The 61,960-nt window shown below is 40.0% G+C and overlaps 1 long non-coding RNA gene across 2 annotated transcripts; it reads right to left on the bottom strand.

Annotated features, from left to right (window-relative positions):
* Positions 1 to 6,899: 6,899 nt before the first annotated feature.
* Positions 6,900 to 31,174, bottom strand: LOC124870497. Of its 2 annotated transcripts, XR_007038789.1 has the most exons (7): positions 31,020 to 31,174; positions 30,465 to 30,666; positions 25,316 to 25,459; positions 20,556 to 20,690; positions 11,679 to 11,957; positions 11,379 to 11,594; positions 6,900 to 7,330 (listed from the first exon to the last, which is right to left on the bottom strand). It is a non-coding gene; the product is annotated as an uncharacterized LOC124870497 (long non-coding RNA). The 2 variants fall into 2 exon arrangements; XR_007038790.1 differs by lacking the exon at positions 20,556 to 20,690.
* Between the last annotated feature and the right edge of the window lie 30,786 nt (positions 31,175 to 61,960).

Genomic DNA, 61,960 nt, shown 5'->3' with positions numbered 1-61,960 from the left:
CCTCCTTAGGCGCCAGACGGTTTGCCAGAATCACTTCGGCCAACCGGTAGTCCTTCTCCGTGGCCTCACCGAACTTCTCCCAGGTCCGGGTTTTTGCCTCAGCCACAGCCCAGGCCTTGGCACGCTTGGCCTCACGGTACCGGTCAGCCGCCTCAGGAGTCCCACAAGCCAGCCACAGCCGACAGGACTCCTTCTTCAGCTTGACAGCGTCTCTTAGTGCCGGTGTCCAGCACTGAGTTCAGGGACTGCCGCCGCGATAGGCACCGCAGACCGCAGGCACCTCCTTCTGGATCCTCCAACTTTACAAAACAAAACACCTAGTACAAATTATTGTTTTACCTAACCAGAAAAGTTCCAGTTTCATTGTTTACCTTAGATGCATGTTTAGTTTTATGCTGCAACATGTTGCTGGTAACATGCCTGTAGATAGAAAGACTTCTTTGTATTCTCAAAAATGCTTTGACTAGCAAAGATAAAAACTCACAGAGTAAAGTAACTCTAAATTACAATTATACCATCTTTACACTAAATGAAGATCTCATCATTACACCCACTGCTACCTAATAACAAAAACAACAGACTTTTCAGAAAATGCTTCTAGCTGGGACTTATACACCTTCTGGCCATCTCTGTGTGTTTTCTGAAAGTCAAGCCAATACTGTTAGGAGTCACCAAGCAAGGTAGTGATAGTCTTGTGATGGTCATCTTATGTAAGTGTTGGCTGTGGAGGTGATGTAGCAATGACAGAAGGTCTGTATGACCAGCTAGGCAGTGGATTTAAGGACCACCACGCTGGGATGCTTCACATACCAATAACATACATTCAACAGGCCGCAGTGTAGTACGCCAAGATGGAAATGACCACTGGACTTCAACCAAGGTTAGTAGTTCCTTCAGAACGTGTGTGGAATATCTCCTGATTTATTGGTGATTTTTAAACAGCCAAATGAAGCTCAGAGAACAACATGTCTTTGGGGCTTTGTGATAAAACCGTTTTGTGAAACAGGCTGAAGGGAAACACACATTAATGGTGTGAGGAGCGCATCACATTATTATATTCTGTCAAACAACCCACTCTGGCAGCATATGTTTAGTGGCCAGAGCTCCAAGGGGTGGTGCCAAGCGATCCTTTTCAAACCTTTTCTATTCAGAAGCGTGTCTGATTCTAACAAAGCTAACTTCATCAGAATCAGAATAGTATATCCTTTATTATCACAAGTACAACAAAATTGAGGAAAAGCTATCTGGTCTGTGCTTAGAGCAATATATAATTTATGTAAAAGAGAAAAATACGAGTTGTTAAAAATGACACTTATAATGTGCATTAATTGACATTAGTGATCCTAATAATGTTCCTTTCATGCTTTGTTTCTCCTGAAAACTGATTTCATTAAAAGCAATAGTACAAATAATGTAAACCTAAACACCTTTAATGTGTGATAAAGTAAACAAATACAAAGGTTAAAAGAAAAGGAAATCATTTGTCAGTTATTTTACAATAAATGCTCAGAAAAGTATGGAAAAATTTGTTGGTACCTCTAAGGAGACTATCCTTGCATTAGTCATGTTAGTATTGCAGGTTATTTCAAGTGTTCCATCAGCCATTTGGCCTATTTAAAGCAGACAAACATGCTGATGGGAAGTTTAATATTTTTGTGTGCATCACACTAAAAAATGACAAGAGACTGCAAAGGCAAGAGCTGTCAAAGGGGCTCAGGAAGAAGATTACAGATATTCAGAAAAAGGCTACAAGAGGATATCCATGGAGATTCACATTCCACTGATCACAGCTGCCAATTTTATTAAGAAGAATAACTTCATGGGGACTTTAGTGGACCTCCCAGGATATGAAACCACGAGAAAAACATACATCAATTTAATCAGACAGATGGAGCAGAAGGTAAAAAAAGAACCAAATAAACAATTCAAAACCACTCAAGCTGTACTCCAAAACTGTGTGATAGTACCATCGGTTAGATATTTGAACTCCAATGGGTTCACTGGAAGAAGACTTGTGTGATGTCCATATCTGATGGAAAAAACATTATTGCCAGACTGCAATTTGTCAAAATATATGTGGAAAAGCCTCTCTGTTGGTGAATACCATTTGGACTTTTAGTCAGTCACATCTGTGCTCGGTATAAAGAAGGAACAATGAAGCCTTCAAAGAAAAGAACACCATACAGTGAAACATACTATAGAGGACTCGCGTCATCCTTCAACAGGATAAAGACCCAAAGCATGCAACTAAAAGAACTTAAGAATGACTGAGTAAAAAAACAGGCAATTCTTAAATTGCCCTCCATGAGCACAGATTTAATCCTATGGATCATTTTCAGAAAGATCTGAATACTGAAGAGTGGAGATGCTACCCTTAAGATAGCTTCAGAAGTTGTTTCAGAAAGAGTGGGACAAATTAACTGCTAACAAACACTGAAGTTTCATTGTAATGCACAGAGATTACTTGTTAGCAGTCATGGCTCCAAAAGAGGCTGCCTCAACTTATTTAATTAAGGGAATCGTATTTTATGTCTATTCCATTTCTATGTGTTTAATTACATGAAATGTTCCACTCAATAACATGAAAAAAACAACTTATGTCAAACATGGAATAAACTATAAGAAGTTTTATTTTTGAGGGTTTCCTACAAATTTGTCTTTGTTGATTTATTTAAATTTTGAAAAACTGACAGTGTCAAGAAAATCATACCAGGTGGCACATAGGCCTCAAGTTATGGGATTTACTACCACCACTGCCATTACTCTCCAACTATGATGTATCCAATAATGTCATGGTAAAAGTGTACCAAGATAGAGGTTTGGTGGATGATCAAAACAAACTGGATGATCAAAACAAATTAGAATCTACTACACTCTCCTGTACCGACTATGATGGCGAGCCCAGTATTAACCGACTATGCCCCTAAAGATTGCCCTTAGGCCTAAATCACCACATGTACATTTATTTGTTGTCTTTTAATATTTACTGTATCTTTTAACCATTTAACATTTAATTTACCATCTAAATATAAAAAAATCTGCTAAAGGCTGATTTATATTATTTTGAAAATGTATCAAATGTAATATTTACCCTATTAGAAATTCAAAAAATAAAAAGTTAAAAGTGGCAGGAACCATACATACATACCAGTGGCGGATGCTGGTCTTTCAAGGAGGGGAAACTCAATTTCAAGATCGCTAATTCACTGATTCGCTCATTTCGCTGTCAATCAAAAAGGGATTCAGCCTCAGACAGATCATCCAATCATCATGCAGAAGCTGAGCATCCGGGCCAACCGAGGCCAGCCCACTGCCCCATAGACTCCCAGAGACGCTGAGCGTCCGATGGGTGGGACAAAGCCCAGCATTTATCCAATGACTCATCTCGTTTCGCTGCAGCCGAGGCTGCCCCATAGACCCCCAGAGACACTGGGCGTCCGATAGGCGGGACAAAGCCCAGCATTTTTGCTTTGCTATTGAACTCACTGTTTAAGCACTGTGAAGCTGTGGGAATGAGGGAGAGGAAAGCCACATCGTTACCACTGATAAGAAGCTGATTCTGAACAAAAGTTGAGCGCGTTGTAGCGCATATTTAGTCAATGACGTACACACAACAGTATATACAGGGGTTGGACAATGAAACTGAAACACCTGGTTTTAGACCACAATAATTTGTTAGTATGGTGTAGGGCCTCCTTTTGCGGCCAATACAACGTCAATTCGTCTTGGGAATAACATATACAAGTCCTGCACAGTGGTCAGAGGTATTTTAAGCCATTCTTCTTGCAGGATAGTGCCCAGGTCACTACGTGAAACTGGTGGAGGAAAACGTTTCCTGACTCGCTCCTCCAAAACACCCCAAAGTGGCTCAATAATATTTAGATCTGGTGACTGTGCAGGCCATGGGAGATGTTCAACTTCACTTTCATGTTCATCAAACCAATCTTTCACCAGTCTTGCTGTGTGTATTGGTGCATTGTCATTCTGATACACGGCACCACCTTCAGGATACAATGTTTGAACCATTGGATGCACATGGTCCTCAAGAATGGTTCGGTAGTCCTTGGCAGTGACGCGACCATCTAGCACAAGTATTGGGCCAAGGGAATGCCATGATATGGCAGTCCAAACCATCACTGATCCACCCCCATGCTTCACTCTGGGCATGCAACAGTCTGGGTGGCATGCTTCTTTGGGGCTTCTCCACACCGTAACTCTCCCGGATGTGGGGAAAACAGCAAAGGTGGACTCATCAGAGAACAATACATGTTTCACATTGTCCACAGCCCAAGATTTGCGCTCCTTGCACCATTGAAACCGATGTTTGGCATTGGTATGAGTGACCAAAGGTTTGGCTATAGCAGCCCGGCCGTGTATATTGACCCTGTGGAGATCCCAACGGACAGTTCTGGTGGAAACAGGAGAGTTGAGGTGCACATTTAATTCTGCCATGATTTGGGCAGCCGTGGTTGTATGTTTTTTGGATACAATCCGGTTAGCACCCGAACATCCCTTTCAGACAGCTTCCTCTTGCGTCCACAGTTAATCCTGTTGGATGTGGTTCGTCTTTCTTGGTGGTATGCTGACATTACCCTGGATATCGTGGCTCTTGATACATCACAAAGACTTGCTGTCTTGGTCACAGATGCGCCAGCAAGACGTGCACCAACAATTTGTCCTCTTTTGAACTCTGGTATGTCACCCATAATGTTGTGTGCATTTCAATATTTTGAGCAAAACTCTGCTCTTAACCTGCTAATTGAACCTTCACACTCTGCTCTTACTGGTGCAATGTGCAATCAATGAAGACTGGCTACCAGGCTGGTCCAATTTAACCATGAAACCTCCCACACTAAAATGACAGGTGTTTCAGTTTCATTGTCCAACCCCTGTAGTTGATCACTTATTTTTTGACATTTTAGGGGAAGCTGAGCTTCGCTTGCAACCTTAGAGCAATCGCCACTGATACATACATACCTTGTTTTGCTCTTTATAGAGCAAAAAAACTCAAACTGCTCATTACTTAAAAATTTGTATAGTTCTGATCAGTGTTGATTCACTGCAGGCTATGTGGCCATTGCTTATGACACCAAACATTAAATTTCTCAACCACCATAAACAGATGAGCACACTTAGTTTTTTTTTTAAGTCTCAGCAGAGTTTTCTTGGCTGTGGTTCTGTCCGAGCTACCGCACCCTGTTGGCGGTCAGACGCCTCGGAGCTCCTCCGGTTCTTGTTCCCCATGAAGCGATCACACACTTTATCTAAAGATTCTTAAAGGAACGACTCTCAACCAGTTACTAACTTTTACCTCTTTTAATCTAAATTAAGGCAGAGGAATGATTACAGGCATCAGCACTGAGGCTCCCGTCTCGGACAGTCGCCATCAGTTAGAGGATGACAAAGAGCCTCGATAGAAGGTCACATATAGTTTTTATATCTGGCACTCCAATGCAATGGATGTGCTCTCCCTCAGTGATTATCAGTAGACTATGTGTCACCATTATAGTGTCTATCTGTTAGATTGTGTAGAAGCGGGTGTCCATACTTAATCTAAGTGTGCACTGGCTTTCTAATCAAACCAGTTATACCGACTGCACCACTATCAAACCCAGTGCCCCAGCCTCAGGTCATTTATGACAATCCTTGGGCCATTTATCCTTGCACTGTATGTCTATGAGCATTCTTATCCTATTCTAACAAAAGGGAAAAATGAGAACTTATACTTTATATTACTAAAGTATAAAATGGGAAAACTAACTATGAACATAATAATAAAGGTTATTCCTAACAGTTCTCTCACCTTTTTACCTCTGGATCAGCACATCATGTTTTCTGTTAGTCCGCTAATCATTAAAAGTCTTTTTTAGATATCACTGTTATGGACTACCTCATTAATCTTTGTCAACCGAACACATTTTCAGGCCAAATAAAGAAAAGCAATTTGCCGGACTGACTGAGACGGGTAGAGTTAAAAAGCACTCAGAACTAAGAAGTGCCTCTTGGGTGGTTATTGTAAGAAATGTGCTTTTCATGCTAGATAATGAAAAGAAAACATGTTTTTGTGACTTATTTTTCAACATAAGGAAGCCAAAGTAGCAAAAGTTAGTTTTATGCTTTATAAATGTTCTTTTCATTTAGGATTTTATTTCTTCATTTAAATGCTCCATCGTCTTGTTTTAGCATTTATTTGTTGCATAACTGAGGAAGTTCTGTAGACATGGTGTTTTTACCCTGGAAAAAATTTATGGTAAAATCTGCTTTATATAGTGGAAGTGTGACTAAGAGCTCATACAACATATTGTATGCAAAAGAATATGGCTAGCTAGATAGTTAGTCATTACCGTTTTATTCTAATTAGTGCTTTTCAAAGTTCCCCAGTACATTTTTGCCTCATTAGTCAGTCTTAATCTACTCCTTATCACTATTGAGCCATCTAATAGGAAAACGGAAGCTGTCTATGGAAGTCAGAAGAAAAGTTTCAAAAGTGACAGGCATACACCGGTATTCAGCTATTATTATTATTTTCATTACCAGTGAGGTGTGTCAAAATTAAGTCACAGGAGGTCAGAAGCTATTTGATTTAAAAGTTTCAATGGCATGTCAAGACAAGTCTGCGGTTCATTCAGGTTGCAAGAGGTTGAGACACAGAGTGAGACTTTTAGAAGATAATAGGAAGATAAAGTTGATATGCAGCTCAGGTTTTATTTTATAAACCATCTATAAAATAATTTTATAAAATGCAATGGTAGATTTAGACAAAAAAAAGAGATTTTTGTTTCAACCAGCTTTTGTTATGTTGCTTTTGTTTGACACCCTCGTAAAGACAACAATTACAAACACCAAATATACTTTTGAACAGTTTATAGATACAAATGAATTGATGAATGGTTCTTTGGGGTTCAAAGGAGAAATCCAGGATGGCATTGAGGAGGAGAGGTAAGTTATTATTATAAAAAGTGGAATATGGTTAATATATGATGGAAATGATGGGTGAGATGGTTAGCTTACTGATGGAGAGATGGTGGAATTCCAAGGGAGGAAAGTTAGTACAGAGGTTGAGATTGCCAGGTGGTGGTGAGTGGTGCTTGTAATGATTTCCTTGTTGCTCATGAGAGGCAGTGCATCATCAGGGGGTGGACAGGCAGGTGAGTGGATGGTTGTGGAAGGGTCCTGACACAATGAACCAGGGAAGCAGCCAGAGGAGCATCCAGAGAAGTGGTGAGGAGATTTACAGAGGGAGTTTTAAGGTAAGTTGTTCGATGAACTGAGCGCGTTGAGGCAGAACACTGGAATCCAATAACAGAGTGTGAACTGGGAAACTGGTTTCCTGGAGAGGACACAAAAAGAGATAACCATGGAACATCAAAGTATGCAGGAACTATAGGGTCGTCGGCCTGATTACCACCCATGGAGCAAAACAATCTGGCATCTGCCTCAGGAAATGTGCTCCTCTTTAAGCTCCTCCTTATTGGGCTTGACAAGCCCCAGCTGTGAGAACACACTTGATAGTACAGCCCCGCAATCAGAGGAGGTAGAGACAAATCCCCACACACATCAACCTGCACACAGCCCTACGGTTATGCCAGCCTCACTGTAAACTGCTTTTTAGGATTTGCTTGTTCTGCGTATGAATTAAAGAGGGTAGTATGTTTCGTGTTTCCCAACAGAAAATGATTTTGGAATAATAGCTTATTGCATCCATTGTTGATCTGCTCGAACCCTAATGCCATTTACAACAGCTTCTAGCTGACTTCCTGAAGGAGAAGAACTAAAGCACTGAATTGCTGCTTGAAACCAGGCCAGAAAAGTTATACACCCACCTGACTCAGGTCCAACTGTTCCCCTCACAGCTAACTCCATTATGCACTGGATCGGATACTGTAATTACTGCAGTACAGTCAGATGATCTTCCATTTCACCCACTCTGTCTCAGTGACTGAAGTTAGCTAAGTATTTTATTTCATATTAAATGGTGATCATTAGATTTGTTCAAGTCTCTGGGAATAAAAATGGAAACCAAAACAAGCATTGTAATGATAGTATCCAAGCTAAAATGTTAGGTTCTGGATTCAAATTAATACCAGTTGAACTTTATTTACCTGCTGACAAACAGACCAACACCAACTGCTGCAACATACACACACACATACACACACTGTATACACAGTAATGTATAATAATGCGCTTAGGGATAAAAACGCATTACATTTGAAGGAGCCCTATTGCAACCAATTGCAGCTAAAAGAACGCTACTGTGAAAAGAAAACCAAAAGAGGTGGATTTAGCCATTTTTCACAATCCATGTAGGGGACATGGCACATGTGAAGGGCATGTAAAAATATCGGCCACACTTTTCAGATTTGCATTTAAAAAATAAATAAATAAAAAAAATAACTTGAGATTATATTGTCATGAGTTATTTTGGTGAAACAGGACCCTGGAGCGGCCAGGAGAACACAAGCATTATGTTGATGGTGAGGCATGAGAGAGGGAGCACCTGGCATGCAGCAACAAACAGGCTAAGCAATGGTGAAAAGGCAAGGCAACAGGAGGACAGGTAAAGCAAGGATCTGACAGTGAATAAAGGAAACTAACCAGCTTATAACTGCTGGGGAGTTGATGAGTGATGCGTGAACCAGGTGAGTTTAATCAAATGAATTCACTGCTGACAAACAAGAGGAACAATGAAAACCAGAGAGCTTAAATACTGAGGGAATTGGAATGTGAACCAATGAACTGAGAGAGGAGCTAATCAGGAGAATGTGAGACAGCTGGACACCAGGGAACCTAAACAATACAGAAGGAAAATGACAAATTAACACAATGAACAGGGAGTACACGGAGGTAACCAAAACACATCTAAATGAGCAGAAGCAAGTAAACAATGAGACGGAACTAAAGGACATTAACATGGGGGAAACAAGATCTGTAAGGAATATTAACTTAACACATCTAACACACAAAGTAACAAAAACTAAACAGAAGGAATCTAATAAACATGAATGAACAGAAAAGCACCTGGCTGAGCAGAAACTAAACAAACACAAAAAGCTAACAGACAGATCCTGTCAGATCTACTACATCAAAAGCTAAGCAATAAGACAAAAAAAAAGAATATAAAACCAATACATGAAGAACAGAATACAAGTAAAAACCAAGAGTCTCAAAACTGAAGAGTTAACCTTGTACTGAACACTGTGACAAAACCAAAAATATAATCACAAACCAAAGTGAATATAGAAACACAAAGACCCACCAATCTTAACATACAGTATATCTCCTTTCAATTGCACCTCAAAATTATGCTAAACTATCATTGGGTTATCACATAAAATCAAAGGTTGTGAATGTAATGTGACAAGATGTGAAAACATTCAAGACATGAGTCTTCCTAAAGAAATAAAAACCTTAGAGAAAATAAGCCAAATGAGGTACCATATGCAGGTAGAGACCTACCGCCACTGTACATCATCTGCAGACTAAATAGATAAAAAGTTGCGTAAGTATAATGCAGTCAGGACAAGAAAATAAATACATTTCAAATTTTTCCATTTAAGCTGAGTAAGCTCACTAATTACAACAGAAATCTCAAGGACCTAAGAAATTGAAGTGATTTATTGTACAGTATGGCAGGTGAGTTTTCTGTCCAGCAATAAACAGCAGAAAATGTTTAAAGGAAACAGGTGGGCAGCAGTGTGGGGTATTTAGTAATAAAAAATGGTCAGTTTACAGTCAAATTTAAAATTAGCAGGTCGCTGACATATCAAATTGACTCCAAAGTAATATGATCACACAATAGGCTTTTATTCTTTCCATCTAAAATATTAGCTGGGGGCTTGATGTCTCTGCTGTGTCAGCTATGTTTAAATTATAGCCACAAAATACAATCAGACTTTCCATTTAAGGTAAATGTTGCTTTTGCAAACACAGGAAATCAATGAAAAGCCTACACGGCTCCCTGTTTCCCCCTCAGTGACTAAAAAAATAAAAGTCCCGCAGTTGGTGTCTGCAAAAGTCGCAGATCAACATCACTGATTTTCTGAGCTACAAGCTGAGGAGGCAGAAAATATGATGCATCAGGGTGGTAAAGTTGTTTATTGTTTTAACTGGGGGAGCCATATTTTCAACTCAAAGTGATTTGTCAGTGGAGATCTAAATTAAAATGAGTTCTAAAATTAATTGTATAATAAGCTAAAACATAAACAAAATCTGTGAAAAGGGGCTTTTTTAATAAATTGGAGATCAGTGAGAAGGGTTGGTGTAGAAATTAAATTTGCTCACCCTTCAGAGAAAAAACGTTTTAAAAGATAAGCATTGATTTAGACAAATCAAGTCACAACCAAAACCCATTTTAAACAAAATGCAACATCTGTACTTTCCGGACTTTGATTTGTAAGAGGCATTTAGATTTTTTTCAAGAGTTAGCTTTTTGGGTTGGCATTGCCTGTCTAAAACTGACATTGACTGACTGAAAAATATGACCTGCAATTGAATCCCAGGGATATGCAACATTTCATAGTTCTGACTGGCCCAGCTTGCAGTTTTGACACTTCACTTAACATGAATGAGAGAAAAAGATTATATTATATCCAAAAAGAGTCACTTTCATGTCATTCAGGGTTTTTTGCTTTCGAGTATAACATTTGACTTACTTCATACCAGCAGAATGTAAAAACCAGAAGTAACAATATTTTGTAGTTGGGGCCTCATGTACCACGGGTGTATATGTACAAACACGTAAACTTCACATATATGATAATGAACTAAATGTGGAAAAGTGCGCAACCCCAATTAAACTTCATGACTACCATCCCCCTTATTGGCTTGTTGGGATGTGCATGCAATTAAATGAGTGGATAATAAAACATGCATAGTTCTGGTGCAGAAAGTCACCTTAATGATGATATTAAAAGCAATACAGTGTTAAGAGAGTACATTTACTGATTAGAGGATTTTCTGTCTTTTCATGATGACTGACTCATCAGTGACTTTAGGTTTTTAAGGGCATCCTGGCTGTAACTGTCCTCAGAGTTACGATCATTCTTAAAGCATGACAGTACAATGAGATGCGCAATGCCTGTTCCCATACAGCTGCTGACCTCACTGGGTATTGTAGCAATAAAGCCATTTCAGATGAAGCTGGCAGATCGATTGGGACTGAGCCAGTTGACCCTATGTTTAGCCATGCCAGCTAAAGGTATTAGCATGTTAGCTAGGTACAACAAATTCCCATTTAATGCAGAGAAACAAATATTAAAGCACATTTAGCAGTGACAGCTAATTTTCCTTGTAAATGGAACTGTCAATTTTATCTGATGTGGGGGCCTGGTTCAATGAATGATTTATACTAATGAACAGCATGATTTGAAACTCACCATAAGCTGACAAAGGGCAGGGGTGGCTTCTTGGTCAATACATTTCTCAATTCCATCCATCCATCCATCCATTTTCTATACCCACTTCTTCCAGACAGGGTCACAGGGGAATTGGTGCTAATCAATGATCTACAGGCGATAGGCAGGGTACACCCTGGACAGGTCACCAGTCCATCAGCGAGAGGCAGGGTACAACCTGCACACACCCATTCATACCTAAGGGCAATTGAGAGAGACCAATTAACCTAACAGTAATGTTCCTGGAGGGAGCCTTAGTACCTGGATAATACTCACGCATACATGGGGAGAACATGCAAACTCCATACAGAAAGATCCCCAGCCAGGAGTCGAACCCAGGACCTTCTTGCCCAAGGCAACAGTTCTGCCAATTGCCCCACCGTTCCTCATTTCCAAGCTTTGGAGGGCGGACAGGTATGCTGGAGGTTATGAGCAAAGAGAAGCCTTGAGGTTGCCAGCCATTGTGATTTGAATCCACAAGGCTATGGCGCGAGTAGGTTTGAGTCGTGTATCACAGAAGCATCTCAGAGAGAAGATCCAGGGAAGAACTTGGGAGGTACGCTTGGAGGTAGACAGAGAGATTAGAATTAGCATAAAATAGGAAATTCAATGATGTTGTTTATAGCAATACATGAAGGCCTAGAGGTACCATATGGGTTGACACTCCCATGTGGTACAGAGTGGATCTGAGTTCACAGTAGATATGTAAATAAAGACATAGGTAACTTTTAAAATGCCTTCTGCATACATTTACAGTAGTAGTTGGTGGATTCCATGTCCTGTAACCAGGGACGTGCACAGATAGACGCTAGGTGGTGCTAGAGCACCTGCCCTTTTATCCTTTGGAGAAAAAAAGTGACCTCCTGAAATCTTTTTTTTTTTTTTTAAGTGTGTAGTGTGGGGCCCAAGGTAAAATTTCTGAATTTAAAGGCCTATAATTCCAGTGCCCCACGTTTTATTCTTTATTCTTTTAGATTTTATCATTCATCGCTTCTCTGCTCCTCTGTTTTAATCATTCTCCGTTTCCCTCAGCTCCCTGCCGTAATTTCTCAGCTGTTTCTCATTTTCAACTGATTGCTCACTCTCTGGTTTTCATCTCTGACAGCTGGATTCTTCCTTTACATTGCCTGAAACTCTGCCCATTCTCCTTGTTCTGTTTCTCCTGTGTTCCACTGTAATTTTGCTGCTTCATTTATCATTTAACCTTTCTACTCACCACGCGGCTTGACTTCCTTTGTATGTGCTTTGGTCTTACAAACAACCTACACATCTTGACAAAATGACAACCTTCACACAAAAGAATCTGCACAAGGCTGGAATGAGTTTCATACAACATCAGCTAGAAGCTTGGTGGGAAGGTGGCTGCTAATGAAAAGGCTATTGGGAAATGGAGGAAATATAAACTGACATCAGTTTATATTTCCTCAGTCTGGAGACCTGCGCAAAGCCTTGCCTCATGGGGTAAACATTTTCTTCAGTTGATAGGTCAGCCCACAGTTACATGGAAGCAAGCTAGTTAATGATCTGAAGGCAGTTAGATCACAGCATCAAGAACATTTGGTAACACAAGAACAATTGGCAAGGCAACACTCTGTGATAGATTGATATCTGATAGCCCTCTGCTATAGAAGGCCTAGTTTCCCTGGTGAACATCTAAATGATTCCAAGAAGGCTTGGAAGAAAGTGCTGCTGTCAGACAAAACCTAACATCAGCTCACCCCACAATTACTGTAGCAAGAGAAAATCTGAGTATCTTCAACAAAAAGAACAGAAGTGAAAAATAATGTTTTAGGGCTGTTTATCTGCTATGGATACAGTTCAACCCTACTGCATAGAGGGGCCAATGAACAAATTATTTACTGCTAAATAAGATGCAAACAAAAAAGATAGATGAGAAAGAAATGAAAAAGAAAGGATGAGTTTTCAAGCATCAAAATATTAGATAAACTGCTGAGACAACTGTGGACTGGCCAAAGAAAATGCATGATAAAGTCTTGCAGTGTTGTGAAGTGGCTTAGTCAGTCTCAGACCTCAGTCTTACAGAAAACCTGAGGAGGAAGCTAAAGCTTTGAGTTGCCAAGATTCTGTAAAGCGAAGGGGGTCAAAATCCTTCCTGTAATGTAAGAAAACCTGCTGATCAGTAACAGAAAATAAACTATTGCTGTGCTCGCCAATAAAAGGTTTTTCCACCAAGTTTTAGGACAAGAGTGTCCGACTCCCTTCCCCAAGAGCCAGTGTCCTGCATGTGTTAGCTTGGTTTCTGCTAGCAACACGGCTGCAATAATAGCTGAATTATCTCCTCAGTATTTCATCAAGTTCTGCAGATGCCTCATAATGGAGACTTCAGGCGGATCAAACAAGTATCTCAGTCAATGACAGGCAAAACAATAACTTCTGTAATGTCTATTTTTCTTTTTTTTGTTCTCGTTTTAAAAGCCCCTATAAGACTTGTATGTGCTTTACATCCATGCTGACTGGGATGTACAAAGGAATTGTGGTTGGTTTATACATATACACCGTCTCACACATCTGTTAGTGTTAGTGTAAACAATTAGTGTATGCCATTTTGTCAATCTGAGCAGATGTCATGTATCAGTAGGAAATCCACATAATATAATACATTTTTAAAAGGCCCCTGAAGGAAAATCACTTGACATGAGGCTCTAACACATAAAAAAGAAACCCAAAACCTTTACATGCAGGGAGGAGTGGCATTGCTTTTATGTGTTGGGGTAGCAGCTTATCTACACCTTAGTGAAAGCAGTTAGATAAGTTAGATAAGGAAGGTTAGCTCTGTCCTAGGATGCCCTCTGGACACAGTGCAGATGATGTAAGACAGAAGCACTCTAGCAAAAATTAGATCAGTGTTGGACAGTGTCTTTCACCCCATCAATGAAGCTGTTGCAGAACTGGAGAACTCCTCCAGTGACAGACTGCTGCATCCTAGGTGCAAAAAGGAGCATTATTGCAGATCCTTCCTCCAAGAAGCTGTTAGACTTTATAACTATCACTGCTCCCAACATGCTTAACAAGTGTTTATAACCCTGCTGTTATTTGCACAGTTTTCCACCTTTTATTAAAAAAGTGAGCTGTTTTTTTTTAAATGCACTTTTTGTACTTTTTTTCAAATTTTCAAATTACCCTGCTCAGTTGCGCATTTTATGTTTTTTTATAAAATTTATAAAAATGTATTTAATTTTATTTTAATTAGTTTGCCATTTTTAATAATTGTACAGTAATTATTCATTATTCTTATGTGGTATTTTTTTCCTTTACTGTTCAATCTACTCTTACTTTTTGATTTCTTTTTTTTTTTAATGTTTGTGAGCACCTGTTTGTTTCAATTTGCCTTTTACGGTGCTGTTGATGCACCTGAATTCCCCCACTGTGGGGCAATAAAGGATATGTCTATTCGATTCTATTATTTTCTATTCTATTCTAATATAGAACGGATGTATTGGGGGACTTGGGACGCTAGAGACAAAAATGGATCATGGAAAAAAAGCAACACAGAACTCTGAATTACACAGTGATATGAGATTGAATCAAAAACCTAAACCCAAAACTTGACTAACTATGACGCAATGAACCACCAGCAAAAAGGAGCAAAATTTCTCCAATTCCACAAAAAATTATAAAAACAAAAAACAAAATGAGCCTATTATGGAAGTGAAGGTATTTGGAGTCAGAAGGGCTTTGAGAACAGAACAGATGGCTTTAAGTTACAGAGCATGTGGATCAGCACCAGTTTAATGAAGTTAGAATTCCTATGTATACCAACTTTTTAATCCCTTGCTATTAGTTTTTTAGCTAGGCTTGATTTAATCTGTTGGCAAAAAGTTGGCATTTCAAAACCACATTTCCCAGACAATTAGAGTTCAGAAACAGGGTATTATTCTGTTGATTACATCATTTCCTGCATCACCTTTCCAACAATAATAATGCAATAAGTAAATAACACATTTATTAAGTGGTTTTACTTATTATACAGTATGGATAGTCATACATAATAGCACAGAAAAAGACGAAATCATCTCCAGAAACTTGCAATTTTTTTAGTGATACAGTCACTACAGTGACTTGCAACAGTATTGAGCTTTTTCACATTTTTACATCAATACATTTTATAGACCAACACAATGCAGAGCATTACTGCAAAGTGTAATGAAATGGATGTGGTGTGTATTTGTATTAACCCCTATTTACTTTGATGCCCCAAAAACAATTTAGTGCAACAAACTGCCTTCAGAAATCATCTTATCACTAAGGAGTGTCCACCTGTGTGTAATTTAATCTCAGTATCAATACAGCTGTTCTATGAAGGCCTCAGAGGTTTGTTAAAGAGCATAAATGAATAAACAGTATCACGAAGAGCAAGGAACACAGCATACAGATCAGAGATTAAGTTCAGGAGTAATTTAAAGTAGGCTTAGGTTATAAACATCTCACAAAGCGCTGTTTAATCTAGCATCTAAAAATGGAAAGAGTATGGCAGAACAGCAACCCCACCAGGACATGGCCTCTTACCTAAACCAAATAAATATTAATAGGAGAAGCATCCAAGAGGTCCATGGTAACTCTGGAGGAAATGCAACTCAGGTGGGAGAATCTTTGTTAGTTGCACATACTATAAAAATGGCCTTTATTGAAAAGGAAAATCTTTTTTGTAAAGAAATCTATTTCTGAAATAAAGCACTAAGTCCTGTTTGCAGTTTACCATAAGCCACATAAGAAACACAGCAAACATAAAGGAGGGTGCTCTGATCAGATGAGACCATATCAACTTTTTGATCTACAGTACAATTTGTGGCAAAAAACTAGCACTACACGCATGCAGCTGTGGCACAGGGGTTAAAACGCAACCCATGTACAGATGCCTTAGTCCTCGATGTGGCTGTCATGGGTTTAAGTCCTGGCCTGTAGACAGCCACTAGTGCTTAAAAGAAAAAACAGAAAAAATAACACTACACATCACCCTGAACACACAGTCCCTACAATGAAACCAGGTAGTGGCAGCACTGTAGACTGTAGATTGCTTCCTTTCTGAAGGGACAGGGAAAGAGGGCATATTAGATGGTCAGATAGATGGTAACACAGGGCAATCCTGGATAAAAACCTGTTAGAGGCCACAAAAGACTTCCAACTTCCAACAGAGCAATGACCAAATGTTAAGTCAAGTCAAGTCAAGTTTATTTATATAGCTCTTTTCAGCAACAAGGCACTCAAGGCGCTGTACATACGAAAAAACATTGCAATGATACAGAAAATCAAACAACAGAGGTAATTAAAAATAAATAAATAAAAATAAAATAAAATAAAGAGAATAGAATGATGGATAAGAAAATGAAAGGAAAATTGGACTGAAAACGTAACTAGTAGTGTTTAGATGGCACAGTCAAAGGCCACCCTAAACAAATAAGTTTTTGATCTAGATTTAAAGCAACTTAGGGTTCCGACTAATGTTAGTCCCTCTTGTCTTTTGTAACCCTTTGCCTCACCTGCCATCTCTACCGACTTTTACATTTCCACATTCCTGAAGTACTCTTGACACTATACCTCTTTTTCACACAGCTCTTGCTTCTCATCTTCCCTTTTTCCTTCTCCTTGCTGCTCCTGACTTTCCTCCTGCTGCAAGGAGTAATTTAGCAGCCAGTGAGTCCTGGGCCTAATCTGTCACTACAGACATCCCAGCAGCAACACGAGTGATTTCCCACCGAGACCACAGACACATCTAATCACATCCTCAGGGACACAAGAAGACTGAGGGCTTCGGCAAAGAATTACAGGTGAGGAGAAAGAGGAAGCAGAAGACTATTAGCTAAATAGATAGGAATACATTTAACTGTAGTTTGGAGGAATTATTTTGGTGCCGCAGTTCTCAAGGAGGGAAGTGCTGCCTCTTCCAAGGAGCTCATGTTTAATTGATATAGGTCATTAATAGCTTTATAAGAGCCGCACATTAAGTGGAAGCATATGTGGTCATATTTCACAAATGTGTGGGGGTCTCAGACACTATGTTTAAAAGTCCAAATCTGATTTTTATGTAAGGTTAAATGTCCGGAACGACTTGTGATGAGCAAATTCATGCCCACAACAGTTTGCTTGTGACCCTAAGCTGTTGTAATTTAATGAAAACTTTAATTTAATAAAGAATTTTTATTTATGTAGGAATTTCCACTTTTTTACTTCCCATGCCTCAACATACAAAGGGTGTTTCTTTACGCACAAGCTTTTAGGGGAAATGCTTTAGGTTATGTAGAAGAACAAATCGTTGATATACAGACATACAGAGATATAATGTTACCAGGAAACAGATATGATACGAAAGCAGTCTGGTGCCTAAACCTAGGGCTTAAATGTCTGGATTTTCAACAGGTTAATTCAAAAAGAACCCAGATTTACTTGAACAATTTTTTGTAAAGCATTTGTAAAGCAAAATAATTTTTGCAATTACTACAAAATATTTTTGTAATAAAAAAAAGAGCACCACATTTCATATAAAATTAAAGAAACATGAATTAACGTTAAAGAAACTAAATCAAGGTGTTAATTTAGTTTGGATAGGAACTAAATTTACACACAATTTCATTAATATGTCATGGTCTCCAATATTATTGTAAATCACTCACCGAAGGCTTTTTGCTTTATCATTTATTTCTATAAGACTTGCTGATTTGGCTTCAATTTCATCTCTTCAACAAAGGTACGTCTCGTTCTGCTGAGGATCTTCGCAAACAGAGATGTTTGCTGAGGTGCTAGCTCGTTTCCTCTATGCCTTCATATTGTTGATTATTCAGGACTTTTTCACTTTGCGGTTCTAACTTATCATGTGTACAAAAACTCACAGAAAGAGTTGTTCTCCTTCTCCAAGAACTTAACAATTTGCTTTGAGTATTGTAATTATAAATGATCAGCTGTGTGCTATGCAGTGCTCAGTTCAGCCTCAGCTGTGCATGCCCATTCAATAACCGACCCCAGCCAGGGGTCAAGTAAATTTGTTGGGCTTGTTCTTGGCACTCAGACTGGTACTGAGTGCTACTCTGTGGAAAGGACATAGGGGAAAAAAATTAAAGGATGTGGTGTGGCCAACTTAGCAACTTTGTAGACTATTATAGCAACTGTTTGTCAAGAGTGACTAGAGACAAATCCAGTGACTTTTTGTGGTTTCCTGGAGACTTTAACCTGAAAGCACATAATCTTCTTCCCTGTCTCAATCACTCACAGTCCAGTTATCTTACAGATGTCCTGTCTACATGCTGTCAGATCAGGCAATGTTTACCTCTCTGTGGACAGAGTGCAAATAATTTGCTCATGCACAAAGCTCCCTTTGAGGCCTCATTTTCTCACATCGTCATTGACAATTTTCTCTGTTCTCTTTTTTTTGTCCAGTTAGATTGGTAATAAACAGTTGTAAAAACAAAGAACATCCTACAACAGTCACACTTTTGGATATTTAATCTCAATTTCATAAATACTGAAAAATTCATCTATATTAACAACAATTTAAAGCTGAAGAAAATAGCTTTTCATTTTCATTGTAAATAAAATTAAGAAAGGAAGTAGATTGAAGTAGATTGCCACTTTAAACCCCTGATATTTAGTTTGTTGTGGTTCTAAGAGTGTTCCTGAGGCCTTCAGAAAGAAGACTATAGCAGTGTATGAGTCTGTTAAACGATTAATGGGAACAGTTTATATCAGCCATTCCACTGTAAAACAAAATAGTCTGCAAGTGGAGGACATTCAAAACAACTGCCAACATGGTCATGTCTGGTTATCCAAGCAAATTCACCCTGAAAGCAGACTACAACATTCTCAAACAAGTACAAATACATACAACAAGTCTCCAAATACCTAAACATTTCATCACAGGACCATTTGTAGGCTCTTGCTACTGTTGCTAAGAAAGTGCATTCCTCTAGGAACTCCAGTTTAACTTCCACTGCAAGGAGGAAAGTTTTGCTGTTTAAGACAAATATGAAGGTCAGACCAAAGTTTGTCAGAAAGAACATAGACAAAGACCAAGGCTTCTGGAGCAATGCTTTTTGGACAGATTAGTCTAAAATTTTATTTTTTGAACACCAGACTAGAGGTAATGTGTGGCATCAACTAAATACAGCATTCTAGGAAAGGCACATATCAACTGTGGAGCAGTTAAAGGGAACATAATTGTCACGGTTCTGTCACGGTTAACTTGATATTGGACCTCAGAATGCAGACGAGCAGGCAGCGTGATGGTAAGTGAAAAAGATTTAATAACGAAAACTCACTCACTACAGGAGGCAGGAACAAAACAAACGGGCAGGCAAGACAGGCATGGCATGATCAAAAAATAAGACTTGAGCATGAGAGCTAGACATGAGCATGAGAGTGAAAGATGTTTCCGCAAAGACTAACAGAACAGGTGTGAATATATGGCGTGAAAACCAGGTGGAGTAAGGAGACAGATTAACTTGAAGCAGGTGAACTGAATAAACTTAATTAACAGAACAAAACGTGACTGGAGCAAAACAGAGACTCTTGAACAAAACTCGAAAAACATGAAGCAAAAGCATAACCAGATCCGAAAACTAAACTTGACAAAACATGAACAAGACGACAAAACAAAAGCATGACCAGGAAAATAAACAGAAACATGATTCAAAACTTGAACAGTGAAAAACATAAGGAAAAAAACCCAAAACCAAAAACCAAACAACCCTACATCATGTCAATAATATGCTTTAAAATCCTTCCATTTCACACTTCAATCATTCAGTTGTGGTCCATATTTTTAATATCTCCTTCGTTCTGAATAAATTGAAAATCAGAAGCCATCAGGACCCAGACATTTCCAGGGCTATCTAAAGTCATTTTTTACTGATTTCAGTGTGAGAAATTTTCCTTTCAATTTCAGGTTTGACATGAACTTTGCGTACATTTTTAATATTTCTACCAAAGCACCTGGAACATGAGTGCAAGATAAATAGGATCACTTAGGAAATGTTCTCGCTTGGCAGAGCCCGTTTTCTATTTAATGGATAGTTAGGCATAAAACTACAAGTCCTCAGTGAACTTTCTCCTTTATGTAGGTAATTACTACTGCAAGGTTAATTCACTTGTGCAGTCAGCTGTGCTATAATGGATGGTTACATTTGTCTTCTGATATGTACTAATATTTACCTTACATATGTATTTACTGTTCCATGGGAGGCTGGTGATGGTGAGCACAACTGTTTCCATGCCCACATGTGAGAATGTCCTGTTAGTATGTCCAGTTGCTTTGATGGAAAGAACAGGCAACCTCCCTCTGTCAGCCTGAGCACATAATGTAGAAAAAAAAAAAAACTCATTTCCACATTACCCCCACATGGGTTCCTCCCTGATTAAGATATGGTGGATGGAAAGGGTGACAGAGAGGTGACAGGATAGACCTTCTGTTCATTATGTGCCTGGATGTGGTGTTGTTAGCTCTCATGACTGATAGGAGGAGACAGCTGAAGGGCAAGGTGCTGGGTACGCTTTGAGTGTGTGGACCTTTTGTTAAATTGATTGTGTACTAGTCTCTTTTGACGATGTATTTAGTTGTGAGACGTGAAACTCTTTTACCCTGAAATTCACCTAAATCCCATTCTCCTGCTTGCAAAAGGGAAAAGTAATAATTAAAGTGTACTGTTTACATACACTGATGATGAGCATGAATGTAACAATAACTTTAGTCTTTTAATGATGTATTTGAACTTTTTTTTATTTTGGTAGAATGATTTCACAACATAGAACTTGAATAATGTCTTAACCAAAAATCAGGTGCAATCTTGTAGTCATGAGAAAAATATAATTTGGTCAGATTTAAGAATTTTTTTTTTTTCACTTGCCTTTCAGGGCTTCTGTACTATGGAAAAACAGAGGCTAAAATTGACATTTAGAGGCCAAAATTAATATTATATTCATACCCAAGATGAATGTATGCAAACGTTCGACCAGAACTGCAAATCCCACAGGACATCCCACAGCATATCCCAAGTCTTTGACAGCAGGGAGAGTGGCTTGCTGTGCTTGCTGTCAGTATTTTCTCTTTTCAGGAGGTTGTTAAGTTTAAGTTGGCAGAAACCTTTGAGAAGTAACTTAGTATTTACTGTAGACTAGGTAGCTGGACGTGCTAGGTTGCAGACTGATTATATCTCTAACAATACCAGATATTTTTGTTCTGTGTCAACATTGAGAACACAGCTGTCAATTACTCATCAGCTTGTGGTCCACTTAGTCAGATCAAGGTGTTTACAAGCAATTTTGATCAGGTTATCATTGGCATGCAATTTCCAGCAAAGCTTTTCTGACAGTCAGATCAAGGTGGGAGAGACTGAACTTCATTATCTGTGTTCCACTGCCCTGTTTTAGCTGCATGGAGATGCATCCACAAATCCTGTGGGTACATGTAATATTTACAACCTTTTTAAATCAGAGGTTTGAACTCCCACAGAAAAAAAATACTTGTAAAACATTCATCTTAAAATGCAAATTAAAATTGCTTAATTTGCTAAGTTCGATCTTGTCTGGACACAGCACTGATTGATCAGTTGAGTTTGCAATCCTTTTATGCTTGAAATAATTAAATGGCTTATTAAATAAAAGACATTCTGGATAAGGGTTGTCTTACCTAAATTTAAATGATTACAAAAAGTTAGCATCAGTCAGTCATTTTCCACTGCTTCTTCCATAGTGGGTCGCAGGGAAGCTGGTGCCTATCTCCAGCATTCTAAGGGCCTGAAAGTGGGGTAAACCCTGGACAAGTCGTCAGTCCATCGCAGGGCAACACAGACACAGAACCATGCACACACTCATTCACACAGCTAAGGCCCATTTACCTAACAGTCATGTTTTTGGACTGTGGGAGGAAGCCGGAGTACCCGGAGAGAACCCACGCATGCACGGGGAGAACAGATGCAGAAAGACCCCCAGCTGGGAGTCGAACCCAGGACCTTCTTGCTGCAAGGCAATAGTGCTACTAACTACACCACCATGCGGCCCTTAGGTTTGTATCATTGAAAGTACAATAGAAAGAGATGAGGGATAATGAAGTATTTTCAAAGCATTGTGTACTAATCATTGATTACAAACAGGGTCTAAAGCTGCTTTCACACTGTTTATGATCCTGCTATGTTGAGGATCAGGAGCGGAATTAGGGATCACATGGTGAAGGAAGACAGAAAACCCACAATCAACCTGGTGACGAATCTTAATCAGTGCTGACAGTGCTTTGTATCTCTGGATTAAGTAATGTTATTATTGGCTTGTTGCTGCTATATGGCAATATGTGGCACACAAAACTGATGAGTTGGAGCTGTGCCGCTCATGCTGCATACATTTTCAATACATCTAAAAAAATCTATGACAACCTTGACTTAGTTGGAAGTCAAATTAAGTACTCTACAATATTAAACGTGTAGGAATCTGATGCTGGAGCGTTATTTACCTAAAGCGACATAGCCTTCTATGTCAATAAAACACCAGGAAGCTTTGCAATAGTGTGACAGGATATTACACCAATAACTGAAAAAGTGAAGTGTCATGGTCCTTGGGTGTTTTGGTTTTTGTTTCATTTGTGTTAGATTTCTGATAATTTATTTGTTGTTCATGTTGATTTATATTTGAAATGTCTCATGACATATTCAGTTTACTCTGTGTTTCGTTATTTTCATTAAAGTCTTTCCGTATTTTTTAATTCCTTTGTGCTTGGTTTCTTAATTATATCTTGTTTTCTGTTATCTGTATAATTTATAATTTAGTCCCCTAGATCAGTTCCCCCCTTGGTTTGTAGTTTCCTTTGTGTCTTGTTCAGTTCCTTCTTTGTCAATTATTCACCTTCCCTCAGTCTCTATTTGCTCTCTACCTCAGCTGTTCCACATTCCTCTGATTAAGTTCACCTGAATCGTATGTCATTCTCCACGCTTCCCACATTATGAAAGCTTCCTGGTTTTAGCTCGCTGGTTCGAGCTCTTGTATGCTGTTTGGTCAAACTTCCACCTCATGAAACATGAAAATTGTTTGTTACACATGATGGTGAAGTCTCAATTAAATTTTATTTTGTCTGCAGAGCATTTAGGATTAGGGATTGGCAAATATTAAGTGCCATTCTGATTTCTCTACATTTCATCATTATTACACGGTCCAATTTAGCTCAGTAATTAATGATGCTGAGAATATTGGAATTGCATAAACACTGCATTATAATAGGTTATTAAATATAATGTCCTTTCAACACAATACCTACATTTTCCATAGTAGCACTGCAGAACATCAGAAAAGGTTTATTGCAGTACTGTTGAATAAAATTGTGATATGGGTAATGATTACGATTAACACAAATTTAAGAACACGTGTTTTTCTTCTTTTACCATTATAGAATGTTCCGACTACTTTCCGTGAGATTTAGCATCTCTGCAATTAAGGAAATACAGCTAATGAGGAAAGTTTTCTCTTATGCTGATAGTTTTATTGTGCAGACCATTTGCTGGTGGACTTTTCTTTTTGTCAAGTGCGACAAACATCTTTGTGAAGGATGAAAAGCACTTTGAGCTCAAGGGAAACCCAAGATTGCTTAGTTCAACAAAATATTACATGGCATATGATCTAAAATACAGTTTTGCAAGCTGTGGACAGGAACCAGGCTGTAAATGTTAAATATTGGCTCTGCAAAACGCTGTCACATGGCTCACTGTGCATGTAGCTTACATGATCATAGGCAGTAGACCAACAAACAGAATCAGGAGTTAAATTTAGATGTGAACTCCATCTAAAAATACCAAAAAACACAACAATAAAAAAAAAACATACTTTTTTTTTATATCAGTAAAACACGTATGAGGAGATATAATCATTGTTAACAACTACGGTAGGTGCTTTAAAAAATTCAGTATTTCTCTTGTTTGTCAATTTACTTTTACAAAGTCAAGATTATAAATTCTATTAACCACAATCATTTAAATCCAATGAGTGGTTTTCTAATTGCAAGCTTTACGTTGTGTTTTACTGAACTGCAACGGTCCTTTGTAATGTAAAATTTGCTAAGGAACAAATTTTATATGAGCTGAATTTTAGGTTTATATGTGAATATGCTTAAAAGCTGCTGTATGTTTTTGAAAATACTTGTCATACAAAAAAAAAAAAACTGGCTTGTACCTTTTTAAATTTGTTAAACTTAACATAGTAAAACAAAGCGATAATCCTCATGATAGGTGTTACTTAAAGGGTTAATCATCTTTAAGAATGTTGGTATTCCTTTGTAGTTATATGTTTTTTTCCATCCCTATTTGTTTGTTGCAGCTTTTGTTGTGAAGAACTTTTTGCCCTGTCCTGACATTTTGCCATGGTATTGACCCTATCTAAAGTTCCAAGCCACGTCTGGATTTTTGAAATTTACTTTCTGCATTTTTTTGCACAACTGACTGTTATCCTGTGACCTTTGTCCATGGCTTCAACCTTGGAAGTAAAGTTTTGGATTTTCAAACTTTATTTCCTGTTTGGCTCCTGCCTTTCGGTCGGATTTCTTCATTTGTGACTGCTACTATGAGCACATCTGGCACTTCTTGCTGGTTGCTATGGTGACTGTGTTCCAAACATGTTGCTGATATGTGATTAGTGCACATAGAATTTTAGCCAACCAGGAAGAAAAAGTGGTTTTCATTTGCAGATACCTTTAGACAACAATGCCTATTCCTTTCGCCATATATTCCTAAAAATACTAGTCTGTGAAAATATGCAAATAACTCAGTTTACAATATTATCCCTGCAGCTAAATAATGCATTACAGCTTGAAGTGAGGTTAAAGTAGCAACTAGCTGATTCTGTCAGTATTTTTCAGTGGTATAGGGTCACTTTTAATGTTTGTGCAGCCGTGTGAGTTAAGCCATGTTCTGCATGAATAGTTAGTTGGAAGCTCGTACTGTGAGGTCAAGGAAAATTGTTGAGAATCTTCTGGAAGCCAGAGGCCAAAAGGTACAAGGCAGTTCTCATTAAAGCATTGTGGTGTTCTGTGTTTGCAGCAGCCAGTGGGACAGAGGAAACAGCACAATAACTTTACAACTGGCCTGAAAGAAAGAAAGAAAGAAAGAAAGAAAGAAAGAAAGAAAGAAAGAAAGAAAGAAAGAAAGAAAGAAAGAAAGAAAGAAAGAAAGAAAGAAAGTAAGCACATTTTTTTCTCAATAAATAAACAGCAGGACATCACGGTTTGGCTAAAAACAAAATCACAGAAACAAAGGGTTGAAATATAACTGACAAGACAACACACCACATTATTAAAACACCACTGAGAAAAATAATCTGTCAAGTTGTTCATTAACAACACAAAGTCAAACATTTTTCAATCAACAAACTCTTCTCCATGCTAAAACAATCCCACTAAACTACCAAGCAGAATTAAAGAATAAGGAAGACTCATGGGCTATATACAATATAAAGAAGTTTTTCAAAGATGGTTGAAAACTCTGACCGGAAGAGTGATGCAACTTTACCATCCATTGTTTATGTTTGAGAACCAAGGATTATCTTGAAGAATCTGGAAATGAAGTTAAGTTAGTCTTGGAACTAACCTAGGCAATAATTGGCATACCTTTAAACAACCATTCACAATGCAAGATCAGATAAAATATTATTTTAATAAAATAATATTTAAAGAATGATTTGCTGAATAAAACCAACCTTCTGGATGACAAATTCTCAATGGTGTTTAATTAGCTGCCTTTATTTATTAATATAATATTTAAAGAAATATAATTAAGGAAATAATAAAACAATACTTAAGGAAATATTATTTTGAAATAGAACCAAATCTTTGTGGAGAAATTGGCTTGATTGTGTTACCTAGTTATCATGTTTAGTAAAATAATATTTAGGGAAATATTATTTTACTGGATTGAAAACTAACAACCTTTTTGGGATGATCTTAGCAGCCGAGCACGTGTTCTTAGCTGTTAGCAGTTAAAGCTAACAAAAGAAGCTTATAGCTTATCAGAATCAGAATTACACATATACCTTTAAAATACCACTAAAAAAGGGGTTAAAATGCATAGGCATAGACGGCACGTTATGGCCGATCTTCTGTGTTTAAAATCACCCTTTAAATAAAGTTTTCTTAACTTTGAAAACAAACACAAAGACAGAACTACGGTGGCCCTGAATGCAAACTGCATCAACAAGTTACTATACACAACTACAAATTATAAAACACAAATACCTTTTAAAAAATGCAACAACATTTCAAAAAACACAACGACATTAACTAAGCAAAACAACAAATTAAAAAACACAACTACAAATCAAAAAACACAACAACATTTCAAAAAACACAACATTAACCTACCGGAAAAGGTAGTTACCAGTGGAAGACATGAGGTATCACTGATTGGTCGACCGCACTGTTGGACGGACCACAGTTCTTGTTTCGCCCATATCAAGTATGCATTGATGCATCCTTTTGCGGACTTGGGTAAGCTAGGTTTCCCATAATGCACTCACCAGCAGCGGTCAATGGAGAAAGTGAGTGCAGACATTTATTGTTTTTATACCACTATTATTTTCTGACAAAAAGTGGTTTTAAGGCGAGAAAGTTGACCTCAAAACTTCATCCATGCAGTCAGTTTACCAAGAGTGAGCCTAGTTTGAAATGTGCTCCGGTATTTCTGAGCAGCAGAGCGCCGCAGACAGGCCGCAGTGGCTGCAGGCTCAGCGGGCGGCTGGAGGGGGTTTTCACCACTAACCACAGATTGACCTCAGCCAGTCACTCTGTGATTTTCTGCTACCTGTTATTTGTTTTCAGCTGCTGAAAGTTGATATAAAGCATTTTATAATATGTGATGGATAATTGCAAGTACCAGAATGTCAAATATAATATTTGCTCTTTTGAAAATGTTAACATTTGTCCGAGCTACCGCACCCTACTGGGTTAGGGTTAGACGCCTCAGAGTCCCTCCGGTCCTTGCTCCCCAGAAGCGATCACACTCTAAATAACACTTGCTCCTAAAGGAACGACTCTGAAACTGTTTCTAACTTTTAGCTGTGTAATCTAAATAAGGCAGAGGAATGTTTACAGAGATCAACGCTGAGACTCTTGTCTCGGACCGTCGCCGTCTGTACATGAGGGCCATAGCTAGTGATCAAACAGAGCTCTTTCACTTTTGTCTTGGAAGTGGTGGCCTAGTGGTTAGAGTAGTGAATTTGCGTTATAGGCCACAAGTACCCGGGTTCGAAATACAGCCTGCCACTCTGGGTCCCTGAGCAAAACCCTTAGCATGCTCCCTGGGCTGCTTCCCACTGCTCCCTAAGGGATGGTTTAAATGCAGAGGAGAATTTCTTCATTGTGAGATCAATAAAGTCTATATATTATTATTACTTTCCTTGTACATAAAACACGCATTTTCCCAAGATTGTCTTTTCATGTAAACCTACAGTGCCTTGCAAAAGTACTCGGCCCCCTTGAACTTTTCAACCTTTTGCCACATTTCAGGCTTCAAACATGAAGATATAAAATTCAAATTTTTTGTGAAGAATCAACAAAAAGTGGGACACGATCGTGACGTGGAGTGAAATTTATTGGATGTGTCAAACTTTTTTAACAAATAAAAAACTGAAAAGTGGGGCGTGCAATATTATGCGGCCCCTTTACTTTCAGTGCAGCAAACTCACTCCAGAAGTTCAGTGAGGATCTCTGAATGATCCAATGTTGTCCCAAATGACTGATGATGATAAATAGAATCCACCTGTGTGTAATCAAGTCTCCGTATAAATGCACCTGCTCTATGATAGTCTCAGGGTTCTGTTCAAAGCGCAGAGAACATCATGAAGACCAAGGAACACACCAGGCAGGTCTCAGATACTGTTGTGGAGAAGTTTAAAGTCGGATTTGGATACAAAAAGATTTCCCAAGCTTTAAACATCCCAAGGAGCACTGTGCAAGCAATCATATTGAAATGGAAGGAGTATCAGACCACTGCAAATCTACCAAGACCCGGCCGTCCCTCTAAACTTTCATCTCGAACAAGGAGAAGACTGATCAGAGATGCAGCCAAGAGGCCCATGATCACTCTGGATGAACTGCAGAGATCTACAGCTGAGGTGGGAGAGTCTGTCCATAGGACAACAATCAGTCGTACACTGCACAAATCTGGCCTTTATGGAAGAGTGGCAAGAAGAAAGCCATTTCTCAAAGATATCCATAAAAAGTCTCGTTTAAAGTTTGCCACAAGCCACCTTGGAGACACACCAAGTATGTGGAAGAAGGTGCTCTGGTCAGATGAAACCAAAATTGAACTGTTTGGCCACAATGCAAAACAATATGTTTGGCGTAAAAGCAACACAGCTCATCATCCTGAACACACCATCCCCACTGTCAAACATGGTGGTGGCAGCATCATGGTTTGGGCCTGCTTTTTGTCAGCAGGAACAGGGAAGATGGTCAAAATTGATGGGAAGATGGATGGGGCCAAATACAGGACCATTCTGGAAGAAAACCTGTTGGAGTCTGCAAGAGACCTGAGACTGGGACGGAGATTTATCTTCCAACAAGACAATGATCCAAAACATAAAGCCAAATCTACAATGGAATGGTTCACAAATAAACATATCCAGGTGTTGGAATGGCCAAGTCAAAGTCCAGACCTGAATCCAATCGAGAATCTGTGGAAAGAGCTGAAGACTGCTGTTCACGAACGCTCTCCATCCAACCTCACTGAGCTCGAGCTGTTTTGCAAGGAAGAATGGGCAAGAATTTCAGTCTCTCGATGTGCAAAACCGATGGAGACATACCCCAAGCGACTTGCAGCTGTAATTGCAGCAAAGGGTGGCGCTACAAAGTATTTATGCAAGGGTGCCGAATAATATTGCGCGCCCCACTTTTCAGTTTTTTATTTGTTAAACAAGTTTGACACATCCAATAAATTTCATTCCACTTCATGATTGTGTCCCACTTGTTGTTGATTCTTAACAAAAAATTTTAATTTTATATCTTAATGTTTGAAGCCTGAAATGTGGCAAAAGGTTGAAAAGTTCAAGGGGCCGAATACTTTCGCAAGACACTGTAATTTTTCTTGATTTTATGCACACAGCTCTGCAGGAGGAGAGAGAGCACACTTCCAGGTTTAGATGCATTTTCCCACAAGCTTACAGGAATCTTCACCATCATGTCCTGCCATGGTCTGCTCCACTGTCTCCTAATCTTATTTTAAATTTTTTAAACTATATTAAATAGCTTATGATTAGACAGTCAAGGTATCAACTTCCTGTACTTGCAGGACCAGAAATCTGGAGTAATGGTCGGAAATGTGATGTGGAGGGTTCCCTGTAGCCCAGTGTGTGGGAAAACCATGAAAGAGACGGGGGAAAACTCGAGTAGCACACGTGCAACCCCTCCAAGACTGCGGGAGGGTTGCTTATGGATCCAGAGCAATTTAAGGAATAATGAAATTCAAGAATCAACTGTATTACTTTGCTTAGTTGCTAATATTCTTCTATTAATTGTCGTAAGGCCAAACAATTTTTAAGCACAGTTTTTTGATGGGAGTAAAGATTTTAATTTTTTTTAGGAGACAATCATGAAACCATTATTCACTCAGTACAGCATTTTTATGATCAAAAAATAAAAAACCTTTGCTTATATTAAAAGATTTCTACTTATGTATTAGATATTTGTCAAATTAAAATTTTTTCTTGATTTTACTATCCGTTATACATATGAAAATACTCACATTCCCAATTAGAACAGTACCATTTATTGAAACTCCAGGAAAGATATAGCTGAGACGTCAATAAATATGCTCTATTCCTCTGTTTACCTCAGACCTCCAGTGCTTTGCACAGTAATGCTGTTTTTACTATTTGACTTTTTTGCGGAAGTTATGCATTTACAGTTTGATAAAGATGCAAAAGAACCTTTAAGTTGTCCATCATTTATTCACATAAGGCAACCTAGGTACACTGCTTTCTGCTTAACACAAGTTTCACAAAGCTGTTAGGGTTTACACTTCAAAACAATACTGGGACACATACTGGTCAGATCACCGCACACTGTCACAATTTTGTCCAGTAAAACCACCTCCTCACCTTCACATGGCTCACCATGCTCAGTGGCATGTTATCCCACAGCAAGGTGTGTAAACATGACATCTATGGTATTTGTGAACGTGGTGGACACAGTTGATTGGTCGATGCAGAACAGGTGTGCCATATGCTGGATGGGAAGATTCGGCCTCAGGTGCATTCGAGTCAGGAGGAGTATCTGGAAGGGTGAAAGTTTTCGGCCGGTCTGTGGTAAACAGGGAAGGATTTGAGACAGCACACACATCACAGCAACAACACATAACTTTATATCAACTTTCTGCAAACAAATAACAGGTAGCAGAAAATCACAGAATGACTGGCTGAGGTCAATCTGCGGTTTGTGGGGAAAACCCCCTCCAGCCGCCCGCTGAGCCTGCAGCCACTGCGGCCTGTCTGCGGAGCTCTGCTGCTCAGAAAACACCGGAGCACATTTCAAACTAGGCTCACTCTTGGTAAACTGACTGCATGGATGAAGTTTTGAGGTCGACTTTCTCGCCTTAAAACCACTTTTTGTCAGAAAATAATAGTGGTATAAAAACGATAAATGTCTGCACTCACCTTCTCCATTGACCGATGCTGGTGAGTGCATTATGGAAACCTAGCTTACCCGAGTACAAATTATAAAGCACAATTATAATGCATCAATGCATCCTCGATATGGGCGGAACAAGAACCGTGGTCCATCCAACAGTCAGCAATATCTCATGTCTTCCACTGGTACCTACCTTTTCCGGTAGGTTAATGTTGTTGCGTTTTTTGAAATGTTGTGTTTTTGATTTGTAGTTGTGTTTTTTAATTTGTTGTGCTTAGTTAATGTTGCATTTTTTGAAATGTTGCGTATTTTGAAATGTGTTTTTTGAAATGTTGCGTTTTTTGAAATGTTGTCTTTCATGATTTGTAGTTGTGTTTTTTAATTTGTTGTTGTGCTTAGTTAATGTCGTTGTGTTTTTTTAAATGTTGCGTTTTTTGAAATGTTGTGTTTTTTTAAATGTTCTTGTGCTTTATAATTTGTAGTTGTGTTTAGTAACTTGTTGATGTGGTTTGCACTTCAGAGCCACCGTACAGAACAACAACTGAGCACATGTGCTTACAGCTAATCTGCTAGCACTAAGGTAGCTGAGTTTCAACACAAACAAAACCAAACATCATAAAACAAAAATAATGTTTAGATTATTTCATTCTAAATTACTTCTCTCTGCCCAAACCTAACCTCTTAGGTGAACCGTGCTGAGGAAACGTTGTCCGGGCGACCAAGTTTGAAGAAAACATCCACAGTGAATAAAGGGTTAGCTGCAGCTAACCTCCATAGCTGTGGGGAGGGGCGGCTCGCTCTTTCGGGCCGGCCAAACTGCACGTTACTGCTGTAACCACGGTAATGCGGTCCCGTTGTCCTTCCTTCAGACCGGGAAAACTGCTCTACTCGGCATTGTAGATACAGGGTCTCTGCTGGGAACTCTCTAGAACACGGCTTCTGTAGACCTCAGAGAGAAAGTCAAGCACGCTTGTACCTTAATTACCCCCGTTCATGAATGAATACCAGATACACAAACAGCAATTCATTCGTACTTAATTAGTGCATATGATCACGTGATCGTATGACACTCTTGGATCCAGTTTGAAGAATTATGTCTGTTTGCCAGCAAAGAGACATTAGTGCGCTGTGTCTCTTCTTCCAGCTCTGCAGGGCACCAGTGTGGAAGAGACAGAAACTCTTCGAAAGCGGGGTTTTATTCAAACAGTGACGTCACGGGAAGTCCCCTGTTGCCGCTTTTTCTGGCTGTGCTGAAAGTAGGTTAATGCGATTTATTTTGAAAGTTCCAGAAAAGTTCGTACCGGACTTTCATGTTGTAACCATGGCTGTGGTCCCAACATCACAATAGATGGACCTGAATACAAATGCATTAGCCCTTTTCGTATATTTGCTTTTGCAACATTTAGAAGATCATGTTTTATTTGTCTTTCACTTCATAATTATGCACTACTTTATAATTTGACAAAAACAAGCAGCCAAGAGACAGTTTCTTCCTTAATAGTCAGAGTTCCCAGATTGATACTATGCATATATTTGCACTAATTTCGCACTAATTCAACCATGTCTTCTTCTTTTAAGATAATGCTGTATATGTACATACGTACTTGAAAAATCCATTATCACTTCCCACTAAATTGTACATATTTAAAACTTTTGTATGCACAAACTTGACCAGTAAAGCTGATTCTGATCATAAAATCCAAATAAACTTTATCCTATTTTACAATTATAATGTTAATATATTATAGTTAATATGTGTAGTTTATATGTACCAAGGAAAGTGAAGTTTAAATAGTGTAAAATGCCCCTTTTAAATAAGATATAATTTTATTGTTTAATCTAGTAGATGTATACGTAAAGTCAAAACCATCTTTGTATGATAATAAAAAGGTAAATGTACATCTACATCTATATGGTAATATAAACCTATTTTGACTGTTTAAGCCTACTATCTCTCAGTAATGTAACAGTAGTGTACCTGCACTTTTATTAACCTTTGAGGTTTAGCTTGCAGGAAAGAGTAGAGTCATAAAATCACACAGGGGTTATCAAAGTTAGTGTGATGAGCAGCACCTGCCCTGACCTCCCTCTGACCCTCAGCAGGAGCCTTTTGTTCAAAGACAAGCTGCTGGGATTTACAGTGGCCCTGGCTTCAGTTAAATGTAAACATTAAGCACTCCAATCCAAGGCAATTAAAAGCAACACAATGAATCAGAATATATGACCAGCATTTATTTACAAAAAAAAGAACCACACACAACACACTTCCATTTTATAAACCACTAACAATATAATAGAACAATACTGTATAGTAATATATTAGAAATAATATAATAACAGTATTCAGTAATATAAATGGAAAAAAAAAACATGACATAATGCAAAAATATAGAAGGTAGCTGAAAAGGTAAGATTATTTACATGTTAATGATTGTATTTGTGTTTATTTGGGTAAGTATAAAGATCTATTTACATGTTTACATTTTTACAGTCTTATATACAATATTTACAGGTGTGCTTCCACCTCCAAATTATGGGGGTGGGTTTCCCTCTCTCTTCAGCTGGCGCTGTTCAACCAGCCACTCCTCTAAGGATTTGCCACCTGAGTTACTTGGGCAGAAAGTGGCACTGCCAAAGCGGCTATGGCCAAACTCTTTTGTTTTGGCCTGCCCACACTTAGTGCACTTATTAAAAGCCACTTCACGGATATATTTTCTCTTTTCGGCCCCAATGACCTCCTCTTCTGCCCTACGTCGCCTCTTCCACTGAGTGGAGCTGGACACAGACACAAGGGCAGTGGGTGCAAGAGCCACTTGTGTGGCAGGTAAAATTAAAGTTGGAGCCAGTGGAAGGAAACCTGAAGGGTGACCAGCACCTGCTGCCATCACTATCGACCCAGTGTTCACTGAAATAAACTGGAATGGTGGCACAGGAGCTGGGAGTGGAAGAGGAGCTGCTGGGGCGATGGGCCGCACAGCCGTGGCACTAGCAGGTCGTCTGCCTGGGCGCAGCTTAGGAGCCTTTCCCGCTCTTTTGGGGGAAGGACAAACTGATGTTGGAGCCCTGATGTTGAGGGAGTTTGATCCAGCCTTTCCCGTGGAGCTGGAAGCTGTGAGCTGGCCACAGCGATGCCACCCAGGCCCTGGGTAAGGACACTTAACTCCTGGGTGCTCTCCCTCCGATTAAACCTGCAATCAGAAAATTGGCATTATTATAATTAACTGCAATATTGTTCATTCAAATGTCTATGTAAAAAAAAACTACTATGCTTACCATTGTGTAAGAGTCCTCTGATTCAGGACAAAAAGCTGAAGAGAGGTGGCCTCCATCAGGGTGTGGCTGTTCAGCACCAGGTCTCGGATGTGGTGGTAGTCGGTGAGCACTTTTGTCCACCGAGGAAGCCGGACTCCGTCCTTCTTAGTTGGAGACCTGTGCAGTGAACACAGCTTGATGCATAAAACAATACTGGTTGTCCAGTTTGTATAACTGCTTTTACAGATAAGGTTAGAGCTTTGATGAAAACTGGAGTGTCATGTTGTTAAAGTGTGTTTTCTGGTTGCAAAATAACACAAGCCATGTAAAAAGTATATATACGGTATTTAATTTATAGGGATTGCACTCCAGCATTTGCTCTTACCATCCTAAATTCAAATACTTTATAAACACTACATAAAAAGTAAGGAAAAAGATAAATCAACTGAGTTCTTTCACTTTCTTGACCAAATCCATGCACCCTTATTTTTTACAGTGGTGCATCGCCTGAGTATTTGCTTTTAGCTAGACCCAGTCGCGTGCACAGACATTTTGGGGTGCAGGTGCTCAAGTGGGAAAAAAGGGCACCTTGTGCAGCACATGGAGCTGTCAGTTGCCTTTGTAGTGTGAGATTTATTACAGGCACAACGTGAACATAATTAATATGTATTACTAAGAACCCACAAAACAAACTGTCCTGTGGGATGTAGGGAAATGACCACCCAGGAAAAAAACTCAAAACAAGAATGCATTTTGCAAAATTCTTTAAATTAATAAGGCAACAAAATGATCATAGATTGATTTAAAGTTAGATTACTGATTCACAACCTGAACTTCCTGAGTCAAATTTGAAACTTACGTTATCCTTCATTTTGTTTTCTTTTTACACACTGAGCACAACATGTTTGTCTTGACTATATCATTCTGTACTTTTATCACAAAATGTCTTCTGCACCAAATAACCGTATGTTGTAGCAAAGCAGGTTACACTGCCAAATGTACCAGGTAGGTCACACTAAATGAGTTATCTTCAGAAATGTGAGTAACTAGTGACCATTCTACAGTGTAAATCAACTATATCCAGAAAATGAGTTATAAAGTCTTTATAGTCAAAATTAAATCAACATCAGAGAATATCATCATAAGAAGAATCATCTATACTTCTGCATGTAGCCAGTGTGATATATGACAGAAATTATTCTTAGAGGATAAAAATGAATGAGATTACAAGTCCTGAGAACTGATAAGATGTCTGCTATTTAGAAAATAAAATATTCTGATCACATCATCATTTTTATACACACAGAAGTAAAAAATACAACTTAGCCTAGATGGCCCACATTTAATAATGTTAACCAGCTCATTTGGCCATATTTGCAATTTAAAAAAAACACGAGTCAAACAGAAGTCATCAGGGACCATTATAGCTAATGTAATATGTACATCTATGAGATAGATTTGAATTTATTTATTTATTCTAATTTAAGAGTTAAAAGACATTCTCCTGGCGCCTGGTGGCGGCCATAGAAGACATAGCGGGTAAGGGTATGCCATTTATTGGCCTGTTCTGTTTAGATAAAATGGTGGCAAGTGAAGTTTAAATTTTTTAATCCGAAGTTTAGGAAGCAAGTATATTTGTTTTGTTTGTTTCCTGGATGGTTAGCCGGCCTGTCGGCAGGGCAGGGCTCTATCTGACGGTGAAGGGGAGGAGAGAAGAGGTAAGCTGGACCAGCGCAGGTCCAACTCTCCGCTCTGCACGCAGCCCGTCTCCATTGAGAGAGACGAGACACGAGGCGGGACATGTATGTGTGCTGGCGAGGTGGGGGTGTTCAAAACGTGGTGCACTGGAATTATAGGCCTTTTAAATTCAGATATTTTACCTTGGGTCCCACACTATACACTGTAAAAAAAAAAAATAAAGATTTCAGGAGGGCACTTTTTTGTCCATAGGATAAAAGGGCAGGTGCTCTAGCATCACTTCGTCTATCTGTGCACGTCCCTGGCTAGACCCCTACTGGTGGGAGACATTCTAATAATTTGGTTGATGCAAAAGTACTTGTGTGGTTTTTTTGCAACTCTGGAGAGATGGTAGAAGAAACAAAAAAAATTCAACTTTCATAACTCATATAATTGAACCTTTTGAAACAAACATCAAAAGGTAATAATTATGCATAGTATCATCTCTAGCTCATCCTGACTTTTGTTTATTTTATATCATCTCTGAATTAACTGTGATGTGCTGAATAAGACAGCCTTTTGATTTGTGCTGTGAAAAAGTATTTGGTCCCTAAGATATTTATTTTGTTTTCTCTTGTTTGTTTTAAATTATCAAACACATTTTTAAATCAAACATAACCTGAGTAAATACTAAACTCAGCTTTCAAATGATCCTTTCATCTATTAATGGAAAAAAGCTATCCAAACTTATGGCTCGTCGTTTGTCGTCTTCCGCTTATCTGGGACCGGGTCGCGGGGGCAGCAGACTCAGCAGAGACACCCAGACGTCCCTCTCCCAAGATACTTCCTCCAGCTCCTCCGGGGGGAGCCCAAGGCATTCCCAGGCCAGCCGAGAGACAAAGTCCCTCCAGTGTGTCATGGGCCGTCCCCTGGGCCTCCTCCCGGTGGGACGTGCCTGGTACACTTCCGGAGGAAGGCATCCAGGAAGCATCCGGTATAGATGCTCAAGCCACCTCAACTGGCTCCTCTCGATGTGGAGGAGCAGCGGCTCTATTCCGAGCCCCTCCCGGATGGCCGAGCATCTCACCCTATCTATAAGGCAGTGCCACCCTGCGGAGGAAGCTCATTTCAGCCACTTGTATCCGGGATCTCGTTCTTTCGGTCATGACCCAAAGTTCATGGCCATAGGTGAGGGTAAGAATGTAGAGAGCTTCACTTCTCGGCTCAGCTCTCTCTTCACCACAATGGACCGGCACAGTGCCCCCATTACTGCGGCAGCCGCACCGATCCGTCTGTCGATCTCCCGCTCCATTCTTCCCTCACTCATGAACAAGACCGTGAGATACTTGAACTCCTCCACTTGAGGCAGGAACTCCCCTCCAACCTGAAGAGGACAAGCCACCCTTTTCCGGTCAAGTACCATGGCCTCGGACTTGGAGGAGCTGATCTTCATCCCTGCCGCTTCACACTCAGCTGCGAACCGCCCCAGCGCATGCTGTAGGTCTTGGCTAGAGGGGACCAGCAGGACCAAGTCATCTGCAAAAAGAAGAGATGATATCCACTGGTCCCCAAACCAGACATAAAAGTTATGAACAGGACCGGTGACTAACGGCAGCCTTGCCGGAGTCCGACTTAGCGCAGCAATGTGGACCAAACTCCCGCTCCGCTCGTAAAGGGACCAGATGGCCCCTAATAAAGGGCCCCCGATTCCATACTCCTGGAGCACCCCCCACAGGCAACAAAGTCGATCATTGACCTCCTGCCTAGGGTGTCCTGGTGCCAAGTGCACTGATGCACACCCTTATGCTTGAACATGTTGTTCATTATGGACAATCCGTGACTAGCACAGAAGTCCAATAACAAAGCACCACTCGAATTCAGATCGGGGAGGCCATTCCTCCAGATCTCGCCTCTCCAGGTGTCACTGTCGCTTCCCACGTGGGCGTTGAAGTCCCCCAGCAGAATAATGGAGTCCCCGGGAGGGGCACTACCCAGCACCCCCGACAGGGACACCAAGAAGGCCGGTACTCCGCACTACCGCTCGGCCCGTAGGCCGAAACGACAGTCAGAGACCTATCCCCAACCCGAAGGAATGCGACCCTCTCATCCACTGGGGTAAATCCCAACACGAGACAGCTGAGCTGGGGGGCATCAAGCAAACCCACACTCTCGACCTCCCTGCACAAGCTCAGGCTCCTTCCCCCACCAGCGAGGTGACATTCCACATCCCTACAGCCAGCCTAAGCATTCGGGCTTGGCCCGGCCGGGTCCCGCGAGGAGCAACCCGGCCACCAGGCGCTCTCCGGCGGGTCCCGACCCCAGGCCTGGCCCCAGGGTGGGGCCCCAGCTCCACCGTACCGGGGCGACGTCACGTGCCTCGATATACTAGTCCTCATGAAGGATTCTTGAACCGCTCTTTGTCTGACCCATCACCTAGAGCCTGTTTGCCATGGGAGACCCTACCAGGGGCATTTAAGCCCCAGACAACATAGCCTCTAGGATCATTTCAGCACTCAAACCCCTCCACCACGTTAAGGTGGCGGTTCAAGGAGGCTTTATGTGAAAATATATAATTGCCAACCTTGTTGAATCATGAATTGTGATTACATGATTTAGTCACACTCAGGCTTGATTACTGCCAGATCCATCTAACAACATGAAGAATGGTAAAATATCTCAGGATTGTGTGTTCTGATTGATGTGCAAGGTAATTTATTTGATACATATAGGCTCAAAACTTTCATGTTTGCTGTGTCCCCCTGGCTTGTGGCATACAGCAAACAGGGCTTCTTATTGCATTCTTTTAACAATGGTTTTCTTTTGCCAATCGTCCATAAAGGCCATCAAGACATATTCTCACACATAAGCTGTGGATCTATGCAAATCCTCCAAAATTACCATGGGGTTTTAGGCTGCTTATCTGATAAATGCTCTGCCCTCCTGGCCTGCCAGTAAAAGTGGAAGGTCTTAGTAGACCTCTAGTTGTACCAAACTCCTTCCGTTTTAAGATGATGGATTGAACGGTTATCTATTCATCATGTTCAAAAGCTCAGGATATTGTTTTATAAAACTGTTTTGGAAATGGCTGGCAAGTTGGAGGCTGCACGCTGCAGCATAAACTTTCAAACTAATTTCTTTACTGGGAGAGGATGTATTAATGGCCTCAGAGAATATAAGGTCAGAAATGTCAGCTAAACACTTTGTTCTGAAGGTAAGGGACAATGTGGGTGGGGTAGACATTTCCCCAGGTCACAAAGGAAACTTGTGAACATTCATCAAATGCTCTCTCTTCTCACACATGGATTTTTCCCTCCAGAGACAGAGAGGCAGGGAAGTGACACAGAGAGAAAATGAGCAGGAGGAGGCAGAGCTATGCTGAAGTTGTTGTTTGGACAATAATTATCAGAGAAAAAAACTTCTAAAATCTATATTAATTTGATAAAGATGCTTTTCTTCTAAACACATATACACTAAGAGCAAAGCTGTAATAAAGGTAAAAATATTTTGCAGTAATTTTCTACATCAAACTGTCAGGTTTAAACCACCTAACAATATTATAACAACACAAAAAGAAGAGAGAGACAAATAATTAGTTATTTTACTCGCACGAGGAGAACGGTCAGAGATGTGTTCAGTTACAAGTCTCCCAACCGCTCTGAAACCCATCCAACCGCTTCCTCTTTTTATTGTCTTTTGGGGGTCCCTAGTTTACAAAAACATTAATCTCTAAAGGATGGGAAAACAACAGCTGCATCGTAAACAAGTCATAAACAGCTTTATCCATTAACAACACATTTCCACAGTCCTCTTTCAGCTTCCAGGGTCAGTTGCGCCTTTTGTTCAGTGTAATCAGCCTTCATCTTTATGACCTCCTCAACTGGACTGCTTCCTTTCCCGCAAGCTCAGCTCCATTTATGATCTTTGCCTGCAGACAAACTCATCACATTCTTTACTCACACACATCTTGAATGATTATAAGATCAAATAGTTATGTTAAAAAATAGGAGAAACTATAAGACAAATCTTTATTCAATTATTCCAACATTTCCCCCCTGTTTGTCTTATATTTGCTCACATTCTCATATCACTTAACAGCCACTTCTCTCAAATTTTTAACTGTAAGATTATCTTCATGAGTACAAAGACAATTATACTCAGAGGTACTTACTGACATTTAAATCACAGAATCATATAGAAATGGATCTGCGTACAGGTCAGAAAGGTGGTCAGTCCCATCCTCGTCATCTTCATCATCCTGATGTTTAAATAACGGATAGAGTTGGGTAACTCTGTCTTCCATAGGAGAAATAGCTGTGGTGATAAGACGGTTAAACAGAGAACAAAGGCAGGGAATACAGCAACATCCACACAATGTCAAAATTGCAGCAAACACTGCAAAGGAAATTATTACTGATGATACTAAAATTTTATACTTCCCAAACACATCCAGCCAGGAGTCCCACATCGAGGTGTCTACTCCAGAATGCTTCTTCATTTTGCCATTTAGAGATCTCAAACCTTCTATGGCTTTCATTTGGCTGCCATCAGCCAGCAGCAGTGTTGTTAGGTATGAATGTGCAACATTTTTCTCCGAAAATAGCACAAACTTCTCCTTTTTCAGCTAACAACATGTCCAAAGCAATTCTATTCTGGAATGCCATCAGGGAAGTTGAAGCCAATCGGTCATGGACAGTTCAAACCCGCTTTGTGTCCAATTTCCTAGTTTTTGTACATTGTAATGGATATAATTGATCCTGTCTACGTTTCTGTTCAACGTACACCACCAACAGATACTTGATTCAAATCTTGCAGCTACTTGATTAGTTAATTTATATTCATCTATATCATCTATGTATGTAGCGTCTCCCTCAGTCTGCCAAGCTGCTTCTCTGCACTTTCTATCACGCCAATCATGTGGATTTAACACTAGATAGTCCATCTGTTACTTCATCTACTAACATAGGATATAACCATAAAGTAATTAAGCACAGAGTCCTGTTACTTTTGAAGGTGATCAATCAAACAACCTGTCATCACCACACCACCACGATGGCTCAAATATTGCTTCCATTTATAGGTTCTTTGATAGGACAGGTTTATTATCTGGTCATATATAGTTTTCATTTTTTAATGCAGCTCCATGTTTTTTCCACATTTCTATCTCCTGTAGTGAGCTTTGTTGTTGCATCTTTTCTAACACTATATCCATTGTCACCAATGCATATCCTGTTTGTGTCTTCTCCCTCTCATCTTTTTAGAGAAATCATTCACATAAACTATTTCGTGATCCTGTAAATCACTTCTAATTTATTTATTTATTTATTTTTATTTTTCTACTAATTCTGCAGTATTAATGCTGAAACTGCTTGGGAAACTCTTAAGGTTAAAAGGTGAAACAACACTATTGTAGCACTGCAACTGTCATTTTAGGCTGCAATTACAGCTCTCACATAATATGGTTGCACACACACAACACTATCTAGTTTTGAAAAGAAATAGGCTATTGTTTTAATTTTATCTCCATGTTGTTGAACCAGAACTGAAGTCATAAAATGTCCTTTGCAATCTACCATCTGAACAAACGGTTTACTATAGTCTGGTAATGCTAAAGCAGTACTGGAAACTAGAACTTGTTTTAAGTTGGTAAATGCTTCTTCAGCTTCTACACTCCATCTTAGTTCAGATGTCATTTTCAGCTCTTCCTCATACATTAGTTTGTTTAATGGAGCTACTATTTCTGCATAATTTGGCACCCAGTTTCTACAATAATTAGTTAGTCCAAGGAAGGACATCATTTGCTTTTTTGTTACTGGTTTTAGAACTTGTAATATTGCAGTCTTTCTTTCTTCTACAATTGTGCGTCCCCCTGCGCTAAGATTGTGGCCTAGGTATTTAACCTCATTTTTACACAACTGAAGTTTATTTTTCTGACTTCGTGTCCCTCTTCTGCTAAATGTTTTAACAATGCTATGGAGTCATTTTTACAGGTCTCCTCATCAGGAGAGGCTAGTAGCACATCATCAACATATAATCAACTCTGACTACCTCCTGGAGGGTCAAACTTGGCCATACTTGCCCTCATTTCCTGAAAGTATATAGTTGGACTTTCACAGTAGGCTTGAGGTAGTCTGGTATAAGTATATCTTTGTCCCTCAAAGGTAAATGCAAACCAGAACTGACTATCTTTTCTGTTGATGGAGCTTGTTTTTTAACCGGAAAAATGGGGGTGTTACATGGTGAATCCTCGCATTTTATTATCACCTCTGCAGTTATTAAATCCTTTATTACTGGTTTTATTCCTTCACGAGCATCATATTTCAAAGGGTATTGTTTTACTCTGGGCCTGTATTCTGTTTTTGCTCTAATTTGAACAGGTAATGCTCCTTTACTAAAACCCACATCAGTAGGGTCTTTTGACCATAACTTATCAGGGACTTCATTCAAAAACTGTTCCTCCTGTTCAGTAAGGAATAGTTCTCATTGTTGTTTTGTATGCAAATGTATCCCTTCCTGCACTGTCACTGTCCAAAATAATAATTTTCTAATTAATCCTGTGGACGCACTGATTTCTGTATTCATTATTGTTGCAAACCAGTCTGTGGCATCTTTTCCCCTCTACACTATTCTTCTTCTATCATGCCACTTGAGTTCTTTATCCTTGAATAAAGATGTGTGTGGAGGTGACCACATGTTGCAGAGCTTCCTAGTGTCTTCCTCTAACACTACTTCAGCAACTGACGTACTCTTCCTATCTGTATAAACATAAGTTACCATGACTTTTATAGGGGTTACTTTATTTAATGCTTCTTTGTAAGTTTTATCTGGTCCAGGAGTATTTTTATACCACATGGTAATATGTAGATCATCTGGTGTCATCTGATCTTGTAGTTGAGTAATGACATTTCTTCCTTCTGTTAGTAAAGCTGTCCCTACGTCTAGGGGTGGCTTATTCAGAACATCCAGTTAATAGTGGTAATAAGGTGGTCCTACTCCTTTTTTAACATCAACACCCTGATGTGTATTGTCTGTAATTTCCTCTGCTCTCTCCTCTCTGACCCCTGCGGTTTTTGTCATCTGCCTCTAAATGTTTCTCTTCCTCTGTTGTTTTAATAATAAATCTGCTCTTCTTCTTCTTCTTCTTCTTGCTGAAAAAAGGTGTTGCCTATTTAATTATTTATTTATTTCCTTTTTTTTTTTTTTATCCTTCATAACTTTTCCTGCATGGAGGGCATGATTTACATAGTCTTCTAGATTTGCTGTGGGGAACCCTATAAAATATCTCCTTACCCAGGTATTAATTGCATCCCTGGAACCAGCATATAGTGCATTTTTTAACTGCTGTTAATAAGCTCCTTGCTTGTCTTCATCTTCTTGTAGACCACTATGTATTTTAAACACATTTGTCAGTCTAATCCTATATTCTTCAAAAGGTTATTCCTCTTTTTGTTTCACTCTGGCTATTAAAAAGAGTAAAATATTTTCTAAGGTTATACAGAAAAAACCCATGTCATGCCATAAACCTCCGTGACACGCTGTATCAACAGCCTTCAGCGTCTCAAAACAATAATAATAAAATATAAACACAAATAAAACATACATGAGGTACAGCCATGGTGGGGATGGATTTATTCACCAAAGGGACTCATTTTAGCCCATCCAATCCTGTCGAACCTCATCAGATCTTTGGTACAAAACAAAAACTTTCCACCTACTCTTTTATTCCCGTTCTTCTGTCCTGCTGTTCTACTTTGTAAATCCATCAAAAATTACTTCTTAGTCCTCTGACCTTTTCTGCTTTCCACAAAAACGTCCATTCTTGTCTCCTGCATCACATCTCTCTCTTTTTAGTTACTTTTAAGCAATAATCTACATCCTCATAACCTTCTTTGTCCATTTTTCTTAAATCACATTTACTTTTAATGTACTTTTAATTATTGCATCCTATAGATCACCTAATTTTTTTAGAGTTTAAACGACCATCATAATGATATGTGGTTATCCCTTTACCTAAATATTTAATTTTAATATTTTAATTTGATCCTGTGCTTCCATAAATTTCTAATCTTTACATTATTATTCATTTTTAGTTTATTTTACTCACCCCTTTTCCAATGTTTTTATTTATTTAAATTTGATCCAGCATATAAATACCTAGGGTATTCTAAATGCTGGATTATTCTGCTCAGTAGGGTGACAGAATAATCTCCTTTTGTGGTAATTCTCACTTCAACTCTTTCGAGTGGAGAATTCTTGCCTTTGCATCCACAAACGTTAGTCACTTTCAATCCTACTGCTTTGGTATGAAGCAAAACCTAGTGGTTTAAATTCTCCATTTATTTCTCACATGCACACATTTAAAACGCGAATTTTTCTTAGTATTTTCTGTTGTTGTTTAAAATACTTCTTAACACTCAAAGGATTCCGCCGTCCTGGATCACGGAATTTTCAGTATTTTCCTCAATACTTTAATCAGAACTCCGGCGCACTGCTGTTACCTCTTAGGGCCTAGGATTCACAGGGTTTGTTTACTTCACGCAATGACCCCCAGTCATTCGTCACACTTTTGTTTTAAATCCATATTCACTCACCACTTTGTCCTCTCCTCTCTCTCAGAGTTCCGTCAGCCGTCAGATCCCAGCGGGCGGGCCAAAATCCAGTCCCGGAAAGGGTCTGTGTGTCTCCCTGTTGAAGACAGCCGTGCGCACGGTCTTTTCCTGGAGTCTACCGACCCGCTGGAATCATCAGGCGTAGTTGGAATCCGGCTCGAAAGGACCAAATTATTGTCAGGTTTAAACAACCTAACAATACTATAACAACACAAAAAGAAGAGAGAGACAAATAATTAGTTATTTTACTCGCACGAGGAGAACGGTCAGAGATGTGTTCAGTTACAAGTCTCCCAACCGCTCTGAAACCCATCAAACCGCTTCCTCTTTTTATTGTCTTTTGGGGGTCCCTAGTTTACAAAAACATTAATCTCTAAAGGATGGGAAAACAACAGCTGCATCGTAAACAAGTCATAAACAGCTTTATCCATTAACAACACATTTCTACAGTCCTCTTTCAGCTTCCAGGGTCAGTTGCGCCTTTTATTCAGTGTAATCAGCCTTCATCTTTATGACCTCCTCAACTGGACTGCTTCCTTTCCCGCAAGCTCAGCTCCATTTATGATCTTTGCCTGCAGACAAACTCATCACATTCTTTACTCACACACATCTTGAATGATTATAAGATCAAATAGTTATGTTAAAAAATAGGAGAAACTATAAGACAAATCTTTATTCAATTATTCCAACACAAACCCTTTTAGTTTCACATTTTTCACTAATCTCAGCGGTCTTGTTTGTCTGCGTCTGTGTACTGTCCCCTTTACCCCCAGCTGACTAGGGCAGTTAAGTGACCTCTCTGATTCTGGTTTTGCAAAGCTTCTTTCCTTCGGTTAAAAGTAAATCCATTGGACTGAATAAATTAAACTAAACTGAATTTATTTAGTTCAATGTGGTTCAGTCCTGCATTCCAAATCTGCCTGGAAAGCAAATAAAACAGAAAGTTTACTTCAGGCTGACTACCGGAATTACAGTTGAAACCGGACAGGACACTGTTGGTCAGTGGAAGCTCACTTTCCAGCACAATGACATGGTCAAGTGTTAAGATCCTTGAAGTTGCATTAGGGAGGTTGGAGGTTTTTGAATGTTAAGGGATATACTATAAGACATCGCTTGCTCCCATATCTCTCAGAAGTAGCAGCTTGAAATGCAATATTCTGCATCATTTTGATGATTTTGGACCAACTTTTGTCATACATATTTAATGCAAGCCATATGTAAATGCTTATTTTCAAGATATTTCAAAGATAAGATATTTCAACTTGGAAAGACTCACAAAGAGAAGACAGGGATGCAATTAGAAAAGTTTATTAGTGAATGTTTATTTCTTTGGTGCTTAGACCCCAGTGGAAGACATAAATGCTGAGGATGACATGCGCTTGAATGAACATCTTAGGGTTAGAATTAAAGGTGTCACCCCCTGGGATCCGATCCTGGTGGTGGACTGGAGGCCTGAGGAGAATTGGAAGGAGTTTGAAAGCCAGATGGTGGAGATGGGGTGGAGGAGGGTCAAAGTTCAGCTGAAGAACGGAGGGTTCTATGGATGATCTTATAAAGCAGAGCCTTGAAGGATAATTGGCTGGGGAGAAATGCAGACTTGACGCTGATTGGTGGAACAGAGCCGCATGGAGGAGTAATTAGACGAAGCTGGAGGTGATGGTGAGTCTGGCATGTTGAATTTTCGTTTAAACTCCATTTCAAGAAAAGCCATCACTCAAGACCTGAAATAAAATCAAAGAGCAGAATCGAAAAGATTACAGTTTGATTTAAACACTGACTTTAAATTGTGGAACACAGTTTTAAATTATAGTGCCAACTAAAGTAGTGTTTTGCTGCTGATAGATGGAGGACTGTGATTCACTCCTGATTCTGTAGGTTTGAGTTGTCTGACCATCAATAACAGTTTTTTCACAGAGAAATTTTCCTCCTACTTTAACCGTGACAAGTTTGTTATTTATTTGGATTTTCTTAGAATAAGCTGGTATGTGTGTAAAGCATTTAGCAGATCAGCCAACATTGGTCATGACCCTTTTAAAATTATACTTGTCAAAGCATCAGTACAAATTACTTAGCAAATGGTAGCGTTCCACTCAGCCAATACTAAAGGAATCAATAGCGCAGCTCAAACGCAGAAAGGAAAAAAGGAGCAGGGCCAGCAGAGAGGTTGAGTTGCATTATCAACCCACAGATAGAACCTTTGGCAGAGTTTTTCAAAGACATGGTAACACTTAACAAACAATCCTGAGCCTGAATAGTATAATAGGACAAAGGAGTTTACTGAATGTGGTGCCAACAAAGCTTTCTAAACAGTTCATCTTTCTCTCAGTTGAAAAACGTGCTGCATGCTTGAATGATTTTTTTTAAAGTGACATTCCAAGTTATGAACAGTTCATAACTTTCCTATGGTATCTTTTTTTTTTTCCCCAGCGGCTATTGCTAACAGCTAGTCTGAGAAAAATTCGGTTTTATAATCTCAAAGATGGGTTCATGCCGACACTTTTATTGTCAAATGACCATCACATTTTTACCAGATTAATTTAGGTAGATACCTATGGTTTCTTTTTTATCTTGGAGACAGAGGCAGAATGTGGTGTAATATTAGTGATCTCTCTTGTGAAACATTAGGTGCAGAATGGAACCTGTTACGTGTATTGAGTTAATGGCAATTCTGCATGGTGGCCTGGGACGGTCTGTTCCTATTGTGTGGCCATCTCACATCTGAAAGGTCATTTGTCATGTCGAAAACCAAGAGAAACACCTATAAATCAAATTAGATGATTTGTAGATCTCAGGCATGTTGTAAATCCCAAAATGTTATATGATTTGCGACATGAGCCACATTTAGCTACATACTGTAAGCATTGGGGCCTGAAATATGAAGCATGATAACTCGGACATGTGCTGGTATAAGATTCTCATAACATAATAACCTTAACAAAAATACAATTTCTTGGCATAAACACAAGGACAATGTGTAAAATGGTGTAATAATGTCAGTCACTCAGTCATTTTCTATACTGCTTCTTCCATAGTGGGTCGCGGAGAAGCTGGTGCCAATCTCCAGCAGTCTATGGGCAGGAGGTGCAATAATGTATTTTTTAATAAAAGCAACAATCATCACATTGCTATTGCCAAAATAAAACATTAATTGTTATGGTTATAGTAATATTGTTTACTACATTTATTTACTATGCATGTGTGCAAAATGAGAGTACATACTGTAGTGAGTTTGATGACAGTCCCCTTTTGTAAAACTAGTCACTAGTTTCATGTGCCCAATGATTTACAAGCACATTTTCTCAGCTAGACATTAAGAAAAATCAAGGATTAAATTACACTTCATTTAATGAGATACATTTAAAGTCAGTGTGAGCTAAAACAGTAGGCCATGTTAAAATATTTTTAATAGATGTACAGTGGTGGAGGCAAAAAATGGTTTGAAATCCTTTTGAATTTAGCAGAAGTTGTTAAGTAAACATGCACATTGCAATTCTGCTCCTTACAGAGTGGTACTGGGAGTCTGCTGAACTGATATTATCTGGTCCCTTAGCCAAGCTATAACCTTGGTTAACTAGCCTACATTCTGCTACCTAACACATATGTTGCTCTAGCCTCTTAACGTGCCAATTGCCCTTTCAAAACACAACTATCTCCATAGCAATGATAGGTGGCGCTCCTTTAGTTCTGATGCCATGACTTCAGTCAATCCAACAGTCAATGTATTTCTACAAAGTGAAGATTTTAAGAAAGAAGATGCTGTGATTAACTTACGAACTGCTCATAACCTTTCAGCAGAAATAAACAATTACTGGTTATAATGGTTTTAACCATGATAAAGTATCATTAGATTGTAATATTTTGTAAATTGTAATTACTTTTAAAACTGAGATGATCACAGTGTGCATAAACTCTCAGTCTTTGTGATTGTCTATCAAAATAGGTCTCTTAGCTGTAGACCAAGAGACCTTGCACAGGACAGAGGAAGCAAAGAATGATAGAGTTAGATTTAAATGTAGATATAATTTCAACTTTATAAGTGCACAGGGATGGCTTATTTGAGGATGTTTTACTTTTACTACCTGCAGAATGAAATGATACAGACTGTCCTCTTACCAGCTTTTCAGATTTCTTCTAGGTCATTGGCTCAAAGTTCATAACCAAGTAATTTACTTTTTGTTTAAATATTATTAAACAAATGTGTCAAGCATTAATTTCTAATTAAATGTAAGAATTTTTAAAAGAGCATTGAGCGTTTGGCAACTTTGATATACAAAGTTCTCATGCAATGTCATAGGGATTGGCTCCACCCACGTATTGACCCCCACCACTGACCTTGTTTTGGCGGTAATTTAAACTTCCCGTTCAAAATTTTCCACTGACCAATTTCTTTTGAAAACCTCGAATAGTGTGTTTTTATGAAAAATGTAGGCTACATCCTTAGAATTTTTACAACACTTGTACAAGGTAAGTAAACTAATAATGTTTAGGTTTTAGATAAAACACTGTTGCCACTGCAATCCAGCCCCCGATTAGCAGAGAGGGATTCATGTATTTCTGTAAACCCACAATTCAATTACATTTTAAGTCCAGACTTTAAAAAAATGTTGAAACAAAGATTCTGCAAGGCTTCGTCTTGCAGCTTTTCCATTCATATTCAGTCATCGATGTTTAGGCACATCAGTAGACTCCACAGAACTAAGACATTTTTAAAGTTGAACAGATACTTCAATTGAAAATTCACAAGATAAGTAGTAGTAAAAAATTCAACATTTAAAATAAAATAAAAACATAGTATAATTACAACACAGCATAAATAGCATACAGATTTGAAAGAACAATTTAAACAATTTTTGAGTTGTGATAGAATGCTGAAATATCAATGTTTTATGGCTTTGGGAGATTATATAGGCCGGAATAATACTTTGATTAATGCTAATCAAAGCCTTTTTATTCTTTAACTAGATGCCTCGACAGCCGTCAATAGACAGGGATTTCATTTTTGCAGTTCTCTGCACTTCAAAATAGGCTATCCTTCTAAATGGCAAAATAGCCACTCCAGCTGCCACTATTTGGACAGAATTAATCCAATTCAATTCAGTTTTATTTATATAGCACCAATTCACAACACATGTTGTCTCAAGGCATTTCACAACAGTCAGGTACATACATTCCCATTAATCCTAACCATTGAACAGTGCAGTCGGAGTTAGCTTTTTATTCAAATTGGATAAAAAGTTTTTCTATCTAAGGAAACCCAGCAGATTGCATCCAATTAAGTCAGCAGCTGAAAAACAAGATGTCTCCAAAAGCCCTGTATACTTTTGTAAAGTCAAACAGACACAACATCTAACATGTTTGGAGATCAGTGAGCAGGAAAGTGATCGTGAGAGCAATGTGGACACAGAGTTTGACTCTGGCTCCATTTCTCCTGGACAAGACGACTGCTCAGATTTTCAGCTTGAAGTTCCTTTTGAGGAATGGATCAAATTTTTACCTGAGAAAGTGGAATATAATGACAAGTTTTCATCATCTGGCAAAAGGGAATATATGATTTTGAAGCCTCGCACTTGGAGTCATGTAATTAACCATCTGATTTGGAAAAAGATCAAAAGCACATGTACATTTGTGTTCCAGAGAGCAAACGTTTATCCAACTGTCACAAGCAACTACATAGATATCAAAGGCTTCTGTAAAGAGTCAACAGCCAACAGCAAACAGCCCAATGCTGCTTCAGTGTTCCATCGAAGACACTGATATCTCCCTGCACACTGTGCAATCCAAAACGTTCATGTCTGGAAACCTTCGTGCACAGATTTGAAAAGAGCCGTGTGAGGGCAGGATGGAGCCGGCTCTATGGAGGTCAGCGAAGGCATCAGATTTGATGGATATTGGAGATGCTGAGCCAAGTCACCTTCCAAATTTGCCCACCCTACGAAAAGCTGAGCTGGAGAGAAGAGATTTGGAATTAGGTGACAAAGATCCCTTTTTGTTTTTGCAGTTATTAAAATATAGCACACCTCACAGTGGTAGTATAAGAGACATTGGTCTAGACAAATTCTTCTGCCACTATTGGAGTCAAACATGGCTACATGTGTATAAGGCATTGTCCAAAAAATGCCCCTCGGTAGTTTGCTTTGACGCAACTGGCTCACTTGTGAAAAGACTGGTGAAACCAAATGACACATCTGGCCACATCTTCTTATATCAAAGTGTTCTGACAGGGGAAAACTGCTCAGTTCCAGTTGTGCAAATGCTGTCAGAGAGACACGACATTAATGCAATTGCAACATGGCTGACAGAATGGCTTCATACAGTTGCTGCTATACCAAAGGAAGCCGTGAGTGACTTTTCTCTGGCTATTCTTGATGCTCTGGTGAAGGTCTTCACTTCTTACCCCGATCTGAAGACATACATTAACGAATGCTTCCGTTTGCTACTTGGGAACCAGTCTGCAAAACTTCCTCCTTGTTTTATCAGGGTTGATGTGGCACACTGCATAAAGATGATCTGTCAGTGGGACTGCCTGAAAAACAAGTCTGAAAAAGAAGTGACACCGTGTCAAAGATTTCTTTGTCAGGGCAATAGCAAAGCTTCTTCAATCACAGTGCTTGGACCATGCAAAACAGCTAATACATGCCATCACTGTTGCGGCCCTCAGTGAGGCAGAGGGTGACGATAGTTCTGGAGTCCCTCTCGAATCAGAGATGTGCAAAAAATATCTAAAAACCCAGGCCACAGAAGACTCCATCATCATTCCAGCTGAAGACACAAAGGAAGCGCATCAAGTGGATCCTTTTGACGAGATCTAGACTGACCTACACGGCTGGGTATCAAACATATGCGAGGAGAGCAGGTCACTCGCTGCAGCCAATGTGGATAGGGATAACATCCATTTCCTCCCTGATATTGTTCCACACAGAATAAGACTAGCAAGTTACTTACCACTTTGTACAGGAGTAATGGTCCCCCTCTTCAAAAGCACCAGTCTCACAGCGAGCTCAGCCACTGTTGAAGCAGAATTCAAAAATGTAAAGCATGGCCTTTTTAAACACGAGAACTTACCCATTGAGTTGATCGCTTTATTTCTCGTCATCTTTCCTTTATTGAAGGAAATATGCGGATTTGTTCTGCAAAAGCAAAAAATGATGAGGAAACATCTGGATTAGCAAAAGTTTCCGAAACAAACTCTGTATCCATGACTACTCACAGTGCTGAAGACAAGACAAGAATGGATTCTCACCATTCTGTGGAATCCGATGAAACCACAAACATTCCTCCAACAGATGAAGACGTGGTTGAAAACTGGAGGGGACTAATTCTTCCACCCAAAAAAAGGAAGTGGACTTCTTATCTCACTTCCTGCACTGAATGGCTCCATACAGATCCATCTTTTGGGGCAAAAAGAGTGACAGTGGGACTATTAAAAAATGGAAACCTGCATCAACCGATTAGAGTTGGGAAATCAACAATCTCTGTTCTGAATACGTGCATTTGATGCGTTTTGTCAGTGCCTATGCTGTGCTTTCTGTGACAGCTCAGCATTTCAAAATGTTGTCAGGAACAACAGTGACAACCCCATCTCGCTGCAGGTAGATGTTGTGACCCCAAAGATCTATTCACAGAGGGCAGAGCTCCTTAGTGCAATGTTTGAAAAAATCCAGTTGTGGTCTGGTGCCCACCAAATCAATGCTCAGTGCAATATCTCCACAGTCATTGGAAAAACAATGAGAAATATATGCAGCGTTTACCTCTCAAAACACTGCCCTTCACAGTTCTGCCAGCTAAACAAAGGAACAACAAGGGAAGTATCATTTGTTTCTCCTGACATTTCTGTGCTGATGGACTCTGGCATGGCTCAGCTTGACATTTCAGTGGAAAACGGACTGTTCCTTCCGGAGTCTCCCTGCCTTCGCCCACTACCGAAGGAATCAGAATGTCCAGTTGAATTCAAAACAGGAGCCAGCACCTCAGGAAAAATGCTCCGTGCTGGAACTGTTACTCACAGCTACAGCATTGGAGAAATAGCATGGATTGACACTGACCTTGCAAACACAACTCAGTTTCCTTTGAGTGAATTTCCCCCCATTGGCCAAGGAAAGACATTCACTGTGAGAGGAGTCATTGCTTTCAAGGGAAGCTTGACTAAAGAAAGACTGGGACATTACACTACATACTGCTGAAGAGCTCCATGTGTGTGGGAGCTTTATGATGACCTGGCAAATGTAGTAAAGACGGTGTCTGAAAAGAAGACAATACAGCCACATGCAGCGTCATACACAGCAGACTGAATGCTGTGAATCAACATATTTTGGGGGAAAATTTCTGAGAAGCCCAGATCAAAAGGCAAATACATTTTGCCATGGTTTGATATTCCTGACCAGAAATAGGTTCTATTTTAATGTTCTTTGTTACAAGTTCTTGGATGGTTAAGTATGCCATATTTTACCTGTGGTGATTTATAACATAAAGTAAATTTTCCAAATCAGAAGTGTTTATTCTTCTTTGAAAGTATAATGTAGATTACATTTTCAAACAGTAACCTTGTTATGCATGATCTCAGAAGTCATGGTTCATGGTTACCTCTCTCAATTAATTAGAATAGAAAACCTTTATTGTTCCACAATAGGGAAATTTGAGTGCGTCAGCACCAAACCATAAGGCAATGAAAGTACACAGGTTCATATTTACCTAAGAAAGTAGAAAACTTACCCAAACTAAAAGCTATAAGAAACAAACTGCAAAAAACAATCACAAAAAGGCTGAATAGGATTTACAGTAAAGGAGTGGAAAAATACACTACTGTGCAGTTATCAGTAAGGTATTATATACATTAAATTAGACATGCAGAACAATCAGGTGACAATGGTGACAGCATTTATGTAAACACTTGATCAGATAAAAACTTCAATATTGGCATGAAAGTAGAAAACCTATTGTTTGTTGGAAGCAGTGATGGTTAGCCTATAAAGTCTAACAGCAGCTCTGATCTGCAAAAAAGTTATTTTGTCCACTTAAGGTGAAGCTTCACTTAGGCTAAAGGACCTCTCCATGTCTTTACTAACTTCCTGCATGGGATTGGAAATACTGTCCAACTATGAATATATTGGTCATGTGCCCACCTCATGCCCTGCAGTTGTGGAATGTTCCTTTATCTACACGAACGTGGGAACCTCCATTGCTTAGAAAAGGCAGAGGCTACTCATAACACTTGAAACTTATTATATAAGAAACATTTCACCGAAAAAATCTATATCAATAAAGTTGAGTGGTGGTTAATTTCACCCAAAAAAAACAAAATGCTGTGGGACGATGGACTGGATCCGTAAAATACAAAACAATTTTGTAATGTCACTGTTTTTCAACGAAGAGAAATAAAAGACTCACCATATGTCCTTTTCTGCGTTGACAACATCCAACAACTTCCCACTGACTGAATTGGTGATGCTGAACCAAAACAGTAATTATAGGCAGCAGGCGAAATTTATTGTCTCCTATTCAGGTGAAGTCATGCTATCGCCTGAAAGTAAAACGTAACACTGACCGGTGAGCAGCACAAAAGAATTAAAGTAAAAGTAGACTTAGTTGACATATTTGGAAAAATCTCAAAAATGAAAAATTATCAGTGAGTATTTTGCTATCCAAAGTTACACATATAACCCTTGAGTGACATTCTGGTTCACACACCATACCAGTCAGTGACGGTATTGCACCAATTACCTTGCCAACCATCAATAAACTAAATCAAAAAAGAAGAAGAAAACAGCACAAACGAAAATTTTTACGGTACAAACCTGCACAAACGAAGCACTAAAAAAATTAGCCCACTCCGGTCCAATTAGGAGTAAAATGGGGGGATGGTGACGTCATCGGCCGAAATTAAACCTTATGATATCTCAGAAACCAAAACAGAAGAAACAAAAATTTTAAAGGCACAAACCTGCACAAATGAAGCACTAAAAAATGAGCCCACTCCGGTTCAATTCGGAGTAAAATGGGGGGATGGTGACGTCATTGGCGGAAATTAAACCTTATAATATCTCAGAAACCAAAACAGAACAAACAAAAATTTTAAAGGCACAAACCTGCACAAATGAAGCACTAAAAAATGAGCCCACTCCGTTTCAATTCGGAGTAAAATGGGGGGGATTGTGACCTCTGGATGACCTAAAAAATTATCTTTAATATCTCAGAAACCAAAACAGAACAAACAAAAATTTTAAAGGCACAAACCTGCACAAATGAAGCACTAAAAAATTAGCCCACTCCATTTCAATTCGGAGTAAAATGGGGGGGATTGTGACCTCTGGATGACCTAAAAAATTATCTTTAATATCTCAGAAACCAAAACAACACAAACGAAAATGTCAACGGCACAAACCTGCACAAACGAAGCACTAACCATTCTGTCTATTTGCCGGAATTTTTCAAGTGGGTGGGGTGTCAGCTTCACGCAACTCATTTCAAGTTATTGTTGGCATTAATTATTAACTATTTTGACAGAGTTCTGTAAGACAAATATTTTAATGCAGTGCTAATGACCAGAGCCCTTTAAATTTTCCATGAACATCAAAAATACACATTTCCCAAAAACTGTAATTTCATCTAGACTTAACTTAGTGGAGTATGAACTCTTTAATATTTTTTATGCAGACAGCTCTGCAGGAGGAGAGACAACAATTCCAGGTTTGGATGCAGTCCCCCAGAAGCTGATTGATCCTGCCATCATTTGTTCTACTGTCTATGCATCTTCTACTTTATATAAATTATTGCTTATGATTAGACAGTCAATATATGAATTCCCTGTACTTCTGGACTGATTATCAGTTGTCTAATAAATAAAATATTTACTAAAAACATTTTCTGTAGTTATCTGACGTGATAATTAAAGTAATATAAGTGGGTTAATCAGTGTTTAGTACTTATAGTAAATGAATCATGTAGTTGTAAAGCAACAGCTCTGGCCAGATGGAGGTTGGTAAAAGATTAAATGTAAAATAATGATTTTAACATTTCCTGCTTATAGATTCTGTAGAATGGAAGGGAATAAGAGAAGGAACTGTATAACTAGAAAGCTGTTCATTATCTATTAGTTATCAGTTGAAACAAACAAAATATTTATTAGCCAATAGTGTTTTAAACAGAGTAAAGGAGTGATGCCATCTGCTGGAATGAAGCTGTATTGCAGTTTTCTTCACAACTTCCCCCATACGTCATTAGGCTGATTTAAATGAATGGTCCTGGCCTCTCTAGGCAATGGGAAAAGAACGTATGAGATTCCCTGGGATTCTTATTACCTGGGTAAAACAAATCCTGCAGCTTTAAATCATGGGGCGTTCAGTGGAAAAGGGGCTGATGATACCATATGTTCATATTTTTCCATTCCAATTTCATAGATTTTGAACTATCCCTTTAGCAGTAAATTTTAAGGTGCTGTACACGTTAGAATGAGTCAATAACAACTTGAGACTTTAAAGAGTTATACTCAATTAAGCAGGCTGGATCTCAGCAGGCAAGTCTCTTTGCACCCAGGCTGGCTGTCTTCTATCTGTTTGGAGGGAGTGTGCAGTCTATGAGGCCTTGACATGACTGGGGCAAAAAGCCATTTCATCCCAGGTCAGGGAATGCTCAGGCAGGGAAAAGATGAGGTAGAAGAAAAGGAGAAAGCTGAAGAAAAAACAAGGTCTGGTTGACAAGTGGAACCTGGAAGGGGATAGACTTTATCGATCACCTCTGCCTGAAATCTAAAAGAGACACAAAAAGACCACACGTGGTTCAGATATGATCCCGTCTGGGAAAAAACAATATCCCAATCATGAGTACAGGAGGGGGAGGATCATAACCTGTGCTCAATTCATCACTATGTTCCCATCACAACAAAAGAGGCTGAAGCACAAAAAAAATGAACATGGGGTTGTAGAGGATCACCCTCACTCAAGTGTACTTCAGTGCTTAGTTTGTCTTTTAGGGTTCACTCCATATTTTGGAATCATGTTTTAGTTTTATGTTTTAAAATATTTGAAAATATCAACATCAAGGACAGCCTCATTTAACATTGTATTATTAACTATTTTCATCCTTTTTTCAGTTGTTACATATTACAAGAATAATAATAATATGTGGGAAAAAACGTTTTGTAATGAAAAATGAAAAAAATAATAGTAAAATGATGAGATTTATATAATTTACACTGTAATGATTGTTGTGAATTTAATCTTAACTGTTGTTAAACAATCGAGCTATATAGGCAGTGCACTGACAGCAAGATGCTTCCTTAGATGTTCTAGACATAAAAAGAATCTTTCACATTTAACCTGTTAAGCCATAAGGGGTTTTGGACCAATATCCACCTAAAATTCAATAACTTAAATAAATCAAGCAGGGCTCCAAAGTTATAAGTTCTAAATGCAAACATTTGGTACCTGTGTAAAGGTAAGACAAAAAAGAAAATTTTTCCAGTGGAACCGCTTTTGCAAATGCTACTATGTCTGATTTATTTGTGATTAATCAAAGAAAAACCAAATTTTTTAAACCTCTACAAAATGTTTCACTAAATAAACATTGCAAAACACCATGAAAATCTTTTTGAAATCCTAGGAGAAGCCTTAGGTTTTACCAATCAACATATTGACTATAACTGCAGCAAATTTGGACTGAAACTGTTGAAGCATATTTGTTCCACAAAGGTTTTAGTGGGCAATGTGCCAGGCATTTCAGAACAAACTTAGCCAAATGTGCTAAATATGTTTTCCACCTCATAAAAGGGAATCGGGTCATATAAAAAAGCTGATTTCCATAGTAGGAAATCGCTCACAGACCAGGCAGGCTTGAAATGGTACATGGTTGGCAAGAAACCAGGAGCATGTACAACCAGAACCAGGCCCCGACACAGAGTAGCAAAACCAGACATAACAGTAGGAACCAGCAGGGAACTAAGGCAACAAAAGAACTTAAATACAAACAGGAAATGCAGGGAGAAGCAATGGACAACAAGGCCAGGTAATCAGGGGAAACTAAGAACAGGTGTTGAACAGACTGCAGGGATACAGAAGGAGTGAGACCAACATAATAAACACAGAACAGAAGGTAAACAAAGGACCAGACTAAGTAATATAAACAAAAACACAAGCACAAAATTACACGAAAACAAAAAACTTCCTGAACAAAGCGGGCACAGAGTCCAGGACGACAGCCGGAAGGAAGCCTCGGCAAGCCCTAGAGTCCAGAAGGATGACCGGGAGGACGTCCCAACGAAACCCAGAGTTGAGGAGGACAGCCGGGAGGATGTCCAAGCAGGCACAGACTTCAAGTGGACGGCCAGGAGGATGAAACCACAATGGCCATTGACGACTGAGAAGGAGTCCGGGAGGCCTGCAGCGGAACCCTGTAGATCTGCGGCGGAGCCGCTGAGGCTCAGCAGATGGAGGCAGTACGTCCTCGCACCCCTCACGGAACTCAGGAACTGGAACTGGAGGCAGTTTGTCCTTGAACCCCTCTGGAACAGGAAGGAGTTGCAGTTCGTCCTCGAATCCCTCTGAAACAGGAATCAGGAGTGGAGGCAGCTTGTCATCGAGCTCTTCCGGGACAGGAACAGGAAGTGCAGGTATCTCGTCCTTGAACAGCTCCAGAGCAGGAACCAGAAGTGGAAGCAGCTTGTCCTCAAGCTCCCGGGGACAGCAACAGAAAGTGGAGGCAACTCATCTTCGAACTCCTCTGTAGCAGGAACAGGAACTGGAGGTGGAGGCGGCTCGTCCTCGAATCCCTCCAGAACAGGAACCAGGAATGGAGGCAGCTCGTCCTCGAGCTCCTCCCAGGGCAGGAACAGGAAGTGGAGGCAGTTTGTCCTCGAACCCCTCCGGAACAGGATCCGGAACAGGTTCAGGGAAGAGCTTAAAGAGGACACCCCAGAGAAACCCAAGGAGATGTGCAGGGAGAAGAGGCTGATTAGGAGCAGAAAGAGGAAATGAAGCGCTGCACCAGTGACGTTTCGTTGTCCGATGAGTTAACCCCTCCCTCCTACTTCCCCATGTCTAAAGGGATTGCTCAAACCAGCTCTCCATCCAACGGGTCCGGACTTCCCCAAACCTGAAAGGTCTTACTAAGCAGGTTTACTGAAAGTTCTGTTTAAGCTGATGTCGGGAAATGACTCGCCTAGCCTCTGACAGCCTTCATCCAAAAGTCTCGCCCTACTTCAACTGGAGGTCCGGGCGACTGAGTAGCCTATCGCAGTCATCCACATCTTCGACAGTCACTTTTGTTCATGGCGGCTAATTTCCTAATTTACAAATGGCTCTTGGTATATGGGCTAGGTTAATTTTAGTAGCTCAGCACGAGCCCCAAGGGCGCTGTTTTAACAAACTTGACTAAGGCAACCTATAAAAACCTCCTAAAATATCTTAGAACGAGGCAACAAGACTTTTTACCACCAATGAAAAACCAACAATACGGCGACTCAAATAATTGAATGTCCACGATTTAACCTAAATTGTATATGCTTTCTTTAATTAGTAACGCTTTTGCAGGGGTCAGTAACAGCTTAAATTCGGCAACACAAAATAATTTCAATAATCGAAATGAATCAAAAAACGGGTTGCTCCTCGCGGGACCCGGCCGGGCCAAGCCCGAACGAGAGATGCGAGGCCATCCCCCAGTGGGCCCACCACCTGCAGGGGGAACCGTGAGGGACCGGTGCAAAGAGGATTGGGTGGCGGACGAAGGTGGAGACCTCAGCGGCCCGATCCCCGGATGCTTAGGCTGGCTCTAGGGACGTGGAATGTCACCTCGCTGGGGGGGAAGGAGCCTGAGCTTGTGCGGGAGGTCGAGAGATATCGACTAGAAATAGTCGGGCTTGCCTCCACGCACAGCGTGGGCTCTGGAACCCATCTCCTTGAGAGGGTTTGGACTCTGTTCTACTCTGGAGTGGCCCACGGGGAGAGGCGGCGGGCTGGTGTGGGTTTGCTTGTTGCCCCCCAGCTCAGCCGTCTTGTGTTGGGGTTTACCCCAGTGGATGAGAGGGTCGTATCCCTGCGCCTTCGGGTTGGGGAGAGGTCTCTGACTATCATTTCAGCCTACGGGCCGAGTGGCAGTGCAGAGTACCCGGCCTTCTTGGCGTCCCTGTCAGGGGTGCTGGATAGTGCCCCTCCCGGGGGCTCCATTATTCTGCTGGGGGACTTCAACGCCCACGTGGGGAACGACAGTGACACCTGGAGAGGCGTGGTCGGGAGGAATGGCCTCCCGATCTGAATCCGAGTGGTGTTTTGTTATTGGACTTCTGTGCTAGTCACGGATTGTCCATAACGAACACCATGTTCAAACATAAGGGTGTCCATCAGTGGCCTTGGCACCAGGACACCCTAGGCAGGAGGTCGATGATCGACATTGTTGTCGTATCATCAGATCTTCGGCCGCATGTTTTGGACACTCGGGTGAAGAGAGGGGCTGAGCTGTCCACTGATCATCACCTGGTGGTGAGTTGGATCCGCTGGAGGAGGAGAAAGCCAGTCAGATTTGGCAGGCCCAAGCGCCCAAGCGCATAGTGAGGGTCTGCTGGGAACGTCTGGCGGAGCCCTCGGCCAGGGATGTATTCAACTCCCACCTCCGGGAGAGCTTCGACCAGATCCCGGGGGATGTTGGAGACATAGAGTCCGAGTGGACCATGTTCTCCGCATCTATTGTCGATGCTGCTGCCCGTAGCTGTGGCCGTAAGGTCTGCGGTGCCTGTCGCGGCGGCAATCCCAGAACCCGGTGGTGGACACCGGCAGTAAGGGATGCTGTTAAGCTGAAGAAGGAGTCCTATCGGCTGTGGTTGGCTTGTGGACGCTGTGCCGGTCCATTGTGGTGAAGAGAGAGCTGAGCCGAAAAGCAAAGCTCTCAATTTACTGGTCGGTCTATGTTCCTACCCTCACTTATGGCCATGAACTTTGGGTCATGACCGAAAGAACGAGATCCCGGATACAAGCGGCTGAAATGAGCTTCCTCCGTAGGGTGGCCGGGCACTCCCTTAGAAATAGGGTGAGGAGCTCGGCCATCCGGGAGGGGCTCGGAGTAGAGCCACTGCTCCTCCACATCGAGAGGAGCCAGTTGAGGTGGCTCGGGCATCTATATCGGATGCTTCCTGGACGCCTTCCTTGGGAGGTGTTCCAGGCACATCCCACCTGGAGGAGGCCCAGGGGACGGCCCAGGACACGCTGGAGGGACTATGTCTCTCGGCTGGCCTGGGAACACCTTGGGCTCCCCCTGGAGGAACTGGAGGAGGTGTCTGGAGAGAGGGACGTCTGGGCGTCTCTGTTGGGTCTGCTGCCCCCGCGACCCGGTCCCGGATAAAGCGGAAGACGACGAGTACGAGTACGAAATGAATCAATCAACTCAACCTGTCTTTCCCTGATGCTGAAACTAGTGGGTTTGGGGAGGCTTTGAAGACGGAGGCTCATCCATGCACCTGATGGAGAAGATTCTTCTGGTGACAAGGAGTGGTTTCTTGAAGGGAATACGACTTAATCTTCAGTTTTCTTCCTTTAAGTGGCAGGCACTGATGCTCCAGACTTTGATGGTTAAACGGGATCTTTGTTGTTATTTGTCTCCGAAGACAGTAGTTTCCAGAGGCTGAAGAGTTGAAGGAAACCCGGGGACATAAATGAAGTTGATTCAGGAATTCCAGAAGCCTGAAACTTAGAGCAATCAGCTGTTCACCGATCCAGTTCACTTCTGTTGTCTGGATAAAAAGGCTTTAGATGAAATCAGATTCTTAATTTTGAGGCACAGTCCTTTCTGGGCTCACGGGTTGATCCTCTTTTTTAATGCAGTCGATCAGTGGGGCTGTGTCTCTGTTCCCTTTTCCATCCAAGCTTATTTTCTCCGTCCGAACTTGTTCGCTGGTCTTCTGCGAGGAAACAACCCCGTTTCTGCTCTCAGCATTGTTTTTATAGCGCTTGATGCCTTCACCGGTCAGGCCCTTATTAGGCTTCTTAGTTATTGCACAACCTATTCAGCTCAGCTTCTTGATTATTGCTTAATACTTTAGTCATGGTCATCGTGACCTACTGATTCTGCTTCTCAGCCTTGGAGATGCCAATAATAGCCACGCTGGTCTGTAGTCGCATCCGCACTTCCTCCCGTTTGCCTTGAAAAGGTTCGCTGTCAGCATGCAGCCGGCTCTTGTCACCCCTTGTCATCCTCCAGTTCTTTCCCTAATCTGCTCAGTTTTAAACTTTACACAGTATTACACATTTCATTCTTCAGCTTTCAGTATTCACTTTAAAACACCGTTGCTAAACCATCACTTCATTCTTTTTATTCATGCTTTACAAATGATTAATGTTATATTTCTTTCATATATAGCTGATTGAGAATGTCAAACCTTAATGTTTTTCCTCTAATTCTCAGTTCTTAACCACATTTCAAATCATACATCTTTTAACTTGTTAATCAAAGACTAC

Source organism: Girardinichthys multiradiatus, chromosome 6, assembly GCF_021462225.1.
Source record: "Girardinichthys multiradiatus isolate DD_20200921_A chromosome 6, DD_fGirMul_XY1, whole genome shotgun sequence".
Classification (NCBI taxonomy): Eukaryota; Metazoa; Chordata; class Actinopteri; order Cyprinodontiformes; family Goodeidae; genus Girardinichthys; species Girardinichthys multiradiatus.
Note: the sequence above shows the minus strand (reverse complement) of the source record. Positions and strands in the feature narration are given on the sequence as shown.